General features: G+C 41.1%; 2 protein-coding genes and 1 long non-coding RNA gene across 7 annotated transcripts; all 3 read right to left on the bottom strand.

The window, feature by feature from the left end:
- Window positions 1–28952: 28952 nt before the first annotated feature.
- Window positions 28953–50361, bottom strand: LOC107394706 (alanine aminotransferase 2). Of its 4 annotated transcripts, none has more exons than XM_015973772.3 (12): window positions 49894–50361; window positions 44002–44174; window positions 39794–39883; window positions 39606–39714; window positions 39395–39531; window positions 39063–39306; window positions 38455–38534; window positions 38241–38377; window positions 35737–35908; window positions 29891–30046; window positions 29679–29791; window positions 28953–29532 (listed from the first exon to the last, which is right to left on the bottom strand). In XM_015973772.3, the coding sequence occupies exons 2-12, from the start codon at window positions 44098–44100 to the stop codon at window positions 29442–29444; spliced, it is 1428 nt and encodes a 475-aa protein (XP_015829258.1). In that variant the 5' UTR covers window positions 44101–44174; window positions 49894–50361; the 3' UTR covers window positions 28953–29441. The 4 variants fall into 4 exon arrangements, with proteins under 4 accessions (XP_015829258.1, XP_054607967.1, XP_054607966.1 ...); XM_054751992.2 differs by having other exon boundaries at window positions 44002–44135; XM_054751991.2 differs by lacking the exon at window positions 49894–50361 and adding an exon at window positions 46205–48078 and having other exon boundaries at window positions 44002–44135.
- A 5258-nt stretch (window positions 50362–55619) lies between these two features.
- On the bottom strand, window positions 55620–59537 carry LOC107394705 (leukocyte elastase inhibitor). Of its 2 annotated transcripts, none has more exons than XM_015973769.3 (7): window positions 59320–59537; window positions 58623–58806; window positions 56891–57022; window positions 56690–56807; window positions 56473–56615; window positions 56211–56378; window positions 55620–56103 (listed from the first exon to the last, which is right to left on the bottom strand). In XM_015973769.3, the coding sequence occupies exons 2-7, from the start codon at window positions 58788–58790 to the stop codon at window positions 55696–55698; spliced, it is 1137 nt and encodes a 378-aa protein (XP_015829255.1). In that variant the 5' UTR covers window positions 58791–58806; window positions 59320–59537; the 3' UTR covers window positions 55620–55695. The 2 variants fall into 2 exon arrangements, with proteins under 2 accessions (XP_015829255.1, XP_015829256.1); XM_015973770.3 differs by having other exon boundaries at window positions 58623–58801; window positions 59320–59451.
- Window positions 59538–69741: 10204 nt separating this feature from the next.
- On the bottom strand, window positions 69742–71091 carry LOC139071590 (uncharacterized). The gene is made up of 3 exons (XR_011521435.1): window positions 70938–71091; window positions 70724–70849; window positions 69742–70082 (listed from the first exon to the last, which is right to left on the bottom strand). It is a non-coding gene; the product is annotated as an uncharacterized lncRNA (long non-coding RNA).
- Between the last annotated feature and the right edge of the window lie 998 nt (window positions 71092–72089).

Raw genomic sequence — 72089 nt, 5'->3', positions numbered from 1 at the left:
CTTTATTTTGAAATGCAACATCAAAATGACATGATAATCATATGGTATCACTGTGGGGTTGTGTACTGTTGATATAAAGTGGAGTTACTTTGTGGAAACAGCAACTTTCCATTTTAGAGCATTTGGAAATCGTTAAAGGTATGTAAATTATGGACAATTTTAAAAGGCCTTTATTTTGAAATGCAACATCAGAATGACATGATATTGTTATGGTATCACTGTGGGGTTGTGTACTGTTGATTCAAAGTGGAGTTGCCCTGTGGAAACAGCAACTTTCCACTTTAGAGCATTTTGAAATCGTTAAAGTTTGGTCGTATATGGACAATTTTAAAAGGCCTTTATTTTGAAACGCAACATCAGAATGACATGATATTGATATGGTATAACTGTGGGCTTGTGTACTGTTGATTTAAAGTGGAGTTACCCTGTTGATACAGCAACTTTCCACTTTAGAGCATTTTGAAATCGTTAAAGTTTGGTCGTATATGGACAATTTTAAAAGGCCTTTATTTTGAAATGCAACATCAGAATTTTTTTATATTGATATGGTATCACTGTGGGGTTGTGTACTGTTGATATAAAGTGGAGTTACCCTGTGGAAACAGCAACTTTCCATTTTAGATTATTTTGAAATCGTTAAAGGTATGTAAATTATGGACAATTTTAAAAGGCCTTTATTTTGAAACGCAACATCAGAATGACATGATATTCATATGGTATCACTGTGGGGTTGTGTACTGTTGATATAAAGTGGAGTTACTTTGTGGAAACAGCAATTTTCCATTTTAGAGCATTTGGAAATCGTTAAAGTTATGAAAATTATGGACAATTTTAAAAGGCCTTTATTTTGAAATGCAACATCAGAATGTTTTGATATTTATATGGTATCACTGTGGGGTTGTGTACTGTTGATATAAAGTGGAGTTACCCTGTGGAAACAGCAACTTTCCACTTTAGAGCATTTTGAAATCGTTAAAGTTTGGTCGTATATGGACAATTTTAAAAGGCCTTTATTTTGAAATGCAACATCAGAATGCTTTGATATTCATATGGTATCACTGTGGGGTTTTGTACTGTAGATATAAAGTGGAGTTACCCTGTGGAAACAGCAACTTTCCCCTTTAGAGCATTTTGAAATCGTTAAAGTTTGGTCGTATATGGACAATTTTAAAAGGCCTTTATTTTGAAATGCAACATCAGAATGTTTTGATATTTATATGGTATCACTGTGAGGTTGTGTACTGTTGATATAAAGTGGAGTTACTTTGTGGAAACAGCAACTTTTCATTTTAGAGCATTTGGAAATCGTTAAAGGTATGTAAATTATGGAAAAATTTAAAAGGCCTTTATTTTGAAATGCAACATCAGAATGACATGATATTGATATGGTATCACTGTGTGGTTGTGTACTGTTGATTTAACGTGGAGTTACCCAGTGGTAACAGCAACTTTCCATTTTAGAGCATTTGGAATTCATTGAATATTAGGTCGTGCATGGGCAACTTTAAAAGGCCTTTATTTTGAAAAGCAACATCAGAATGTTTTGATATTCATATGGCATCACTGTGGGCTTGTGTACTGTTGATTTAAAGTGGAGTTGCCCTGTGGATAAAGCAACTTTCCATTTTAGAGCATTTTGAAATTGTCAAAGGTATGTAAATTATGGACAATTTTTAAAGGCCTTTATTTTGAAAAACAACATCAGAATGTTGTGATATTCATATGGTATTTCCGTGGGGTTGTGTACTGTTGATTTAAAGTGGAGTTACCCTGTGGAAACAGAAACTTTCCACTTTAGAGCATTTGGAAATCGTTAGTTTGGTCGTATATGGACAATTTTAAAAGGCCTTTATTTTGAAACGCAACATCAGAATGACATGATATTGATATGGTATCACTGTGGGCTTGTGTACTGTTGATTTAAAGTGGAGTTACCCTGTGGATACAGCAACTTTCCACTTTAGGGCATTTTGAAATCGTTAAAGTTTGGTCGTATATGGACAATTTTAAAAGGCCTTTATTTTAGAAATGCAACATCAGAATGTTTTGATATTCATATGGTATCACTGTGAGGTTGTGTACTGTTGATATAAAGTGGAGTTACCCTGTGGAAACAGCAACTTTCCATTTTAGAGCATTTGGAAATCATTGAATATTAGGTAGTGCATGGGCAACTTTAAAAGGCCTTTATTTTGAAAATCAACATCAGAATATTTTGATATTCATATGGTATAACTGTGGGGTTGTGTACTGTTGATTTAAAGTGGAGTTGCCCTGTGGAAAAAGCAACTTTCCATTTTAGAGCATTTTGAAATCGTCAAAGGTATGTAAATTATTGACAATTTTTAAAGGCCTTTATTTTGAAAAACAACATCAGAATGTTGTGATATTCATATGGTATCACCGTAAGGTTGTGTACTGTTGATTTTAAGTGGAGTTACCCTGTGGAAACAGCAACTTTCCATTTTAGAGCATTTTGAAATCGTTAAAGTTTGGTCGTATATGGACAATTTTAAAAGGCCTTTATTTTGAAACGCAACATCAGAATGTTTTGATATTGATATGGTATCACTGTGGGGTTGTGTACTGTTGATATAAAGTGGAGTTACCCTGTGGAAACAGCAACTTTCCATTTTAGAGCATTTTGATTTTGTTAAAGGTATGTAAATTATGGACAATTTTAAAAGGCCTTTATTTTGAAACGCAACATCAGAATGACATGATATTGATATGGTATCACTGTGGGCTTGTGTACTGTTGATTTAAAGTGGAGTTACCCTGTGGAAACAGCAACTTTCTACTTTAGGGCATTTTGAAATCGTTAAAGTTTGGTCGTATATGGACAATTTTAAAAGGCCTTTATTTTGAAATGCAACATCAGAATGTTTTGATATTCATATGGTATCACCGTGGGGTTGTGTACTGTTGATTTAAAGTGGAGTTACCCTGTGGAAACAGCAACTTTCCATTTTAGAGCATTTTGAAATCGTCAAAGGTATGTAAATTATGGACAATTTTTAAAGGCCTTTATTTTGAAAAACAACATCAGAATGTTGTGATATTCATATGGTATCACTGTGGGGTTGTGTACTGTTGATTTAAAGTGGAGTTACCCTGTGGAAACAGCAACTTTTCACTTTAGGGCATTTTGAAATCGTTAAAGTTTGGTCGTATATGGACAATTTTAAAAGGCCTTTATTTTGAAATGCAACATCAGAATGACATGATATTGATATGGTATCACTGTGGGCTTGTGTACTGTTGATTTAAAGTGGAGTTACCCTGTGGAAACAGCAACTTTCCACTTTAGGGCATTTTGAAATCGTTAAAGTTTGGTCGTATATGGACAATTTTAAAAGGCCTTTATTTTGAAATGCAACATCAGAATGACATGATATTGATATGGTATCACTGTGGGCTTGTGTACTGTTGATATAATGTGGAGTTACCCTGTGGAAACAGCAACTTTCCATTTTAGAGCATTTTGAAATCGTCAAAGGTATGTAAATTATGGACAATTTTTAAAGGCCTTTATTTTGAAAAACAACATCAGAATGTTGTGATATTCATATGGTATCACCGTGGGGTTGTGTACTGTTGATTTTAAGTGGAGTTACCCTGTGGAAATAGCAACTTTCCATTTTAGAGCATTTTGATTTTGTTAAAGGTATGTAAATTATGGACAATTTTAAAAGGCCTTTATTTTGAAACGCAACATCAGAATGATATGATATTGATATGGTATCACTGTGGGGTTGTGTACTGTTGATTTAAAGTGGAGTTACCCTGTGGAAACAGCAACTTTCCACTTTAGGGCATTTTGAAATCGTTAAAGTTTGGTCGTATATGGACAATTTTAAAAGGCCTTTATTTTGAAACGCAACATCAGAATGACATGATATTGATATGGTATCACTGTGGGCTTGTGTACTGTTGATTTAAAGTGGAGTTACCCTGTGGAAACAGCAACTTTCCACTTTAGGGCATTTTGAAATCGTTAAAGTTTGGTCGTATATGGACAATTTTAAAAGGCCTTTATTTTGAAATGCAACATCAGAATGTTGTGATATTCATATGGTATCACTGTGGGGTTGTGTACTGTTGATATAAAGTGGAGTTACCCTGTGGAAACAGCAACTTTCCATTTTAGAGCATTTTGATTTTGTTAAAGGTATGTAAATTATGGACAATTTTAAAAGGCCTTTATTTTGAAACGCAACATCAGAATGACATGGTATTGATATGGTATCACTGTGGGCTTGTGTACTGTTGATTTAAAGTGGAGTTACCCTGTGGAAACAGCAACTTTTCACTTTAGGGCATTTTGAAATCGTTAAAGTTTGGTCGTATATGGACAATTTTAAAAGGCCTTTATTTTGAAATGCAACATCAGAATGTTTTGATATTTATATGGTATCACTGTGGGGTTGTGTACTGTTGATATAAAGTGGAGTTACCCTGTGGAAACAGCAACTTTCCACTTTAGAGCATTTTGAAATCGTTAAAGTTTGGTCGTATATGGACAATTTTAAAAGGCCTTTATTTTGAAATGCAACATCAGAATGTTTTGATATTCATATGGTATCACTGTGGGGTTTTGTACTGTAGATATAAAGTGGAGTTACCCTGTGGAAACAGCAACTTTCCCCTTTAGAGCATTTTGAAATCGTTAAAGTTTGGTCGTATATGGACAATTTTAAAAGGCCTTTATTTTGAAATGCAACATCAGAATGTTTTGATATTCATATGGTATCACTGTGGGGTTGTGTACTGTTGATATAAAGTGGAGTTACCCTGTGGAAACAGCAACTTTCCATTTTAGATTATTTTGAAATCGTTAAAGGTATGTAAATTATGGACAATTTTAAAAGGCCTTTATTTTGAAACGCAACATCAGAATGACATGATATTCATATGGTATCACTGTGGGGTTGTGTACTGTTGATATAAAGTGGAGTTACTTTGTGGAAACAGCAATTTTCCATTTTAGAGCATTTGGAAATCGTTAAAGTTATGAAAATTATGGACAATTTTAAAAGGCCTTTATTTTGAAATGCAACATCAGAATGTTTTGATATTTATATGGTATCACTGTGGGGTTGTGTACTGTTGATATAAAGTGGAGTTACCCTGTGGAAACAGCAACTTTCCACTTTAGAGCATTTTGAAATCGTTAAAGTTTGGTCGTATATGGACAATTTTAAAAGGCCTTTATTTTGAAATGCAACATCAGAATGTTTTGATATTCATATGGTATCACTGTGGGGTTTTGTACTGTAGATATAAAGTGGAGTTACCCTGTGGAAACAGCAACTTTCCCCTTTAGAGCATTTTGAAATCGTTAAAGTTTGGTCGTATATGGACAATTTTAAAAGGCCTTTATTTTGAAATGCAACATCAGAATGTTTTGATATTTATATGGTATCACTGTGAGGTTGTGTACTGTTGATATAAAGTGGAGTTACTTTGTGGAAACAGCAACTTTTCATTTTAGAGCATTTGGAAATCGTTAAAGGTATGTAAATTATGGAAAAATTTAAAAGGCCTTTATTTTGAAATGCAACATCAGAATGACATGATATTGATATGGTATCACTGTGTGGTTGTGTACTGTTGATTTAACGTGGAGTTACCCAGTGGTAACAGCAACTTTCCATTTTAGAGCATTTGGAATTCATTGAATATTAGGTCGTGCATGGGCAATTTTAAAAGGCCTTTATTTTGAAAAGCAACATCAGAATGTTTTGATATTCATATGGTATCACTGTGGGCTTGTGTACTGTTGATTTAAAGTGGAGTTGCCCTGTGGATAAAGCAACTTTCCATTTTAGAGCATTTTGAAATTGTCAAAGGTATGTAAATTATGGACAATTTTTAAAGGCCTTTATTTTGAAAAACAACATCAGAATGTTGTGATATTCATATGGTATTTCCGTGGGGTTGTGTACTGTTGATTTAAAGTGGAGTTACCCTGTGGAAACAGAAACTTTCCACTTTAGAGCATTTGGAAATCGTTAGTTTGGTCGTATATGGACAATTTTAAAAGGCCTTTATTTTGAAACGCAACATCAGAATGACATGATATTGATATGGTATCACTGTGGGCTTGTGTACTGTTGATTTAAAGTGGAGTTACCCTGTGGATACAGCAACTTTCCACTTTAGGGCATTTTGAAATCGTTAAAGTTTGGTCGTATATGGACAATTTTAAAAGGCCTTTATTTTAGAAATGCAACATCAGAATGTTTTGATATTCATATGGTATCACTGTGAGGTTGTGTACTGTTGATATAAAGTGGAGTTACCCTGTGGAAACAGCAACTTTCCATTTTAGAGCATTTTGAATTTGTTAAAGGTATGTAAATTATGGACAATTTTTAAAGGCCTTTATTTTGAAAAACAACATCAGAATGTTTTGATATTGATATGGTATCACCGTGGGGTTGTGTACTGTTGATATAAAGTGGAGTTACCCTGTGGAAACAGCAACTTTCCATTTTAGAGCATTTGGAAATCATTGAATATTAGGTAGTGCATGGGCAACTTTAAAAGGCCTTTATTTTGAAAATCAACATCAGAATATTTTGATATTCATATGGTATAACTGTGGGGTTGTGTACTGTTGATTTAAAGTGGAGTTGCCCTGTGGAAAAAGCAACTTTCCATTTTAGAGCATTTTGAAATCGTCAAAGGTATGTAAATTATTGACAATTTTTAAAGGCCTTTATTTTGAAAAACAACATCAGAATGTTGTGATATTCATATGGTATCACCGTAAGGTTGTGTACTGTTGATTTTAAGTGGAGTTACCCTGTGGAAACAGCAACTTTCCATTTTAGAGCATTTTGAAATCGTTAAAGTTTGGTCGTATATGGACAATTTTAAAAGGCCTTTATTTTGAAACGCAACATCAGAATGTTTTGATATTGATATGGTATCACTGTGGGGTTGTGTACTGTTGATATAAAGTGGAGTTACCCTGTGGAAACAGCAACTTTCCATTTTAGAGCATTTTGATTTTGTTAAAGGTATGTAAATTATGGACAATTTTAAAAGGCCTTTATTTTGAAACGCAACATCAGAATGACATGATATTGATATGGTATCACTGTGGGCTTGTGTACTGTTGATTTAAAGTGGAGTTACCCTGTGGAAACAGCAACTTTCTACTTTAGGGCATTTTGAAATCGTTAAAGTTTGGTCGTATATGGACAATTTTAAAAGGCCTTTATTTTGAAATGCAACATCAGAATGTTTTGATATTCATATGGTATCACCGTGGGGTTGTGTACTGTTGATTTTAAGTGGAGTTACCCTGTGGAAATAGCAACTTTCCATTTTAGAGCATTTTGAAATCGTTAAAGTTTGGTCGTATATGGACAATTTTAAAAGGCCTTTATTTTGAAACGCAACATCAGAATGTTTTGATATTGATATGGTATCACTGTGGGGTTGTGTAATGTTGATATAAAGTGGAGTTACCCTGTGGAAACAGCAACTTTCCATTTTAGAGCATTTTGATTTTGTTAAAGGTATGTAAATTATGGACAATTTTAAAAGGCCTTTATTTTGAAACGCAACATCAGAATGACATGATATTGATATGGTATCACTGTGGGGTTGTGTACTGTTGATTTAAAGTGGAGTTACCCTGTGGAAACAGCAACTTTCCACTTTAGGGCATTTTGAATTCGTTAAAGTTTGGTCGTATATGGACAATTTTAAAAGGCCTTTATTTTGAAATGCAACATCAGAATGTTTTGATATTCATATGGTATCACTGTGGGGTTGTGTACTGTTGATTTAAAGTGGAGTTACCCTGTGGAAACAGCAACTTTCCATTTTAGAGCATTTTGAAATCGTCAAAGGTATGTAAATTATGGACAATTTTTAAAGGCCTTTATTTTGAAAAACAACATCAGAATGTTGTGATATTCATATGGTATCACCGTGGGGTTGTTTACTGTTGATTTTAAGTGGAGTTACCCTGTGGAAACAGCAACTTTCCATTTTAGAGCATTTTGAAATCGTCAAAGGTATGTAAATTATGGACAATTTTTAAAGGCCTTTATTTTGAAAAACAACATCAGAATGTTTTGATATTCATATGGTATCACTGTGGGGTTGTGTACTGTTGATTTAAAGTGGAGTTACCCTGTGGAAACAGCAACTTTTCACTTTAGGGCATTTTGAAATCGTTAAAGTTTGGTCGTATATGGACAATTTTAAAAGGCCTTTATTTTGAAATGCAACATCAGAATGACATGATATTGATATGGTATCACTGTGGGCTTGTGTACTGTTGATTTAAAGTGGAGTTACCCTGTGGAAACAGCAACTTTCCACTTTAGGGCATTTTGAAATCGTTAAAGTTTGGTCGTATATGGACAATTTTAAAAGGCCTTTATTTTGAAAAGCAACATCAGAATGTTGTGCTATTCATATGGTATCACTGTGGGGTTGTGTACTGTTGAGATAAAGTGGAGTTTCCCTGTGGAAACAGCAACTTTCCATTTTAGAGCATTTGGAAATCATTGAAAATTAGGTCGTGCATGGGCAACTTTAAAAGGCCTTTGTTTTGAAACGCAACATCAGAATGTTTTGATATTCTTATGGTATCACTGTGGGGTTGTGTACTGTTGATATAAGGTGGAGTTACCCTGTGGAAAAAGCAACTTTCCATTTTAGAGCATTTTGAATTTGTTAAAGGTATGTAAATTATGGACAATTTTAAAAGGCCTTTATTTTGAAATGCAACATCAGAATGTTTTGATATTGATATGGTATCACTGTGAGGATGTTTACTGTTGATATAAAGTGGAGTTACCCTGTGGAAACAGCAATTTTCCATTTTAGAGCATTTGGAAATCGTTAAAGGTATGTAAATTATGGACAATTTTAAAAGGCCTTTATTTTGAAATGCAACATCAGAATGACATGATATTGATATGGTATCACTGTGGGGTTGTGTACTGTTGATTTAAAGTGGAGTTACCCTGTGGAAACAGCAACTTTCCATTTTAGAGCATTTTGAATTTGTTAAAGGTATGTAATTTATGGACAAATTTTAAAGGCCTTTATTTTGAAAAGCAACATCAGAATGTTTTGATATTCATATGGTATCACTGTGGGGTTGTGTACTGTTGATTGAAAGTGGAGTTACCCAGTGGAAACAGCAACTTTCCATTTTAGAACATTTTGAATTTGTTAAAGTTTGGTCGTATATGGACAATTTTAAAGGCCTTTATTTTGAAAAGCAACATCAGAATGTTTTGATATTCATATGGTATCACTGTGGGGTTGTGTACTGTTGATATAAAGTGGAGATGCCCTGTGGAAACAGCAACTTTCTATTTTAGAGCATTTGGAAATCGTTAAAGGTATGTAAATTATGGACAATTTTAAAAGGCCTTTATTTTGAAATGCAACATCAGAATGACATGATATTGATATGGTATCACTGTGGGGTTGTGTAATGTTGATTTAAAGTGGAGTTACCCTGTGGAAACAGCAACTTTCCATTTTAGAGCATTTTGAATTTGTTAAAGGTATGTAATTTATGGACAATTTTAAAAGGCCTTTATTTTGAAAAGCAACATCAGAATGTTGTGATATTCATATGGTATCACTGTGGGGTTGTGTGCTGTTGATATAAAGTGGAGTTACCCTGTGGAAACAGCAACTTTCCACTTTAGAGCATTTTGAAATCGTTAAAATTTGGTCGTATATGGACAATTTTTAAAGGCCTTTATTTTGAAATGCAACATCAGAATGTTTTGATATTCATATGGTATCACTGTGGGGTTGTGTACTGTTGATTTAAAGTGGAGTTACCCTGTGGAAACAGCAACTTTCCACTTTAGAGCATTTTGTAATCGTTAAATTTTGGTTGTATTAGGACAATTTTAAAAGGCCTTTATTTTGAAACGCAACATCAGAATGACATTATATTCATATGGTATCACTGTGGGGTTGTGTACTGTTGATTTAAAGTGGAGTTGCCCTGTGGAAACAGCAACTTTCCCCTTTAGAGCATTTTGAAATCGTTAAAGTTTGGTCGTATATGGACAATTTTAAAAGGCCTTTATTTTGAAAAGCAACATCAGAATGTTTTGATATTCATATGGAATCACTGTGGGGTTGTGTACTGTTGATTTAAAGTGGAGTTGTCCTGTGGAAACAGCAACTTTCCATTTTAGAGCATTTTGAACTCGTTAAAGTTTGGTCGTATATGGACGATTTTAAAAGGCCTTTATTTTGAAAAGCAACATCAGAATGTTTTGATATTGATATGGTATCACTGTGGGGTTGTGTACTGTTGATATAAAGTGGAGTTTCCCTGTGGAAACAGCAACTTTCCATTTAAGAGCATTTTGAATTTGTTAAAGGTATGTAATTTATGGACAATTTTAAAAGGCCTTTATTTTGAAAAGCAACATCAGAATGTTGTGATATTGATATGGTATCACTGTGGGGTTGTGTACTGTTGATATAAAGTGGAGTTTCCCTGTGGAAACAGCAACTTTCCATTTTAGAGCATTTGTAAATCATTGAAAATTAGGTCGTGCATGGGCAACTTTAAAAGGCCTTTATTTTGAAACGCAACGTCAGAATGTTTTGATATTCATATGGTATCACTGTGGGGAGGTGTACTGTTGATATAAAGTGGAGATGCCCTGTGTAAACAGCAACTTTTCATTTAAGAGCATTTTGAATTTGTTAAAGGTATGTAATTTATGGACAATTTTAAAAGGCCTTTATTTTGAAAAGCAACATCAGAATGTTGTGATATTCATATGGTATCACTGTGGGGTTGTGTACTGTTGATTTAAGGTGGAGTTACCCTGTGGAAAAAGCAACTTTCCATTTTAGAGCATTTTGAATTTGTTAAAGGTATGTAATTTATGGACAAATTTTAAAAGGCCTTTATTTTGAAATGCAACATCAGAATGTTTTGATATTCATATGGTATCACTGTGAGGTTGTGTACTGTTGATATAATGTGGAGTTACCCAGTGGAAACAGCAATTTTCCACTTTAGGGCATTTTGAAATTGTTAAAGTTTGGTCGTATATGGAAAATTTTTAAAGGCCTTTATTTTGAAATGCAACATTAGAATGTTTTGATATTCATATGGTATCACTGTGGGGTTGTGTACTGTTGATATAAAGTGGAGTGACCCTGTGGAAACAGCAACTTTCCATTTTAGAGCATTTGGAAATCGTTAAAGGTATGAAGATTATGGACAATTTTAAAAGGCCTTTATTTTGAAATGCAACATCAGAATGACATGATATTGATATGCTATCACTGTGAGGTTGTGTACTGTTGATATAAAGTGGAGTTACCCTGTGGAAACAGCAACTTTCCACTTTAGAGCATTTTGAAATCGTTAAAGTTTGGTCGTATATGGACAATTTTAAAAGGCCTTTATTTTGAAAAGCAACATCGGAATATTTTGATATTCATATGGTATCACTGTGGGGTTGTGTACTGTTGATATAAAGTGGAGTTACCCTGTGGAAACAGCAACTTTCCACTTTAGAACATTTTGAAATCGTTGGTCGTATATGGACAATTTTAAAAGGCCTTTATTTTGAAATGCAACATCAGAATGTTTTGATATTCATATGGTATCACTGTGGGGCTGTGTACTGTTGATATAAAGTGGAGTTACCCTGTGGAAACAGCAACTTTCCATTTTAGAGCATTTTGAAATTGTTAAAGGTATGTAAATTATGGACAATTTTAAAAGGCCTTTATTTTGAAATGCAACATCAGAATGTTTTGATATTCATATGGTATCACTGTGGGGTTGTGTACTGTTGATATAAAGTGGAGATGCCCTGTGGAAACAGCAACTTTCTATTTTAGAGCATTTGGAAATCGTTAAAGGTCTGTAAATTATGGACAATTTTAAAAGGCCTTTATTTTGAAATGCAACATCAGAATGTTTTGATATTCATATAGTATCACTGTGAGGTTGAGTACTGTTGATATAAAGTGGAGTTTCCCTGTGGAAACAGCAACTTTCCATTTTAGAGCATTTGGAAATCGTTAAATGTATGTAAATTATGGACAATTTTAAAAGGCCTTTATTTTGAAAAGCAACATCAGAATGTTGTGATATTCATATGGTATCACTGTGGGGTTGTGTACTGTTGATTTAAGGTGGAGTTACCCTGTGGAAAAAGCAACTTTCCATTTTAGAGCATTTTGAATTTGTTAAAGGTATGTAATTTATGGACAAATTTTAAAAGGCCTTTATTTTGAAATGCAACATCAGAATGTTTTGATATTCATATGGTATCACTGTGAGGTTGTGTACTGTTGATATAATGTGGAGTTACCCAGTGGAAACAGCAATTTTCCACTTTAGGGCATTTTGAAATTGTTAAAGTTTGGTCGTATATGGAAAATTTTTAAAGGCCTTTATTTTGAAATGCAACATTAGAATGTTTTGATATTCATATGGTATCACTGTGGGGTTGTGTACTGTTGATATAAAGTGGAGTGACCCTGTGGAAACAGCAACTTTCCATTTTAGAGCATTTGGAAATCGTTAAAGGTATGAAGATTATGGACAATTTTAAAAGGCCTTTATTTTGAAATGCAACATCAGAATGACATGATATTGATATGCTATCACTGTGAGGTTGTGTACTGTTGATATAAAGTGGAGTTACCCTGTGGAAACAGCAACTTTCCACTTTAGAGCATTTTGAAATCGTTAAAGTTTGGTCGTATATGGACAATTTTAAAAGGCCTTTATTTTGAAAAGCAACATCGGAATATTTTGATATTCATATGGTATCACTGTGGGGTTGTGTACTGTTGATATAAAGTGGAGTTACCCTGTGGAAACAGCAACTTTCCACTTTAGAACATTTTGAAATCGTTGGTCGTATATGGACAATTTTAAAAGGCCTTTATTTTGAAATGCAACATCAGAATGTTTTGATATTCATATGGTATCACTGTGGGGCTGTGTACTGTTGATATAAAGTGGAGTTACCCTGTGGAAACAGCAACTTTCCATTTTAGAGCATTTTGAAATTGTTAAAGGTATGTAAATTATGGACAATTTTAAAAGGCCTTTATTTTGAAATGCAACATCAGAATGTTTTGATATTCATATGGTATCACTGTGGGGTTGTGTACTGTTGATATAAAGTGGAGATGCCCTGTGGAAACAGCAACTTTCTATTTTAGAGCATTTGGAAATCGTTAAAGGTCTGTAAATTATGGACAATTTTAAAAGGCCTTTATTTTGAAATGCAACATCAGAATGTTTTGATATTCATATAGTATCACTGTGAGGTTGAGTACTGTTGATATAAAGTGGAGTTTCCCTGTGGAAACAGCAACTTTCCATTTTAGAGCATTTGGAAATCGTTAAATGTATGTAAATTATGGACAATTTTAAAAGGCCTTTATTTTGAAATGCAACATCAGAATGACATGATATTGATATGGTATCACTGTGGGGTTGTGTAATGTTGATTTAAAGTGGAGTTACCCTGTGGAAACAGCAACTTTCCACTTTAGGGCATTTTGAAATCGTTAAAGTTTAGTCGTATATGGACAATTTTTAAAGGCCTTTATTTTGAAAAGCAACATCAGAATGTTTTGATATTCATATGGTATCACTGTGGGGTTGTGTACTGTTGATTTAAAGTGGAGTTACCCTGTGGATACAGCAACTTTCCACTTTAGAGCATTTTGAAATCGTTAGTTTGGTCGTATATGGACAATTTTAAAAGGCCTTTATTTTGAAATGCAACATCAGAATTTTTTTATATTGATATGGTATCACTGTGGGGTTGTGTACTGTTGATTGAAAGTGGAGTTACCCTCTGGAAACAGCAACTTTCCATTTTAGATTATTTTGAATTTGTTAAAGGTTTGTAAATTATGGACAATTTTAAAAGGCCTTTATTTTGAAATACAACATCAGAATGTTTTGATATTCATATGGTATCACTGTGGGGTTGTGTACTGTTGATATAAAGTGGAGTTACCCAGTGGAAACAGCAACTTTCCACTTTAGGGCATTTTGAAATCGTTAAAGTTTGGTCGTATATGGACAATTTTTAAAGGCCTTTATTTTGAAAAGCAACATCAGAATGTTTTGATGTTCATATGGTATCACTGTGGGGTTGTGTACTGTTGATATAAAGTGGAGTTACCCTGTGGAAACAGCAACTTTCCACTTTAGAGCATTTTGAAATCGTTAAAGTTTGGTCGTATATGGACAGTTTTAAAAGGCCTTTATTTTGAAATGCAACATCAGAATGTTTTGATATTCATATGGTATAACTGTGGGGTTGTGTACTGTTGATATAAAGTGGAGTTTCCCTGTGGAAACAGCAACTTTCCAATTTAGAGCATTTTGAAATCGTTAAAGTTTGGTCGTATATGGACAATTTTAAAAGGCCTTTATTTTGAAAAGCAACATCAGAATTTCTTTATATTGATATGGTATCACTGTGGGGTTGTGTACTGTTGACTGAAAGTGGAGTTACCCTGTGGAAACAGCAACTTTCCATTTTAGATTATTTCGATGTTTTTTAAAGGTATGTAATTTATGGACAATTTTAAAAGGCCTTTATTTTGAAATGCAACATCAAAATGACATGATAATCATATGGTATCACTGTGGGGTTGTGTACTGTTGATATAAAGTGGAGTTACTTTGTGGAAACAGCAACTTTCCATTTTAGAGCATTTGGAAATCGTTAAAGGTATGTAAATTATGGACAATTTTAAAAGGCCTTTATTTTGAAATGCAACATCAGAATGACATGATATTGTTATGGTATCACTGTGGGGTTGTGTACTGTTGATTCAAAGTGGAGTTGCCCTGTGGAAACAGCAACTTTCCACTTTAGAGCATTTTGAAATCGTTAAAGTTTGGTCGTATATGGACAATTTTAAAAGGCCTTTATTTTGAAACGCAACATCAGAATGACATGATATTGATATGGTATAACTGTGGGCTTGTGTACTGTTGATTTAAAGTGGAGTTACCCTGTTGATACAGCAACTTTCCACTTTAGAGCATTTTGAAATCGTTAAAGTTTGGTCGTATATGGACAATTTTAAAAGGCCTTTATTTTGAAATGCAACATCAGAATTTTTTTATATTGATATGGTATCACTGTGGGGTTGTGTACTGTTGATATAAAGTGGAGTTACCCTGTGGAAACAGCAACTTTCCATTTTAGATTATTTTGAAATCGTTAAAGGTATGTAAATTATGGACAATTTTAAAAGGCCTTTATTTTGAAACGCAACATCAGAATGACATGATATTCATATGGTATCACTGTGGGGTTGTGTACTGTTGATATAAAGTGGAGTTACTTTGTGGAAACAGCAATTTTCCATTTTAGAGCATTTGGAAATCGTTAAAGTTATGAAAATTATGGACAATTTTAAAAGGCCTTTATTTTGAAATGCAACATCAGAATGTTTTGATATTTATATGGTATCACTGTGGGGTTGTGTACTGTTGATATAAAGTGGAGTTACCCTGTGGAAACAGCAACTTTCCACTTTAGAGCATTTTGAAATCGTTAAAGTTTGGTCGTATATGGACAATTTTAAAAGGCCTTTATTTTGAAATGCAACATCAGAATGTTTTGATATTCATATGGTATCACTGTGGGGTTTTGTACTGTAGATATAAAGTGGAGTTACCCTGTGGAAACAGCAACTTTCCCCTTTAGAGCATTTTGAAATCGTTAAAGTTTGGTCGTATATGGACAATTTTAAAAGGCCTTTATTTTGAAATGCAACATCAGAATGTTTTGATATTTATATGGTATCACTGTGAGGTTGTGTACTGTTGATATAAAGTGGAGTTACTTTGTGGAAACAGCAACTTTTCATTTTAGAGCATTTGGAAATCGTTAAAGGTATGTAAATTATGGAAAAATTTAAAAGGCCTTTATTTTGAAATGCAACATCAGAATGACATGATATTGATATGGTATCACTGTGTGGTTGTGTACTGTTGATTTAACGTGGAGTTACCCAGTGGTAACAGCAACTTTCCATTTTAGAGCATTTGGAATTCATTGAATATTAGGTCGTGCATGGGCAACTTTAAAAGGCCTTTATTTTGAAAAGCAACATCAGAATGTTTTGATATTCATATGGCATCACTGTGGGCTTGTGTACTGTTGATTTAAAGTGGAGTTGCCCTGTGGATAAAGCAACTTTCCATTTTAGAGCATTTTGAAATTGTCAAAGGTATGTAAATTATGGACAATTTTTAAAGGCCTTTATTTTGAAAAACAACATCAGAATGTTGTGATATTCATATGGTATTTCCGTGGGGTTGTGTACTGTTGATTTAAAGTGGAGTTACCCTGTGGAAACAGAAACTTTCCACTTTAGAGCATTTGGAAATCGTTAGTTTGGTCGTATATGGACAATTTTAAAAGGCCTTTATTTTGAAACGCAACATCAGAATGACATGATATTGATATGGTATCACTGTGGGCTTGTGTACTGTTGATTTAAAGTGGAGTTACCCTGTGGATACAGCAACTTTCCACTTTAGGGCATTTTGAAATCGTTAAAGTTTGGTCGTATATGGACAATTTTAAAAGGCCTTTATTTTAGAAATGCAACATCAGAATGTTTTGATATTCATATGGTATCACTGTGAGGTTGTGTACTGTTGATATAAAGTGGAGTTACCCTGTGGAAACAGCAACTTTCCATTTTAGAGCATTTGGAAATCATTGAATATTAGGTAGTGCATGGGCAACTTTAAAAGGCCTTTATTTTGAAAATCAACATCAGAATATTTTGATATTCATATGGTATAACTGTGGGGTTGTGTACTGTTGATTTAAAGTGGAGTTGCCCTGTGGAAAAAGCAACTTTCCATTTTAGAGCATTTTGAAATCGTCAAAGGTATGTAAATTATTGACAATTTTTAAAGGCCTTTATTTTGAAAAACAACATCAGAATGTTGTGATATTCATATGGTATCACCGTAAGGTTGTGTACTGTTGATTTTAAGTGGAGTTACCCTGTGGAAACAGCAACTTTCCATTTTAGAGCATTTTGAAATCGTTAAAGTTTGGTCGTATATGGACAATTTTAAAAGGCCTTTATTTTGAAACGCAACATCAGAATGTTTTGATATTGATATGGTATCACTGTGGGGTTGTGTACTGTTGATATAAAGTGGAGTTACCCTGTGGAAACAGCAACTTTCCATTTTAGAGCATTTTGATTTTGTTAAAGGTATGTAAATTATGGACAATTTTAAAAGGCCTTTATTTTGAAACGCAACATCAGAATGACATGATATTGATATGGTATCACTGTGGGCTTGTGTACTGTTGATTTAAAGTGGAGTTACCCTGTGGAAACAGCAACTTTCTACTTTAGGGCATTTTGAAATCGTTAAAGTTTGGTCGTATATGGACAATTTTAAAAGGCCTTTATTTTGAAATGCAACATCAGAATGTTTTGATATTCATATGGTATCACCGTGGGGTTGTGTACTGTTGATTTAAAGTGGAGTTACCCTGTGGAAACAGCAACTTTCCATTTTAGAGCATTTTGAAATCGTCAAAGGTATGTAAATTATGGACAATTTTTAAAGGCCTTTATTTTGAAAAACAACATCAGAATGTTGTGATATTCATATGGTATCACTGTGGGGTTGTGTACTGTTGATTTAAAGTGGAGTTACCCTGTGGAAACAGCAACTTTTCACTTTAGGGCATTTTGAAATCGTTAAAGTTTGGTCGTATATGGACAATTTTAAAAGGCCTTTATTTTGAAATGCAACATCAGAATGACATGATATTGATATGGTATCACTGTGGGCTTGTGTACTGTTGATTTAAAGTGGAGTTACCCTGTGGAAACAGCAACTTTCCACTTTAGGGCATTTTGAAATCGTTAAAGTTTGGTCGTATATGGACAATTTTAAAAGGCCTTTATTTTGAAATGCAACATCAGAATGACATGATATTGATATGGTATCACTGTGGGCTTGTGTACTGTTGATATAATGTGGAGTTACCCTGTGGAAACAGCAACTTTCCATTTTAGAGCATTTTGAAATCGTCAAAGGTATGTAAATTATGGACAATTTTTAAAGGCCTTTATTTTGAAAAACAACATCAGAATGTTGTGATATTCATATGGTATCACCGTGGGGTTGTGTACTGTTGATTTTAAGTGGAGTTACCCTGTGGAAATAGCAACTTTCCATTTTAGAGCATTTTGATTTTGTTAAAGGTATGTAAATTATGGACAATTTTAAAAGGCCTTTATTTTGAAACGCAACATCAGAATGATATGATATTGATATGGTATCACTGTGGGGTTGTGTACTGTTGATTTAAAGTGGAGTTACCCTGTGGAAACAGCAACTTTCCACTTTAGGGCATTTTGAAATCGTTAAAGTTTGGTCGTATATGGACAATTTTAAAAGGCCTTTATTTTGAAACGCAACATCAGAATGACATGATATTGATATGGTATCACTGTGGGCTTGTGTACTGTTGATTTAAAGTGGAGTTACCCTGTGGAAACAGCAACTTTCCACTTTAGGGCATTTTGAAATCGTTAAAGTTTGGTCGTATATGGACAATTTTAAAAGGCCTTTATTTTGAAATGCAACATCAGAATGTTGTGATATTCATATGGTATCACTGTGGGGTTGTGTACTGTTGATATAAAGTGGAGTTACCCTGTGGAAACAGCAACTTTCCATTTTAGAGCATTTTGATTTTGTTAAAGGTATGTAAATTATGGACAATTTTAAAAGGCCTTTATTTTGAAACGCAACATCAGAATGACATGGTATTGATATGGTATCACTGTGGGCTTGTGTACTGTTGATTTAAAGTGGAGTTACCCTGTGGAAACAGCAACTTTTCACTTTAGGGCATTTTGAAATCGTTAAAGTTTGGTCGTATATGGACAATTTTAAAAGGCCTTTATTTTGAAATGCAACATCAGAATGTTTTGATATTTATATGGTATCACTGTGGGGTTGTGTACTGTTGATATAAAGTGGAGTTACCCTGTGGAAACAGCAACTTTCCACTTTAGAGCATTTTGAAATCGTTAAAGTTTGGTCGTATATGGACAATTTTAAAAGGCCTTTATTTTGAAATGCAACATCAGAATGTTTTGATATTCATATGGTATCACTGTGGGGTTTTGTACTGTAGATATAAAGTGGAGTTACCCTGTGGAAACAGCAACTTTCCCCTTTAGAGCATTTTGAAATCGTTAAAGTTTGGTCGTATATGGACAATTTTAAAAGGCCTTTATTTTGAAATGCAACATCAGAATGTTTTGATATTCATATGGTATCACTGTGGGGTTGTGTACTGTTGATATAAAGTGGAGTTACCCTGTGGAAACAGCAACTTTCCATTTTAGATTATTTTGAAATCGTTAAAGGTATGTAAATTATGGACAATTTTAAAAGGCCTTTATTTTGAAACGCAACATCAGAATGACATGATATTCATATGGTATCACTGTGGGGTTGTGTACTGTTGATATAAAGTGGAGTTACTTTGTGGAAACAGCAATTTTCCATTTTAGAGCATTTGGAAATCGTTAAAGTTATGAAAATTATGGACAATTTTAAAAGGCCTTTATTTTGAAATGCAACATCAGAATGTTTTGATATTTATATGGTATCACTGTGGGGTTGTGTACTGTTGATATAAAGTGGAGTTACCCTGTGGAAACAGCAACTTTCCACTTTAGAGCATTTTGAAATCGTTAAAGTTTGGTCGTATATGGACAATTTTAAAAGGCCTTTATTTTGAAATGCAACATCAGAATGTTTTGATATTCATATGGTATCACTGTGGGGTTTTGTACTGTAGATATAAAGTGGAGTTACCCTGTGGAAACAGCAACTTTCCCCTTTAGAGCATTTTGAAATCGTTAAAGTTTGGTCGTATATGGACAATTTTAAAAGGCCTTTATTTTGAAATGCAACATCAGAATGTTTTGATATTTATATGGTATCACTGTGAGGTTGTGTACTGTTGATATAAAGTGGAGTTACTTTGTGGAAACAGCAACTTTTCATTTTAGAGCATTTGGAAATCGTTAAAGGTATGTAAATTATGGAAAAATTTAAAAGGCCTTTATTTTGAAATGCAACATCAGAATGACATGATATTGATATGGTATCACTGTGTGGTTGTGTACTGTTGATTTAACGTGGAGTTACCCAGTGGTAACAGCAACTTTCCATTTTAGAGCATTTGGAATTCATTGAATATTAGGTCGTGCATGGGCAATTTTAAAAGGCCTTTATTTTGAAAAGCAACATCAGAATGTTTTGATATTCATATGGTATCACTGTGGGCTTGTGTACTGTTGATTTAAAGTGGAGTTGCCCTGTGGATAAAGCAACTTTCCATTTTAGAGCATTTTGAAATTGTCAAAGGTATGTAAATTATGGACAATTTTTAAAGGCCTTTATTTTGAAAAACAACATCAGAATGTTGTGATATTCATATGGTATTTCCGTGGGGTTGTGTACTGTTGATTTAAAGTGGAGTTACCCTGTGGAAACAGAAACTTTCCACTTTAGAGCATTTGGAAATCGTTAGTTTGGTCGTATATGGACAATTTTAAAAGGCCTTTATTTTGAAACGCAACATCAGAATGACATGATATTGATATGGTATCACTGTGGGCTTGTGTACTGTTGATTTAAAGTGGAGTTACCCTGTGGATACAGCAACTTTCCACTTTAGGGCATTTTGAAATCGTTAAAGTTTGGTCGTATATGGACAATTTTAAAAGGCCTTTATTTTAGAAATGCAACATCAGAATGTTTTGATATTCATATGGTATCACTGTGAGGTTGTGTACTGTTGATATAAAGTGGAGTTACCCTGTGGAAACAGCAACTTTCCATTTTAGAGCATTTTGAATTTGTTAAAGGTATGTAAATTATGGACAATTTTTAAAGGCCTTTATTTTGAAAAACAACATCAGAATGTTTTGATATTGATATGGTATCACCGTGGGGTTGTGTACTGTTGATATAAAGTGGAGTTACCCTGTGGAAACAGCAACTTTCCATTTTAGAGCATTTGGAAATCATTGAATATTAGGTAGTGCATGGGCAACTTTAAAAGGCCTTTATTTTGAAAATCAACATCAGAATATTTTGATATTCATATGGTATAACTGTGGGGTTGTGTACTGTTGATTTAAAGTGGAGTTGCCCTGTGGAAAAAGCAACTTTCCATTTTAGAGCATTTTGAAATCGTCAAAGGTATGTAAATTATTGACAATTTTTAAAGGCCTTTATTTTGAAAAACAACATCAGAATGTTGTGATATTCATATGGTATCACCGTAAGGTTGTGTACTGTTGATTTTAAGTGGAGTTACCCTGTGGAAACAGCAACTTTCCATTTTAGAGCATTTTGAAATCGTTAAAGTTTGGTCGTATATGGACAATTTTAAAAGGCCTTTATTTTGAAACGCAACATCAGAATGTTTTGATATTGATATGGTATCACTGTGGGGTTGTGTACTGTTGATATAAAGTGGAGTTACCCTGTGGAAACAGCAACTTTCCATTTTAGAGCATTTTGATTTTGTTAAAGGTATGTAAATTATGGACAATTTTAAAAGGCCTTTATTTTGAAACGCAACATCAGAATGACATGATATTGATATGGTATCACTGTGGGCTTGTGTACTGTTGATTTAAAGTGGAGTTACCCTGTGGAAACAGCAACTTTCTACTTTAGGGCATTTTGAAATCGTTAAAGTTTGGTCGTATATGGACAATTTTAAAAGGCCTTTATTTTGAAATGCAACATCAGAATGTTTTGATATTCATATGGTATCACTGTGGGGTTGTGTACTGTTGATTTAAAGTGGAGTTACCCTGTGGAAACAGCAACTTTCTACTTTAGGGCATTTTGAAATCGTTAAAGTTTGGTCGTATATGGACAATTTTAAAAGGCCTTTATTTTGAAATGCAACATCAGAATGTTTTGATATTCATATGGTATCACCGTGGGGTTGTGTACTGTTGATTTTAAGTGGAGTTACCCTGTGGAAATAGCAACTTTCCATTTTAGAGCATTTTGAAATCGTTAAAGTTTGGTCGTATATGGACAATTTTAAAAGGCCTTTATTTTGAAACGCAACATCAGAATGTTTTGATATTGATATGGTATCACTGTGGGGTTGTGTAATGTTGATATAAAGTGGAGTTACCCTGTGGAAACAGCAACTTTCCATTTTAGAGCATTTTGATTTTGTTAAAGGTATGTAAATTATGGACAATTTTAAAAGGCCTTTATTTTGAAACGCAACATCAGAATGACATGATATTGATATGGTATCACTGTGGGGTTGTGTACTGTTGATTTAAAGTGGAGTTACCCTGTGGAAACAGCAACTTTCCACTTTAGGGCATTTTGAATTCGTTAAAGTTTGGTCGTATATGGACAATTTTAAAAGGCCTTTATTTTGAAATGCAACATCAGAATGTTTTGATATTCATATGGTATCACTGTGGGGTTGTGTACTGTTGATTTAAAGTGGAGTTACCCTGTGGAAACAGCAACTTTCCATTTTAGAGCATTTTGAAATCGTCAAAGGTATGTAAATTATGGACAATTTTTAAAGGCCTTTATTTTGAAAAACAACATCAGAATGTTGTGATATTCATATGGTATCACCGTGGGGTTGTTTACTGTTGATTTTAAGTGGAGTTACCCTGTGGAAACAGCAACTTTCCATTTTAGAGCATTTTGAAATCGTCAAAGGTATGTAAATTATGGACAATTTTTAAAGGCCTTTATTTTGAAAAACAACATCAGAATGTTTTGATATTCATATGGTATCACTGTGGGGTTGTGTACTGTTGATTTAAAGTGGAGTTACCCTGTGGAAACAGCAACTTTTCACTTTAGGGCATTTTGAAATCGTTAAAGTTTGGTCGTATATGGACAATTTTAAAAGGCCTTTATTTTGAAATGCAACATCAGAATGACATGATATTGATATGGTATCACTGTGGGCTTGTGTACTGTTGATTTAAAGTGGAGTTACCCTGTGGAAACAGCAACTTTCCACTTTAGGGCATTTTGAAATCGTTAAAGTTTGGTCGTATATGGACAATTTTAAAAGGCCTTTATTTTGAAATGCAACATCAGAATGACATGATATTGATATGGTATCACTGTGGGCTTGTGTACTGTTGATATAATGTGGAGTTACCCTGTGGAAACAGCAACTTTCCATTTTAGAGCATTTTGAAATCGTCAAAGGTATGTAAATTATGGACAATTTTTAAAGGCCTTTATTTTGAAAAACAACATCAGAATATTGTGATATTCATATGGTATCACCGTGGGGTTGTGTACTGTTGATTTTAAGTGGAGTTACCCTGTGGAAATAGCAACTTTCCATTTTAGAGCATTTTGATTTTGTTAAAGGTATGTAAATTATGGACAATTTTAAAAGGCCTTTATTTTGAAACGCAACATCAGAATGATATGATATTGATATGGTATCACTGTGGGGTTGTGTACTGTTGATTTAAAGTGGAGTTACCCTGTGGAAACAGCAACTTTCCACTTTAGGGCATTTTGAAATCGTTAAAGTTTGGTCGTATATGGACAATTTTAAAAGGCCTTTATTTTGAAACGCAACATCAGAATGACATGATATTGATATGGTATCACTGTGGGCTTGTGTACTGTTGATTTAAAGTGGAGTTACCCTGTGGAAACAGCAACTTTCCACTTTAGGGCATTTTGAAATCGTTAAAGTTTGGTCGTATATGGACAATTTTAAAAGGCCTTTATTTTGAAATGCAACATCAGAATGTTGTGATATTCATATGGTATCACTTCGGGGTTGTGTACTGTTGATATAAAGTGGAGTTACCCTGTGGAAACAGCAACTTTCCATTTTAGAGCATTTTGATTTTGTTAAAGGTATGTAAATTATGGACAATTTTAAAAGGCCTTTATTTTGAAATGCAACATCAGAATGTTGTGATATTCATATGGTATCACTGTGAGGTTGTGTACTGTTGATTGAAAGTGGAGTTACCCTGTGGAAACAGCAACTTTCCATTTTAGAGCATTTTGAATTTGTTAAAGGTATGTAAATTATGGACAATTTTAAAAGGCCTTTATTTTGAAACGCAACATCAGAATGACATGATATTGATATGGTATCACTGTGGGCTTGTGTACTGTTGATATAACGTGGAGTTACCCAGTGGAAACAGCAACTTTCCACTTTAGGGCATTTTGAATTCGTTAAAGTTTGGTCGTATATGGACAATTTTAAAAGGCCTTTATTTTGAAATGCAACATCAGAATGTTGTGATATTCATATGGTATCACTGTGGGGTTGTGTACTGTTGATTGAAAGTGGAGTTACCCTGTGGAAACAGCAACTTTCCATTTTAGAGCATTTTGAAATCATTCAAAGAGTCGGTCAAAATGGGCAATTTCAAATTGCTGTGGTGTGATAGTGTTGATACAAAATGCAACTGCTCTTTGGAAATTTAACTTTTGCTTTTAAGAGCATTCTGAAGTCATTGAAAGAGTAGTTCAAAAATTAAAATTCACAGGGCTTTTACTTTGAAATCCAAAATAAGATTGCCTTGATATTGACAGGGTGCTAATAGTGAACAAGCCTAAATTATTTATTATGTTCTTAAAATATCTGATAATTCACTCGAAGTTGAATTTTATTTTGAAATTCGGTTTTCACATCCCTTCCCGTAATACTTATAATAGACGGGGAAGCGACAATAAACTGGAGGCTGGCTTGACTGCAAATCTCCAACTGGAGGCTGGCTTGACACCAGTCTCGGGCCGGGCCGGACACGGGCTCAGATTTTAGGCCCGTGCAGGGCTCTACTTTGCATGACTAGCTGTGACGGGGACTCCACTGGTCTGTGCCACAGCTTCTGGATATGAACGTTCAGTTCAATTTATTTACAAGGCGCCGAATCACACAAGAGTCGTCTCAAGGACCTTCACACAGTAAACATTCCAATTCAGGTCAGGTCATTGAGCCAATCAGAAAAAAGTTTCCTATATAAGGAACCCAGCAGGTTGCATCGAGTCACTGACTAGTGTCAGAGTCTTTACAGCAATCCTCATACTAAGCAAGCATGCAGCGACAGTGGAGAGGAAAACTCCCTTTTAACAGGAAGAAACCTCCAGAGGATCCTGGCTCAGTATAAGCAGCCATCCTCCACGACTCACTGGGGATGGAGAAGACAGAGCACACACACACACACACACACACACACACACACACACACACACACACACACACACACACACACACACACACACACACACACACACACACACACACACACACACACACACACACACACACACACACACACACACACACACACACACACACACACACACACACATCTACATTCCTACCCTCAGCTACCACAGACCGGTACCAGGCCCCATGGACGTAATTTTAGGTGGGACGTGGGGGGGGGGGGGCACACACACACACACACACACACTTTTACCAAAGTCAAGTTTTGACCCCTGCACTTTTTACCATCGAAAAACAATATTACGCTATATTAAATCGACACTGGTTGAGCTCTAGGACCAAGCGGAAAACAACCATTGAAGCCTGTTTGCCAGCAGAGCATACTGTAAAGATGCCCCCCCCCCCGTGTCCCCCCCCCCCCCACTTCTAAAGTGAAAATTACATCCATGCAACGCCCACATCCCTGCAGACGCTTCACCAGTCCACCTATCAGTCTTTTTACCAAGTCTTTCACTGATTCCTACGAGTCGTTACTTTCTAACCCGACGAAGGGTTTAGTCACAAAAACACGCAGGATGCACTTTTCAGCTTTTAGTTGCTTCAGAGGAGACAACTGGACCACGTTCACATCATTTAAACCACTTTGCTCCTCATCCAGAGTCTGCAGGGTCTCGCCATGCGTACGGTCTGTTGCATCACTCATGATGAAATCAGCGTTTCACAGACACGAAGGCCAGCAGGCAGATGGTGAAACAAACAGGGAGACGGTCAGTCGCGGTGTGGATGGGATTATCACCGGGATCTAATTGCATTTATGAAACCAGAGAAAGCACAAAGCAATAATTAAGTGGCATCCAAACGGCTCCACTGATAGAAACAGATGTTCAACCGCTGTGCTTTTGATGTGGGAGAAAAAAAATCAGTACATTTCAAACAAGTTTGGTTTTCTTGCTCTCTAAAATAGTTATTTTCTTCAATAAAAAAACCTAATATATCAGTAAATAAACACTAAACCCGATGGAATCATGTTCATGTTGAAACCGTCCCTTTTCCTTTTCGTGTTTCTGAGGAGCCGCTGTGTTCCTGGAGGATGCACAGATGTTCTTGAGCTGATTCTAATGACCAACTCTAATCGTTATCTCGGCCCGGTTCTCCTCCGCGCGCCTGAAGACGGTCATTCCAGAAGCTTGTGTGTAATTAAACGCTGAGTGTGGAAATGTGTGGGTGCACCGGTGCTTCCTGCTGAGGCTCTCGGGGTGTTTTACAAAAACACATAATGTGCAGAAGGCTTTACTTTATTTGCATTCATGCTGGATTTCAGGGTATGTTTCTTTGCTCATTTAAATACTCACATTTTTTATAGGTTTGCTTTTGCATCATTTACTAATTAGTGTATTTTCCAGCATCTGAGCTCATTGGATGCTGTCATTAGAGAAGTGTCTACATTTTGTTTCCTTCTTTAGAACGGTGGTGGAGTTTGAAACCGGGCTGGTTAATCCAGAGGGAAATCCGCTGCTGCTTTGAGGAAACACGGGTTTTTCCATGATTTAACTCTTTATGGAATAAAGCTGCTGTCTTAAATAGATATTTAGAACAAAGGTAAGGGGTTTGTGTCCACACCCAGGTGATAAAAGTGGGGAATAAGGTATTTTTTTCTGCTTGTTTCAGTTTAGTCCAGTAAAACAGGATAAATTGTGGAGCTGGCCTCACCCACCCATCCCCTGATTGGCTGCTATGAAGTAAAGAACGGGAATATCTGGGAGGGGCTCTGAGTAGCGCCGCTGCTCCCCCCAGGAGGACCTCTATCCCCCTGAGCCTGAGATCAGTGGGCTCAGTGGTGTCCTTTAAACTCACCTGTTCAGGCTTTTGTATGACCTTCATTACCCTCTCCTTGTTCTTTTACTTTAATTATTTTTCTCATTTTAAACACATTTAATAATTTTTTAAAATCTTTTTTACACTTGTTCATGAATTTTATCGTGAGAGGCGCTTTATAAAAGATTGATCGTTTCTAACATCTAGTTGTCCCCACAGACTATCTGCAGTCTTGTGGAGAATTTGGTGAAAAGTCCCGCTTTTCTTAAGAGCATCCGCGTTTCTCCGTTCGGAAGCCTGGGCGCTGCGTTGTTGACTCGCCGTTCTGTTTTCTGTCAGTTATAAAAGGATTTCTCCAAACTGAACTAGTCACCAAACGGGACGTGCTCTCAGTAATGTAGACCCTTAGTCTCTTATGTCCTAGAAGAATGATGTCATGAAGACCAGATTACAGGTCTCTGTACTTGACGCATGGTAACTGGTTTAACACCATTTCCTTCACCAGTTCTGGTCAGTCTGGTTTTCGGGTCTGGACCCACTGAGCCGTAAGCTGTAACAAGCCCAGTCTGCTGCCTTCATCCCCACGCAGATGCAAGCCTCGGTGCTCTTTAGACCAGGATATTTGTGGACTAGACTCGTTTTTCTGCTCTCTGTCTTCACCGCCTCGCCTGTCCAGCACGTTGTTGTTTTTACTCAGACTGATGCTGCTTTGTGTCAGCTACATGCTCTGTGTGTGAAGACCGACAACGGATCCTGGAAGGTCATTTTTATAAAGCCATCATCACATCTCAGACAGGATGTGATCAAACATTTGATATTATCCTAATAATAAAGGCTCACTAGATGAAACATGGCCCTGTTTTCCATCCTGCTGCGACTCGGAGGACTTGCTGTGGCTTCCTCCTCAGTGGCTCCCTGAGCTCCAGCAAAGAGGCTTTGCTTTTGAGGAATGATTCCTCCTCGCACTCACCATTCCCTCACAGGAGCAGCTGGAGGGGAATAAATATATAGCATGTGCAAATCTGAACTCCAGTGGTCGTGAGAGGATGGAGTGAATGACAAGCAGGGGAAAGGAAGATGAAGAAGGATAACAGCAGTAAGCACCTTATTTACAGCTGAGGATAGACCCCCCCCCCCCATGCTCCGTCTCCAGGCTTTTCTCCTGGAGTCCTCAGATTAAAACGAGCTACATCCTTAAGATTGATTTGCATCACACGCATGAATCTGTCTGTGCTGTAACCCTTTAGCCGATCCTTTATTAAAGCAGGATCCAGTCTTGATTCACATCTAATAATTATCTTGTTTTATGTTTAAACTCGCTTTTTCTCTCCGACCTTGTTCCAGTGAAACAACAGCGCCCCACCTAAAATAAATCATCTGTAAAGTAATTACATTATTACAGTGCCACCCAGTGGTCATCAGCAGATCCCACACAGCAGTCAGATAAACCTTTGTCTGCTCTGAGGTTTTAGGAGGTTTAATCGTCTGCAGTTATTACGTCTCTTAGGGACTCCGGGAGCTGGTGTCCACCTCCAGCAGCCCTCGGCTGAGAGGCGGGGGACATACTGGGCATGGTCTCCAGTGCATCACAGGGACAAACAACCTGCCCACACCTACTTTGGGTCTCCAGTTAACGCATGTTTATGGTCTGTGGGAGGAAACTGGAGAAAGCCCGCACACGCATGAAGAGAACACACCAACTCCACGCAGAAAGGCTGCGGCAGGAATTTGAACCTGCAACATCCTTGCAGCAATGCAGCAAACCACCATGCAGCCAGAGGATTTACCTCAGTGACAAAAAGCAGAACTTTGACATTTAAACAGCTGACAATAATTTAGGTTTAATGATTCTTTAAACTAATCAGGAACAATCAAAAGAAAAATATAGAAATGATTACAAAGAGATCTGCTATCGTAGGTTATCATAAATCCATCTACCTATCTCCATCCCTTTCCCAGGCATGAAGGTAACAAATCCAGGAGTTATACCCGGGTGTCCGCCTCCATCTCCTCCTGCTGGATCCCAAGGTATCTCTATAGAGGATATCAAATCCTTCCCAGTGCCCAGAAAACCCGTCAGGAGACTTGACCAGAAGGATCAGGGGAGGCTGCGTGATCAGTAGATTAAATGCAGTAAAGAAACCGTGTTTCCCTCTATTTAACGGGTTTCCACGTGAATAACTTCCTAGTAATGCATTTTATCCAGTCATTTTTTATCTTGCTGAGTAAGAATGAAATCAGAAGTTTTCTTTATAATAAACTTGTTTAGGAGGTTTGATTGTTGTCGGAGATTTAGTCATGTCCTCTCCATCAGCAGCAGCTGCTCAGGAGGCGAAGGTGGAAAGAACGCAGCCGAGTCAGGACTTCCTCCAGGGCTGCAGGGGGCGCCAAAACACAAATCCTGTCAGCAAAAAAAAAAAAACGACACAAAGATTTTGGGCTCCAACAGAAAACACTAGAATAATCTTTCATCACATTACTTTTTTATTCGTGTGTGTCTCTAAAAGCACCAAACACAATAATCACAGAGCTGTTGGTTTCGCTGACCTGATGTGGAAGTTGTCGTCATCCTGTCCATTCTCACAGCCTGGACCCACACAGACACCTTCTTCCTCCAGAAACCTCTGACAGAACAGAACATCTGGCTCCACTCCCAACATCTGGGATCCAACACATCATTCATTCATCACCAGGAGCGCAGCATGACATTTTTAAGTCTGTAAATCAATTAAATCTATTCAAATAAAGCTGATAATGACCTGAGCCTGCTCCGTTATTCCAAGTGGTAAATCCAGACGTGGATAGAGAAAGATTCCTGCCTCTGCTGGCACGCAGCTCATTCTGGGTAAACCGTTCAGGAACTCACACGCCCGCCGAGCATTGTGGGAAAGAGTTCTCTCTACGTGAAGAACCTCCTTTACGAGGAAAAAAACAGTACGGGACAAGAGAACATTAATATTCTTTCATTTATTTGTTTGTTTTGTGTTTTTTTCCAACGCTGAACAAAAAAGAACATTAATTTCTCGCTTTTTATGTTTTTATGTCTTCATTTCCTCCTGATGCAGCTGCAAAGAAAACAAGGGCAGAAGCCAAAAGGGAAAAGAAGAACAGTGCTATTCCTGTGTTGTTCCTTTGTTTTTAAACCAAAACCATATTTTACTCTAGAAAATTATCTCAATTTGTTGACATGAAAAAAAATGTTAGCTCTGTAAAGAAAATCATATTTAAAAATGCCAGAAAACAACTTAAAGAGCAAATCACTCCAATTCAACTATTTTTTGTTAATAAACTATATACATGAGTGTATAATCGTGCTGTAGACACGTGTAGTCAGTAGCTAGTTAAAATTGTAATATTCTACCAAAAATTGTCAGTGTTGCGCCCTCTTCAGGTAAAACCTCTGCACTACTGCACATTTGAATTTAAATCTGCAATCGCTATTGGCTAAGAGATACACTATGACTTTAGCGGGTACATTATGATGTCACAATGCTGTGGTGAGCCTGTGTGTGTATTTGTTCGTGGCTCCGCCCTCTCGGTCTACCAGACAACAGCATTTGTTGCATTTTTCAGACAGGAAGTGGGAGTGGAGTAAGACTCTGGTAGGGGGTGACTTGCTCTTTAAATGACCTGACAGTGAGATATTGGATGTCCAAAACTCTGTTTCTCGTATAATCATGAAAACAGTCTCCTCTGACCACATCACCCCCATTATCCAGCAGCTTCATTGGCTACTGATACATTTCTGGGTTGACTACAAAATTTAACTCCTCACATCTTTGGTATGTTCTTGCTGTGTCTAGTTTCTAATTCCATTGTTGGTTATTTTTAAACACTTATGAGGTTTTTTCTTTACCTTGCTGATGTTTCCTTTGTGGCTGCAAACTTCCTCAGAGCTGACGCGGATGGTGGCGTCACTTCCTACTCCGTTTATCCGCGGGCAGCAGGACGTTGTCGCCCTCTGCTGCCCGCTCTCCCCTCTCCGATGACAGTCCCATGCACGATCCAACGTGTAGACCCCATCGTCTCTGTTCATGGTCCTGCATCCACGTCTCCTTTTCTCTATGGCTTCCTTTATCCATCTTTTGTATTTCATTTGAGGATGTTTTGCGGTCGGCAAACAAAACAGTCAGCAAGGTAAAGAGAAACCTTTTCTGTGTTTTAAAAAAGAACCAACAATGGAATTTACTTCTCACATATAAGGCCATTGACAACCTTGCCCCCTCATTTCTCCCGTGCCGCCTACACGTGTCTACATCCTTCTGCTTGCTCAGATCTTCAGCTACCATCAGCCAGCACAGTCCCCCACTCATCTCTTCACCACGGGAAGTCGAGCTTTCAGCAGCTCCGCTCCTCCCTTTGGAATTCGTTACCAGCTGAACTCAGATTACCCTTCACCAATTCAAGGCTAAAGCCACCACTGAACATCTTTGCTACGTTTGTTCTCTGTTCCTTATCTGATTCTATCTTTCAGGTTCTTCACTACACGGAGAAAATAAAGCTTGTTTTTACCTTTGCCGAAATGTTTTGGTTCGCACTTTAGTCTTCATCCGAGCGATGCCGATGTTAGTGGAGCCACTTCTATCTCCGTTTATCCGCGGGCAGCACAGGATAATATCGTCCTCTGCTGCCCGTGCCTTACCTATTGATCACCAAGTCCCATTAATGGTCCAGCGTGTATACTTCTTGGTCCCTGATGATGGTCCTCGACCCACTTCTCCCGAATCTTCTGTATTTCTGTTGTTTGGTGTTTATGATCCTTGTTGTGTCTCAGTCCATTCTATAAGTTTCCCTTGTACAGTGGTCTGTTACCGGTGGATCTACGTCCCAATCCTCACCTATGGTCATGAGCTTTGGGTAATGACCGAAAGAACGAGTTCTCGGATACAAGCAACCGAAATGAGTTTCCTCCGTAGGGTGGCCGGGCTCAGCCTTAGAGATAGGGTGAGGAGCTCGGACATTCGAGAGGGACTCGGAGTAGAACCGCTGCTCCTCCGGATCGAAAGGAGTCAGTTGAGGTGGTTTGGGCATCTGGTCAGGATGCCTCCTGGACACCTCCCTGGGGAGGTGTTTCGGGCATGTCCTGCCGGCAGGAGGCCCCCGGGTCGACCCAGGACACGTTGGAGAGGTTACGTCTCCAATCTGGTCCGGGAACGCCTTGGGGTCCTGCCGGAGGAGCTGGTGGAGGTGGCCGGGGAGAGGACGGTCTGGTGCTCCCTAGTTGGGATGCTGCTCCCGCGACCCGGACCCGGAAAAGCGGAGGAAGACGACGACAACGACAGTGGTGTGTTACGGCTGATTTCTTTACACTACTTTCTGCCTCTTGTGTTGCTGCTGTTGTTTGTCATTGACTCGTTTCCGTCTCACACTCCTTTTTACGTTCTACTTTTCGTGTGTTAAGATGGCGTCCGGTTTCTCCTATGTAAGTTTTATTGGAGAGATTGCATGGGATATTGAATATGGCTCCACATTTCTGCTCTGCAATGTCTCTTGTCTTTTGGGTGTACTAGTCTTTTTCTAACTGTAATATATGGTTTTGTTGGCAGGCAGTAGAGGGCGATATCAGATAAACGCAAAGACGGAAATGACTCCACCAACATCAACGGTGCTCTGACGGTGGTTACAGTCAGAGCAGAAACATATCAGCAAAAAGGTAAAAACAAGCTCTATTTACTCTGTGTTAGTGAAGAGCCAGAAAAATTTAATCAAAATCAGAATTGGAATCAACGTTTTGTCATTGCCTCAGCATCCTCTATTTGTCTCAGCACCACAGCCTGACCAAGGTTAAACACTCAGACATGTAGAACAAAAAGCAGATACAGGCAGACCACAAGAGCAGGCATCAAGGCACTCACCTTCATTTAGATAGAGAAGGGTTACATGAGGATAAGAGGGGATGGGGGGCCTTAATAGCATTAGATTAATCTCTGAGAACAAAGTAAGGAACCTTGGTGTTATCTTTGACCAGGACATGTCATTCAAATCCCACGTTAAACAGGTTTGTAGGATTTCCTTCTTCCACCTTCGGAATATTGCTAAGATTAGAAGCATCCTTTCCAGGAGTGATGCTGAAAAACTAGTTCATGCATTTATTACATCAAGACTGGATTACTGTAATCCATTACTTTGAGGAAGTCCACAGAATGTAGTTTAAAGTCTTCAGCTTGTCCAAAATGCTGCAGCGAGAGTCCTGATGAGAATTAAAAAGAGAGATCATATCCCTCCTGTCTTAGCTTCCCTACATTGGCTACCTGTTAAATTCAGAATAGATTTTAAGATCCTTCTTCTCACATATAAAGCTCTTAATAATCAAGCCATGCACGTCCAACTGGGAGGAGACCTAGAGGGAGACCCAAGACACGTTGGAGACTATGTCTCTTGCATGACCAAAGGAAAGCCCTGGGATCCCCCCAGAAGAGCTGGCCCAAGTGGCTGGTGAGAGGGAAGTCAGGGCCTCTCGACTTAGACTGCTGCACCCACAACTCGAATCTGGATAAGCGGAAGAGAATGGATGGATGGATATTTTCCTGTCCTGTCTGTCTCTCATCGTCCTGCATCTCCTCTAAATTCTCCAGAAAAACTGCCGCCTGGCTTCTTACTTTTTCACTTCATGAGTTGCTTTTGAACTAAGAAGACCAAAGTGATTTTCTGACCACAAAGCGGAGTGTGCGTTTCAATGCTGCGTCAGTGAGGTGAAATCATCAGCAGAGCGCGTCAGGAATGATTAAAAGACAGAGTACCAGAGGATATAAATGGACATGAACAATCGTGTATTAATAATAATTATTCGTTGTGCCAATTTGTGAATGTACCGTGCGCCAGACGGAGTGAGCGCACCAACGCTCTGCCGCTCCGCTCAAAAGCATCCCTGGTACACTGAGCTCATAAATATTGTAATATAGGTAGAAAATGGCTCTCCTTGAAAGTGTAAGATTTGCAGCCCACCATAATTCGATCCCTGCTCCTGGAAGAAAAACCGGACAATTTGATCAATGTGGGAAACCCCCTCAGAGATCCTGGACAGGGAGAGAAAAGTGGACATGTCTGGGGAAAAGAGGATGTATGGTCACCCTATTCTACAAATCATGGACGTAATTTTTTTTTTGGGGGGGGGGCGGCAAGGGGGGACATGTCCCCCCCCCCCCCCCCCTTTTTCCAAAGTCAAGTTTTGACCCCTGCACTTTTTACCATCCAAAAACAATATTACGCTATATTAAATTGACACTGAATGAGCTCTAGGACCAAGCGGAAAACAACCGTTTGTGTTGAAGCCTGTTTCCCATTAGAGCATACTGTAAAGAACGCCCCCCCCCCCCCCCCCCCCCCCCTTCTAAAGTGAAAATTACGTCCATGCTACAAATCCTCAAATCCAAAATGAGTGGCCAGCCCCTGAGCCATGGCAGCACATGAAAGCTGTCTCAGGAAAAAAGACAATAAAAGCTGCCGTCTAACTGAAGGACCGTCTGAGACAGTGCCGGGACAAGTGCGCTGGACTTGGACAAACAGACACACACACACACACACACACACACACACACAAAGAGTGAGCTGTACTCACCGAGGTTCTGTGTTTCTTCTGTGTTGCAGTGACATTTTTGGATGCAGATGGCGCACAGAACCGAACCGGAATGTTTTAAAAAGGTAATCCAAGGAAGTTCTAAATTGCTTACGTCCCCTTCTGCTTTTGATTTTGTTGTTTTGTACTTCGAACATTGGTGCTAAACTAAAGGCCTTTTTAGCTAAAATGTTAGCTTAACAGTTGAGTTGCTGAATCCTACCAGTTTCAAAATAACTCTGGCGCCAATGACAGTTATACTAGTTTGAATGCAGTGATAACAAGCTGCACCTCCGCGCTGTGAACCTGTTCCCGGTTTCACAGATGATCACGTGAGCAACGTTACTTACAAAGCTAACAGCCCAGACCAAGCCGTCTGAGATCCGCAGCGTAGGGGCTGAGAGCCCCGAGAACATCACCATGGCAACGCTTACAGCTTCCGAGACAACAGCGTTCCTTTTAATTATACGTATAAGATTCAATATAAATATATAACAAGCCTTTTACTTTTTAAATTGTGTATATATTGGTTAAATTAAACAAGTAAACGAGTTACTACATGCTAGCCACCAAAGCTGTCCCCGAAGTAGCTTCCGGATCCTGATTTGCCATCCTTTTGAAAATACCGCACTGTAAACTGGGAAATTTTTGACCAACGCCAGGCCACAAGGCACTTCCCGTGTATCCTTGCTCAGCTAGCTAAATGGCTAACAAATGGAGAACAGGCACCATGGTACAGCATGAACATTGGAACACGCCTTGGTGGTTCCTGATGACGTATCTCCTAGGCAACCGGGGCCAGAACAAGACATCAAGGTAAGCTTCCTTGGCATTAAAAAACACCCCAAGACTCTCATGTGGGCGTCAGTGTAATCGGTCTACCAGGAAATCAAACACTTGAAAATGCAAGCTGTGATCAAATGTGTGAATTCTTATTAACATGTATTTTTCATAATTAATCATAATCGTATTTAATCATAAATTCCCACCCCTAATATTTTTATTAGTAGTAGTAGTAGTAGTATGAGCGTGTGTTTATTGGTGTTATACCTGCATAAAGGTCTCATATGAAGAGTCTCCGGGTGACGGAGGACTGGCCATCACACCCAAAGCCAGCTGGGGTAGAATCGGAGGGCTGCCAGAACACGGTAAAATGTTTATAAACTCCCTAACAGCTGGATCCATGTTGATCACCTCCATGTAGCCCCCTCTCAGACCGCACCTGGAACATCCCAACAGGAATGAAACATTTTTATCCTCGCAGATTTGTATTTGTTTGAGTCTTTTTGGTCATTTCTCTTTGTTAATTTTTGAGTCTGCAGTGATAAGAATCGGTAATCTCTGGAAATATCCATCAAAACGTTGTTGAAAATTAATGAAATGATGCCCTGTTGTTGAACGATATTGGTGGCTTCTTAACATTTAACCCTAAAAATCGGGTCTAAAATACATGGAAGCGGGTCTAAGTCTCAGGGCGATGCCATGTTTCCTTCTACGGGAGCCTGTAAGGACATGTGCTGATTTGTAACTAACGTTATCAAAACTTTCACCGTTCATAAACGTTGTTTTACACATGTACCTTTTTACTCACTGCCACGGATGAAAGGAAGTCTGTTGTTTATGTTTATGTTTATGTTTATGTATTTAGCAGACGCTTTTGTCCAACGCGACTTACAAGTGATAATCGGCATGCTGCCCTTGAGGCTAACAACAACAATACCAACAACTTGACATCAATCATGGAGAGGAGGGAACAAGGAGTGGACAGTAGAGAGGGGGGACAGGTGCAGGGAGGGTGCTAGTTTAGAAGATGCTCTCTGAAGAGCAGGGTCTTCAGGAGTTTCTTGAAAATTGAAAAGGAAGCCGCTGTTCTGGTAGTGCTTGGTAGGTCATTCCACATTTGTGGAACGATGCATGAGAAGAGTCTGGATTGTCCTGAGCGTGGTGTAGGCACTGCTAGCCGACGATCCTGTGATGACGGGAGCGGCCGGGCCGAGACGTAAGCCTTTGCAAGAGGATTCAGGTAGATGGGAGCCGTACCATCTCGGACTTTGTATGCTAGTGTTAGCTATTTGAATTTGATGTGTGCTGCTAGCGGTAGCCAGTGGAGCTCAATGAACAGAGGGGTGACGTGTGCTCTTTTTGGCTGATTGAAGACCAGACATGCCGCTGCGTTCTGGACCATTTGAAGAGGTCTCGCAGTACAGGAAGAACACTTAGAAGGGCATTGCAGTAATCTAGGCGGGAGATGACAGTAGATTGCACAGTGTCCTGATTGATCATGCGCCCTGGCTACTCGGCCAAGGGGATGTCCCTCTGGCTGAGCGTGTGACTCTCACCTGGGAGTCTGGGGATCAAATCCCGCCCGGGCCCTCGTTTCTTCACCTTGCCACATTAAAAATGTAAACTTCTCAGAAGGAATAAACACGTTCTCAGTCTGGTAAGAAAGAATTGTATAGGTTTAATAGATCAAGTTTTCAGTCATGATAACTTGGGGGGGATTTCTTCCATTTAGGTGTAATTAAATGCTTGAAATTATGGATAATTAAATTTGATTGACAGGAAGGTAATGACAAGTGGCTGGGGAAACGGTAATCTCCCTGCTTAGGCTATTGCTCCCGCAACCCAACCCCGGACATGTGGCCGAAAATGGATGGATGGATGACAGGTAGCATGAGCGTCAGCTGGAGCTAGCAGGCTAGCTCTGAGTAAGGCCTCAGCCTCGGCCTCTTGCTAATAGATATTCGGCCATTTGAATTCTCTGAACATTAGTTGTGTTCTCTGTGTGCTCGTGTTTGGATGTTAATCGTGGAATGATTTGGAAAAAGATGGCAAGCTGTGGTCGTCGTCGTCGTCTTCCTCCTCTTATCCGGGTCCGGGTCGCGGGGGCAGCATCCCAACTAGGGAGCACCAGACCGTCCTCTGCCCAGCCACCTCCACCAGCTCCTCCGGCAGGACCCCAAGGCATTCCCGGACCAGATTGGAGATGTAACCTCTCCAAAGTGTCCTGGGTCAACCCGGGGGCCTCCTGCCGGCAGGACATGCCCGAAACACCTCCCCAGGGAGGCGTCCAGGAGGCTTCCTGATCAGATGCCCAAACCACCTCAACTGACTCCTTTCGATCAGGAGGAGCAGCGGTTCTACTCCGAGTCCCTCCCGAATGTCCGAGCTCCTCACCCTATCTCTAAGGCTGAGCCCGGCCACCCTACGGAGGAAACTCATTTTGGCCGCTTGTATCCGTGATCTCGTTCTTTCGGTCATTATTGTTGTTGTTGTTGTTGTTGTTGTTATTATTATTATTAAATTGCTAATTTGTTTGTTTTCCCTTATTGGTCCTTTGTTAGGTTTAGGTTTTCTGGATTTTGCCCTGAAACTATCCTGAGTTTGTGTTGCTAGTTACTGAGTTTTGTTTAACTGAGGAATAAAACATAATTTTTGTTTGTAAAGGCACTGCCTCGTCTCCCTTTTATGTTGCAAGCCCTCAAACTCCTAGAAAGCCACACTTGGGTTTGTAACAAGCTTAAGTACCCCTGAGCTGTAGCAGCAGAACTTACTCGCCCATCCCGGCTGTGCACAGGGAGTGCAACGACACCAGCTCCACCCTCTTGGAGTACGGCTCACCCATCTCAAGCAAAACCTTCCTGTAGGAGACAAACCTTTTCTCCTGACCCAAAACACTGTCCTGGAACACCTAAAGGTGAAAAACGGCACAGAGACGCTGAGTTTGTTTGACTGAGAAGCTGAAGGGAGACGAGAGGGCGTCGTCACCTCTTCAACCAGCAGAACGAGGCTCTCGGATGCAGCAAATCGAATCACTTCTTCTATGGTTTTCCTGTCCTGAACATGGCCTGGCAGAGAAAACAGAACCAGTTTTCGTCCTCGGTGGATAATTATAACCGCGTCGGCCGGAGGAGAGCAGCTGGACATTTAAACTTAACCAAAACATCTCAGTTATCGCAAAAGACACAATGCAGAGGCACAAAAACAACCACATGTAACCCTGCTGGAGATGGTTTTAGAGAAACCTGAAGTGTTTCATCAAAGATGAGAAATCTGTGATGACTAACCTGATCAACGTCTAAACCAGAGTTTCTAAACAAGACCCGACTGAGAGGCGGTGAGGATTCACTAAACGGCTTCTGGAAGAAACCTTTTCATTAGATTAAAACTTTATTAGAGCTGATGCTTTGTTGTGATCAAACAATAAATGGACTTCACAATCCTAAGTAATACAGTTCTAGACGTGCAGAAGAGCCGAAACTATGACAGACTCTCAGCTACGTTGTGAAGTTTTAGTGAAACGTCCATGAATCTGTAGAGATTCTGTGTTTCATCCTCTGACTTCCCTTCGTGGAGGTGGTGCTGCTGTTATGTACCCGTGGGGTTTCCTGGGTTGCTGATGTAAATAGCTCTGGTCTCACAGCGCCCCCTGGTGGTCCTCAGGGCTCGGTGCAGCTCGGCCAGGTCCAGCGCCCAGCCTTGCTCCTCCAGCAGCTGGTAGGACACCTGTTCTAAGTGGGCCTCATCCAGCTGCATGGGTAGCGTGTGTGGGCAGGGCACGGGGGTCAGCACACCTGTCCGAGTCTGCCCCTCCCCACCAGACAGCAGGTGCAACACCAGCTTCACACACACACAAACGAAAGGTTACATTTCACAGTCTGAAACTGATCTGGAGTCCTCCTGAGGTTCCCACTCCTGGTTTTCCTACCGACAGCGCCCTCTCTAAGCCGCTGGAGAAGATGATGTTCTCCGGTTTTGACTCCACGCCACCGTCTCTCCTGGTGATGAACTCGGCAATCGTTTTCTGGATGAGTGGAATCCCGGAGTAGGTGAGCGAGTACGAGCCTGTCGCGGCAGAACAAACTGAGCAAAAAAAGGCTCAAAGTCACCTTTTTCAGGTAAAATTCCTTATCTCATACCTACGCTGCCTCCTTCACAGACATCCAGAAGCGTCCGAGCCCTCTGTCGTACGTCCACAGGCAAGCTGTCATCCTTCAGGAGGTCTGGGTACAAACACGCAGCTAAGACCTGAGAAACAAACCAGAGGTGACACTCAGACGTGTTCGGATCTATGTCAGAGATGCAGAATCGAGTAACGTTCACCAACCTGGCGAATGAAAGTGAGGGGAGGCATCCCGACCCGGTGGGGATCACCTGAGCTGACATCATAAACCCTCTCAAAAGGTTTCTGTTCGCCCTGCGAAAAAAACAATTTCTGTTTCCTGTCACTTTAAAAGGCACAAAAATTACCCAGTTTTATTTCATTTTAGTCATTTTAGTGGAGTTGTGGCTGCAAAACTCATCTTCGACCAGCGAGCCTGCAGCTGACACCATGAATGTGTCTAAAGGAAAGTTAAATATTTACTTATTCACTAAAATCGGGCTGAAGCTGAAGGCTCTAGAACGGTGTTCAACTGCCTTGCCTGAGGGCCGGTACCTAGCATATTTTAGTCGTTACCCTATACTTCAACACACCTGGCTGAATCAGCACGTGACTAAAAGGCTTCTGCAGAGCCTGCTGAACTTCTGAACTGATGAAACAAGCATTTTGGAGCAGGGAAACAACTAAAATCGACTACCCCAACTGAGCCAGGATCCTCTGGAGGTTTCTTCCTGTTAAAATGGAGTTTTCCTCTCCACTTTCGTTGCATGCTTGCTTAATATGAGGATTGCTGTAGAGTCACTGACACTAGTCAGTGACTCGATGCAATTTGCTGGGTTCCTTATACAGGAAACCTTTTTCTGATTGGCTTAATGAACTGACCTGAATTGGAATGTTTATTATGTGAAGAGCCTTGAGACGACTCTTGTTGTGTTTGGTGCATTATAAATAAACTTGAATGGAATTGAATTGAAAACAGAAGGTCTGACAGGTTTTTCAGCGGTTCCTGGCTTTAATGACTCTTATCTGTATCTCCAGATGAGAGCAAAACGTTGAGGATGTTCAAGATCAACTCAGGAGCCACCGAGGTTCAAGTGGACCAAAGAAGAAGGCTGCTGCTGTCCACTCGGACGAGACAAATGTCTTCTGGAGACAAGTTTGATGGTCAGATGAGACAAACGCTGAGTTTTCTGATCACGAGTGCAAGAAGCAAGTTTGGAGAAGTCGAGCTGAGCCTGAAGAAAATGTCAAGCATGGTGGTGATAGGATCATGATGTGGGACTGGTGTTTTGGGACAGAGGATACGGTGGCACACAGCTAGATCAGCTAAAACTGGAAGTTATTCTGTTCACGCCACCAAAGACCCCAGGAGGTGCCCAAGGGCTTGATTTTGCCACTCTGGCACCGCATCAGAAGGCGGTGGTCTCTAACTTAGGGGTAAAACTGGACGCAGATCTCAGATTTGATGCTCAGGTGAACAGTGTTGTGAGATCTTGCTTTTTTCATCTACGCCGCATTGCGAAAATTAAGCCATTTCTGTGCCATAATCATTTGGAAACTGTAATCCATGCCTTTATTACCTGCAGGCTGGATTACTGTAATTCGCTATATGCGGGGCTTAGACAAGCTCCAGTAGCACGCCTCCAGGCGGTTCAGAACTCTGCAGCCCGGTTGTTAACATCTACCAGGAGGTCTGAACATATAACACTAGTCCTACGTGCCTTGCATTGGCTCCCTGTTTTTTATCGCATCAGGTTTAAGGTCCTCCTGTTTGTGTTCAAGGCGTTAAACACAGGGGCTCCTAAATATCTTTCTGATGTCATCCACCAGCATGTCCCGGTGCGTTCCCTTAGGTCAGCTGACCAGAGATTACTAACTGTGCCTAGGTACAGCCTGAAGTCTCGTGGTAGTCGAGCTTTTTCAGTACTTGGACCAGGTCTCTGGAATGAGCTGCCAGCTGATGTAAAACAGGCCAAGTCATTAGAAACCTTTAAAGGAAGACTGAAAACACATCTGTTCTCGCTGGCTTTTGGACGTTGAAGTTGGGGGAAGTAGGCCGGATATGGAATGTGAACTGGCACTCAGGTTTTTGTACTGTATTTTAAAATGGATTTCTTATTGTATTTTTATAGGATTTATTAATGTATTTTACAGGGATTTCTTAGTGTATTTTAATGGATTTTTTAATGTATTTTAATGGTCATATCTCTGTCCTATTGTGTGGCATTTTATTGATGTACAGTGCTTTGTTTGTCCATTCTGGCCATGTGAAAGCGCTCTATAAATAAAGTTGATTTGATTTGATTTGATTTGAAAACAGAAGTTAGGCTAATTCTTCATTTACGCCGGGAGTGGGGAACCCTGGTCCTCGAGGGTTGGTGTCCTGCATGTCTTTGCTCCAACACTTCTGATTCAGTGGTTGGTTCACCTGTTCTGCAGCTCATCAAGCGCTGCAGAAGCTTGTTAATCACCTGCTGATTGAAATCAGGTGTGATGACGCAGGGTTGAAATTAAAATATGCTGGATAGCGGCCCTCGATGGACCAGGGTTCCTCACCCCTGATTTACGCCAGAAACGTTGGTAAATGTGAGGATTTATAACGGTGTTGTGAGTCCTGCGGCCTGTCCCTGAATGCTGTTGTCACTCATTTATTTGTGTTTTTGATTTCATTAGGGACTTTTTCACGATCAGAACTTGGAGGACCCGTGATGACATCAAACACAGTAAGCACTTTAAAAGTCTTTATTAGCCAGGAGCTAAGATGTGGAGGTGTTAATGGGGTAATACTCAGGTACAGGGAGCAGGCTGGAGGCGTGCTCGAAGACAAGCGAGGGTTGTGGAGGCAGGCAGGGACCTTGGCAAGGTTCAGGCGTGGAAACGAGGTCAGGAGGCTATGATACAGGCGGAGGTTGGAGTGCTGGAGAATTTACTGGCGTGAGCGTTCAATAATCTGGCACCGAATGGTTGGATGGCTGGTTCTTAAGTGGCAGGGGAAGCAGGTGTGTGATGAGCTGAGGAGTCAGGAGCAGGTGCAGTGGATGAAGCTGATGAGATGCAGGCTGGGATCGCTGTGGAAACAGGGTTGGCTGGGCCTAGATGAGGGGACCAGGTGTGAAGCATGAAGGCTGATGAGGTGAATGGTGGCGCATGGAGGTCAGGGCATGGCAGGATCATGACAGAATTAGCTGAACGTGCTTTCTATAAGGACTTCTGTTTTGCTGCAACGTTTGTATCTCATTGAACCTTCTGGGCCACCAAAAGGAGGAGGAGGACACGGCTGACCAAAAACACACACCCCCACTGGTTCTTTATGGTCTAAAGCAGCCTGGCGTTGAGCTTCTGGAGCATTCTTCCCATCATTCGGGTCTCGACCTGATAGAGCATTTGTGGACTTGGTGACTTGGTACAAGGAAACCGACCGACCGGTTTAAATGAACTTTGTCACAGAGAGGTTAAATATCAGCCAGAATTATACCACAGGTGTGTTGATGAATCCCAAAACAACCGGCTGAATGAAATTTAAACAAATATTGACAGATGGAGTCAGACACCTGACCTTAGTGAGGATGAGGTGGTGGGGATGGACGTCTGAGCCACAGAATACATTAAAAGTTATGAGCCCAACATTATGAAAGATTAATGTTGTTTATAATCAATCTATCCTGCGTAAAACACTCAAATCAATCAATCAAACCCCAAATTGATTTCAATATTCTTTTATTTGTTGTCTCCAAAGCCTGAAACCAGCAGGAAAGTCCACTTCAGGGTGGTCAGGGGTGGCCATGGCCACCCCTAGGAAATTGCTGCTCCTCCTCAAGAAAAGCCAGTGTTAACGTATCACATTCACTCAAACCATAAAGTGATCTTGTTTTTTCAGGACATCAAAATAATCCAATTAATGAGTAAAAAATAATCATAATTTAAAAAACTACACGTTTCTGCTGATCACAGGTTAAAAAAGGTTTTATCTCCATAGTTTTTTGTGAACACAGGTGAATTAAACTAAAAAATACATTTTGAAATGTTTGTGTTTGTAAAATTTAAGTTAATTGTTTTGGATACGAACTGTTTATTTTTTAAATAAAAACAAACAAAGGAGCAATGCAATACAACATCGCCGCAGGCTAAACTCTCCCACCGTCTGGCCACCCCATCAACATTTTCTGGAGGCGCCCCTGCCTCCTCCATCTGCAGCGCGCGGTGAAATGCACCTGGCTGCTGCACGGAGGACAGAGAACCGATCGATGTTTTCCACAAGACGCACACGCTGCACGACGTTGGGGTGACTGATCACATTTCATGGATGAAACAAACTCGACCATAATTCCCTCTGAATGTCAATTCCTACAATAATAACAAAAAAATAACATCTCTAATGGCGTTTAAACCTCTAGTTAAGGTGACGTGTTGCAGGTGCAGCGCAGGTGACTCACCTGTGAGATCTGCTCTGTGATTCGCTCAGCCAGAGCCTGCAGGTTTACCGGGGTTCTGATCCCACGGACCGTCGGGTTCACGTCCTGCTCGGAGGTCATCCTTGTCTCCGACTGCTGAGAAGGTCAGGGTCTGCCTGGAATCCACCCAGGTGGGAGTTAACCGGGTCAGACGGCTGGAATGGTAAACCGGTTCACTTTATCGCTCACACATTATAAGAAATGCTGCATTTTTGTGCCTTTACTACCGAGGCTGCTGAACGTCGTGAACACATTCATAACCGAGTTTTTTGTGTTTGAGGAGGATTTTCCTAATGACTCCGTTTTTAGGATAAAATACTATACATGTCTGTTGCGTTGTACCTAAATGATCACATCATGGTATAAAAACTGGCATTAATAAGCTGTCAGAAGTTTAGAACGGGATGTTTCACATAAAATAATCTGAAGTCAGACACACAGCAAATATCACAGATTACACGCAATTACTAACAGACTACTTTACATTTTGTATTTCCGATATAAAACACTACAGTTATGAGCTTATGTGCAATGCATTATGGGATACTTTGCTGTCCTAAGTCCACAGAGAGATTCGTTAATGTGTCTTCGATACACTGGGTGGGGCAGTTAAACATCCAGGAACTTTGAGCAAACGTGCCCTCAAGACTGGGACGGTACTTGGGCCAGCACCGATGACTCTGATAACTGGATCAACACGCCTGTCACCTATAAAGTTCAGCCTGGTGAATTCTGCATCAGTGCTGGATAAAACGTTTATCCTGAAAGACTTCTTCATCTGAATGGTGGACCCTATGGAAGATTCCCATTGCTGTCTCCGAGGTGCTACCTGGGAGCTGCTCATATTTTAATGTATCTAGGTCAGCGGGTCATGGGGGGTGAGGGTGCTGGTTGTTTTTAAATCTAGTTTTAACTGTAAGCAGGTGTCCCTCGGCATTTTAAATATTTGTTTTGAATTGTGCATGTTTCAGCTGGGTTCTTCACCTGCACTAGTTATTTAGATTTATCGCCCTCCAAAGTACGATTCCAACTTTTACATGATTTTTCTGAACCTTTGGGTGAGGTTATGGCACAATTCAATTAAATTTTATTTATCTAGCGCCAAATCACGACAAGTCTCTTCTCAAGGTACTTCACATAATAAACATTCCAATACAGGTCAGTTCATTAAGCCAATCAGTAAAAAGTTTCCCAAGTAAGGAACCCAGCAGGTTGCATCGAGTCACTGACTAGACCTGCAGAAGGAGAAAAAAAGAAAAGGGACTGTAGCGTAGACAATCTACATACTAGAATTTACCGCTCTTTGCTATCAGCTTGGCTAAATCCTGAGAAAGATCAAACAAATTAGCAAATGAAGCTTATATCATGTATAAATATCCAGGATATTTATATAATCGATAGAAGTTCATACACCAACTGGCTTGGTCTATATTTAATCCAAAGATAATATTTAATTTAAGAGATTTAATTAATAGCAAAAGTTTATTTATTAAATCAGAAGATTTAAAGAAATCTTTGCTTATTCAATAATCAAATATACACCACTCTGTGTTTCATTTCAAAGAAGAGTCAGTTTTAAAAAGTTAAGAATTTATTACTAAAAATTTAAAGATGACAATTTAAAAGTCAAATCATAAATGACAATTTATACAACTTTGATATTAAAACTTGGTATTAACCCTCTGATGCATGAATTATGAAATCTTCAACCATGATTTTTTTTAACAATTTTTGTCATTCGTTTTTAGGTGTGAATGAAACAAATTTCAAAAAATATTTTTTTGTAAAATTTTATAATTTACAAATAATTTATTACATGTCCACCTCAGTGGACAGCGTGCATTCTGAGCATGAAATATGTTGGCTTGGCTTACTGAAGTCCAAATGGAGGGGCTCAAATGCAATAGTCTTCAACAGCTGTGCTTAATAGCAAAAACAAATAACTAACAATTTTGAGTACCTGTCCACTGTAGTGACCATTATGCATCAAAGGGTTAAGACAACCTGTGTCTGGATGAGGACTAAAATGAAATGCGTGTGTTTGGATGCGTGAATGGAATCTCAGAAGGTTTCTTTCAGAGAGGGAAAACGCGTTCTTGGTGAAAGAGTTTGTTTTGCAGCTGAACTAAGTTATTTCTTAGAGGAACAGCATACGGACGCAATCTGTCGGAAGTGTCTACCTCACCCAGTTAGGAGACCCTCTTCTGGATCCGAGATGTCAGGTGGGATGACGAACCCCCCAAGCACGAGGTGGGTAGAAGAACCTTGGTGCAACCAACTCGGTCCTGAGATGTCTCCGGGTCACAACGACTGATGAAACTGGTCGCGTCTCAAAAAATCAATAACTCTGAAGGAGTTTGCATCAGCTGGTTGCAGGTGGCATTTGTTGGAGCGATTCTATCGGCGTGACAGAACAGCTTAGTGGAGGGCCGGCCGACCCTTATCCTCTGGGACTCTCGTGCCACGGAGAGATTTTGGTTGGTTCAAGAACTGAACTTGAACTGAGGAGTTTGGTTTTATTTAAACCTCAGGACACGCCCTCTCAGAGATAGAAAGCTTTGGTTATGGAGCAAAGGCGTGTGAGAGCAGTTACCTTTACCCTGATGTCTGTCCCCTGCATGGTGTGTATTAGTGTACATGACCTTCTGTACACTGTTAAACATTACTGATTATCATAAATAATAATTATTATTAACCAAAGAAAAATAAGTCATTTCAGTAATTAAATACATTTATAATGAACCATGATGATTATTTATGAAACTGGTAATAAGCAGTGAAAAGAGTTTATTAAAAATGATTATTTTAAATCTTGAAGTGTCCTTCATCTTGCGGACAGAACAGCAGACAGATAAAAGGCAGTCAGATTAAAGATGGTTTACAGCAGACTCTGTGTCTCCTGTGATGGATAATCTGTAAATAGAAGTGCAGCCAGGACAGCTTGACCCAGCTGAGGAAGTGTGACCTTTGGGTCACAAATGAGGTCATTCATGTCGCTACAGGACACACGACAATATGATCATGTTTTAATATTGGGAGTGTTTAATATTCATGCCTGTTGCACTGACAGGCCTTTGGTTCTGGACATTTTAAACGTGACTGACTCTTTACAGTATTGTCAATTTGTTAATGGCCCTACGCATGAGCTGGATTGCACTCTGGATTTCGTGTTCTCAATGGGCTTACCTGTATGTAATGTGAAAATTATGGATGCAACTTTTTCAGATCGTCGTCGTCGTCTTCCTCTACTTATCTGGGTCCGGGTCGCGGGGGCAGCATCCCAACTAGGGAGCTCCAGACCGTCCTCTCCCCGGCCACCTCCACCAGCTCCTCCGGCAGGACCCCAAGGGGTTCCCAGACCAGACTGGAGATGTAACCTCTCCAACGTGTCCTGGGTCGACCCGGGGACCTCCTGCCAGCAGGACATGCCTGAAACACCTCCCCAGGGAGGCGTCCAGGAGGCATCCTGACCAGATGCCCAAACCACCTCAACTGACTACTTTTGATCCGGAGGAGCAGCGGTTCTACTCCGAGTCCCTCCTGAATGTCCGAGCTCCTCACCCTATCTCTAAGGCTGAGCTCGGCCACCCTACGGAGGAAACTCATTTCGGCCGCTTGTTTCCGCGATCTCGTTCTTTTGGTCATTACCCAAAGCTCATGACCATAGGTGAGGATTGGGACGTAGATGAACCAAGCCGCCTGTCAATCTCCCGATCCCTCCTACCCTCACTCGTGAACAAGACCCCGAGATACTTAAACTCCTCCACTTGAGGTAGGACGTCTCCCCTGACCCGGAGTTTGGCAAGCCACCCTTTTCCAGTTGAGAACCATGGTCTCAGATTTGGAGGTGCTGATCCTCATCCCAGCCGCTTCACTGAGCTGAAGGTCAGAGCTGGATGAAGGTAGGAGGACTACATCATCTGCAAAAAGCAGAGACGAGATTCTCCTGCCACCAAACTCGACACACTCCACATCACGGCTGCACCTAGGAATTCTGTCCATAAAGGTAATGAACAGAACCGGTGACAAAGGGCAGCCCTGGCGGAGTCAAACCCTCACCGGGAACAGGTCCGACTTACTACCGGCTATGCGGACCAAACTCACGCTCCTCTGGTAAAAAGACTGAGTGGCCCTTAAAAGAAAGCCACCCACCCCATACTCCTGGAGGCCCCCCCCCCCCCCCCCCGATGGGGACCACCACCCTGGTTTGCCACTCCACAGGAACTGCCCCCGATGACACATGCAATGTTGCAGGGATGTGCCAACCACGACAGCCCTACAACATCCATAGCGTTGAGATACCCAGGACGAATCTCATCTGCCCCTGGGGCTACGCCGCTGTGTAGTTGTTTGACTACCTCAGCAACTTCTACCCCCGAGATTGGACAGTCCATCCCCAGGTCTCCCGGCTCTGGTTCCTCCTCAGAATGCACGTAGGTGGGATTGAGGAGCTCCTCAAAGTATTCCTTCCGCCGTCCGACTATAGCCCTAGTTGACGTCAGCAGCTCCCCATCCCCACTGTAAACAGTGTGAGCGAGTTGCTGCCTTCCTGTCCTGAGGTGCCGGACAGTTTGCCAGAACCTCTTTGGAGCCGATCGATAGTCTTTCTCCATAGCCTCACCAAACTCCTCCCATGCCCGAGATTTTGCCTCGGAAACTGCCACTGCTGCACCCCGCTTGGCTATCCGGTACCTGTCTGCTGCCTCCGGAGACCCACAGACCAGCCACGTCCTGTAGGCCTCCTTCTTCAGCCTGACGGCTCCCCGAACCTCTGGTGTCCACCAGCGGGTACGGGGGTTGCCACCACGACTGGCACCGGCCACCTTGTGACCACAGCTAGCGACAGCCGCCTCAACAATCGCAGAGTGGAAAAAGGCCCACTCTGAGTCAATGTCCCCCACTGCTCTCGAGACGCGGTCAAAGCTCTGCTGGAGGTGGGAGTTGAAGACCGTCTTGACAGGTTCTTCTGCCAGGCGTTCCCAGCAGACCCTCACTATGCGTTTGGGTCTGCCAGGTCTACGCGGCATCTTCCCCTGCCATCTGATCCAACTCACCACCAGGTGGTGATCAGTTGATAGCTCCGCTCCTCTCTTCTCTCGGGTGTCCAAAACTTAAGGCCGCAGGTCAGATGATACGACTACAAAGTATATCATCGACCTGCAACCTAGGCTTCCCTTGTACCAAGTGTACCGATGGGCATCCTTATATTCAATTATGGTGTTCGTTATGGCCAAACTGCGGCTTGCACACAAGTCCAATAACGAAACACCACTCGAGTTCAGATCAGGCGGGCCGTTCCTCTCAATCACACCCCTCCAGATCATGCTGTTATTGCCCACGTGAGCATTGAAGTCCCCCAGCAGAACAATGGAGTCCCCTGATGGAGCACTATCTAGCACTCGTCCCAGGGACTCCAAAAAGGGTGGGTACTTTCCAAACCCCAGATCTTTCATCTATTTCTCAAAATCTAAAAACCGTTGTGACAGACCTGGGTGTGAAGATGGATTCATCTCTAAGGATGGACGCCCAAGTCAATGCCACTGTAAAATCTTGTTTTTTCCAACTCCGCCATCCGTCCAAATTAAGAGCTGTTTTATCTAGAAAAATTTGGAATCAGTTGTTCATGCCTTCATCACATCTAGGCTCGACTACTCAAATGCAGTTTTGCTGGGTGTCAATAAGTCAACCCTTGCCCGACTTCAACTCGTTCAAAACGCAGCTGCTAGATTCCTAACACGTACTGACAGGCGCCAGCATATAACACCAGTTCTCAAATCCCTTCATTGGTTGCCCATCACTTTCAGGGTCCAATATAAAATGCTACTTTTTGTTTTCAAATCCCTCCATTGTCTTGCCCCCGTGTACTTATCTGACCTTTCAATTTATACTCCCGGTCGCACACTCAGGTCCTCCAGCCTGTTGCTCCTCTAGGTCCCGAAAGAGTGTTACAAATCATGCGGCCGAAGAGCTTTCTCTGTTGCCGGTCCTAAACTGTGGAACGAACTTCCAGTCACAGTTCGACTGGCATCCTCCTTGGCAGATTTTAAGTCTAGACTAAAGACACACTATTTTACCCTTGCTTTTAACAGTTAGCTGTTAGTTTGGCTTTTACTACTCTTATTTTATTGTCCATTGTAAGGTTTTATTGGTACTTTTTTATCGGCTTGTCTTTCTTTTTATTGTTGGCTGTATTTTATAGTACTGTTTTATGTTTTTATCTCTATTATTGTGCAACTGTTCAGCACTTTGGTCAGCCGTATGGCTGTGTTTTTAAAGTGCTATAAAAATTAAAGGTGGTATGGTTTGGTATGGTACAGTAGCGGTTTTAGGCACGAGCAGACAGGGCAGTTGCCCGGGGCGGCATTTTTTCATGACACAAAAGGGGCGCACAAGCGCTGAGTAAAAAATAAAAAAGAAAGAAATCTGCGCCGCACCGAGGTTTCCTATCCTGTCATATCACAGTGTCTGGATTGGAAACAGCAAGTTGGCGCCCCCTGCAGCTGCAGGTGCTCCTGCTGACTGAGAGGGATCACGTGCACCGTGCGTCTATCAGTGCGTTTACATGCAGCCAGTGACCCTTTTAAAACCCGAATATTCACAATAACCCGGTTCCACAGGTCTTTGTAAACACCGCCAAAAACCTGGATATGCTCATAACCCGGTTACTACACCTGGGGTAACCCTTTTCTAACCCGAATGTTTGGTCGTGTAAACGCATATCGGGATATCCCCATCAAAGTGTGTGTTCTGCGCATGCTCTGTTTGCAAGGAATCTTGGTCTTTTGAGTAGCGAGACGTCTTGTATGCGCCAGAACACCGGAAGTAAACAACAAGTTGGGAGCAACATGGCGAGTCGCGGCACAGCACCACACTTTTGGAGTGGCGAGGAAACTAAAGCGCAAACAAACGCGGTCGCTATCTCTTCCGAACTGGGAAACATGTTGTTGTTTTCACAGATACCGGAACAAGAAGAACCGGGAATGACGCATATTGCGTCTGGACGTAGTCCATACGTCCTGACGCTACCCCAATGTCCACATTTAAATTGGGTTATGCAAGTTAGAGGTAACTCTTTCTATTGATGCTTGTAAACGGGTTATTCTGATCAACTCAGAAACCCGAATACTGACCTTAACCCGATCATAACCCGGATATTGGCTGCATGTGAACATACTCAATGAAGAAGAGGAAGGGGAGGGGTGTGGTGGGGGAATTCACCTCTGGGTCTTTCCCAAATGAAATGAGCGGGTAGGGGCTGAATCAACTGTATTAACATGGCTAAAGTCAATCACATCTTGATGTTCTTCCATTTAACGCACATTTCATTCATAATATCATAAACACAGGCCTATCATTCTTTCAGGTTTTTCTGAATTGTGTGAAATGACCAAATAAAAAAAGGAAAAACCAAACGATTTTGTGGTCACCCCCCCCATCAAGGTCACATTGTTTAGTCCTGACTAAAGGAAACTTATTGAGTCAAGAGCCAAACAGAAGAGATGAACATAAAAAGGCTAAAACCACCAGGTGCCTGATTCAGGAAAAAAAAAAGAAAAAAAGAGGAGAAAGATAAAGGTATGTACGCTCTCATGATGCATGTTTTACATTTTTTAACCAGTTGACTGGGATTTTAACGGTTAAATTCGGCCAACTAATTGCTAACAGAGCTAATAGGGCTGAAATATTGAAACGAATATTCAAATGGTTCAAAAAATTTCCTTGAATCGGTTTTTACTGATTCAAACTAGGATTTGTTAAATGCTCGCTGCAGCCTGTGGCCTGCCTGAACAACAACAAACACATGTTGATCATATTCACATAATAATAAATGAAACAACTCTACAAGCAGAAGAAAACTCCCCAGTCACCACTAACTATCCTGTTTATTTATTGCAGATGGCTGCACTGATTATTTTTACCTGATTTGTTCTGTAAAAGTTGGCATTTTTGGTAGTCTACAGTTTTTTATGTCAGTTTAAATTACAATTTCAGGGGCAATTCTAAAATATTATGGATCATGATAAAGATCTATTGGAGCTCTATCTCAGTCACTGTGGCTCAAGCTGAGAGGAGCTTTTCAAAACTTGATCAAGTCATACCTGAGGTCACCTAATGGGCCATTCCCACCTGTACCGGGTCGGCCCGGGCCGGGTAGCGTAGGTTGTTTACATATCTGGGTGGCCTGGAATTTTCCCGGGCCAACCAAGGCTCATTCTCGGCCCTCTTCCCGAGGGGTACTGCTTCAGGCCGACCAGGGCCAACACACCCACTGCTGACAGCAAATTCACACCTTCCATTAGAGCAAGCCTCTGATTGGTGGGTAGAATCAGCCCACATGGGCTTAAGGCAAGGATGTGTGGAATCAACCGGGCCAGGCTGGGGCCGACTGGGGCTACCCGGCCCGGGCCAACCCGGTACAGATGGGAATGGCTCTTATGTTTCAGGGGCGGCTCACTCACCTGGCTCGGATTAGTATCAATCACTCAGTAGGGGAGCAGATTTCATATCATGACATTATTGATGACTTTGCATCAAGGTTAGGATTTAATTTTAGTTTGTGTTTTCTGTTCTAAGTGCAATGCTGTGGTCAGGGCCGTTGCTAGCTATTTTGGTGCCCTAAGCACAAAGGCTTCGTGTGCACCCCCCCCCCCCCCCCCACACACACACACACAAAAATAAAAAACAAGACAATAACACAGTAAGTGCAAGCATTCTCTTTAATTCTCTTGTATGCACAAAATGCTTATTATTTCCACAAAGTGGGATGGATATTAACATAATATAACACACTCAACACAGGAAGTCCATATTGTTATTATTTAGAACTGTGTAACAGATCCACACACCACAAGCACCGATTGTGACACATGTGTTTCTCCAATGATAACCCTTCTCCTCTATGAACGTACTTGTTCATTGAGCCTGCTTTCAAACACAAAAAGACAATTTGTCATATTCATTCTATAATAAGATAAAAGTTTTAAACCATGGTAAAAAATACTGCAATAGATTATTTATAGGTTTATATTGGCTTATAAATCACTGGCATTTGACATGACTAAATTAAAAACTATTTAACCTTTATTAAGAACTAGAGAGGCACAATACACACATTTTATACACAACTAGAAAATTCTGAATATGAAGGGAGGAGGTTAGCATAACGGACTTTTTTCTTCATATTATACCATCAGCAGCTGATGTTTCTCTTGGCCCGTAAATGTTTATGAAATATATATCAACATGGAGCAAATACCTAGTTTGAAAATAGGTTTGTCTAATTTTTCATATTAAATCTCAGTTACATAGCCTATAGGCCACATAGGCTATTTAATAATGATATAAAGTCCATAGTTAAGTCATGATTAATCACAAACAGCCGCTTATTTAAAAATAGAATTTCTTACTTTACCTTGACGGTGTTTTTGTCCTTCCTGTTTTTGTGATATTTAAGTATTTGGGTGGACAAATATGATTCATTTGTTTATTTCTGTTACAAAACAGCACAGATGGGCCTATCTGACCTCACAGGGGAAACTTTATTTTACTTGAGAAAGATGTTTTAAGATGAACTTATTAAAACAAAAAAATCTTCAAACTCTTCAAGGTCTATTTTTTAGACAACCTTTAACACTGCTCAGACTTATTTTTTGATACAAGTCGCATGAAAAGGCTGAATAAAAGGATATTTCCCTTTGTTGCATTTAACTATTTCTTCTTTATAGAAGTGCTGATTCAGAAGAGAATAACTGCATTTAGGAAGATGATGATGCTACGTTTTTTTCTCCAGCAGTAAAAAGGCTCTAAAGCTTCTCTGAGTTTCTTTCCCTCTCAGCCTCTCTCACTCAGCTACTGATGAACGCCCGGTAGAGGGGGAGTGTGTTCCAGAGTTTGGGGGCAGTGAACACAAAAGCCCGCTCCCCACGGGAGTATCTCTTGGGGCGACGGTGGCACAGGAGTTAAGTGCTCGCCCCGTAATCGGGAGGTTGCAGGTTCGAGCCCCGCTCAGTCTGTCGCTGTCGTTGTGTCCTTGGGGAAGACACTTAACCCACCTTGCCTGCTGGTGGTGGTCGGAGGGACCGGTGGCGCCAGTGCTCAGCAGCCTCGCCTCTGTCAGTGCACCCCAGGGCAGCTGTGGCTACATTGTAGCTCATCACCACCAGTGTGTGAATGTGTGTGAGTGAATGCCTGATTGTGTTGTAAAGCGCCTTGGGGGGTTCCAGGACTCTAGAAGGCGCTATATCAAATACAGGCCATTTACCGTTTACCGTTTATCTCATCTTTGGGATGCACAGGAGCAGGTGGTCTGCGATCTGAAGACCATTTACAAACAGGCCAAATAGTGCTAAACCCCTCTGGGAACTCCTTCAAGACTGTCGGAAAACCATTTCAGGTGACTACCTCTTGAAGCTCATCAAGAGAACACCTAGAGTGTGCAAAGCAGTAATCAGAGCAAAGGGTGGCAATTTAGAAGAAACTAGAATATAAAACACGTTCTCAGTTATTTCACCGTTTTTGGTGAAGTACATAACTCCACATGTGTTCATTCATAGTTTTGATGCCTTCAATAAGAATCTACCAATGTAAATGGTCATTAAGATAAAGACAACGCATTGGACGAGACCTAGAGGACCTTTACAAATGGACGTAATTTTGGGGGGGGGGGAACATGTCCCCCCCACTTTTTCCAAAGTCAAGTTTTGACCCCTGCACTTTTTACCATCCAAAAACAATATTACGCTATATTAAAGTGACACTGGTTGAGCTCTAGGACCAAGCGGAAAACAACCGTTTGTGTTGAAGCCCGTTTCCCATTAGAGCATACTGTAAAGATCCCCCCCCCCCATGTCCCCCCTACTTCTAAAGTGAAAATTACGTCCATGCCTGTACACCTGTACAGGCGCCCAACCTGACCATTCTTGGGTAGCAGCCCGGGCTGGTTCCAAAGGCCCGAGATGATTTATTGTCCCAGTCTGCCCCCGGCTGGGATCCATCAAAACAAAACCCATACAGGGAATTTCCAGCAGCAGCCTCCTCATCCCCATCCTACAACTGGCCGCCGCACCTTAGAAAAGATTCACCAAAGCTTCGCTACGCATGCACATGTGGTGATTCTTCCCAGCACCGAGCACCAAATCTGCTCACGAGTTCGGACTTGGTAAAAAGCCTGATGTACTTGTGTGAAAAGTCTCATCAGGGTTAAATCTGTTTTTATTGTCAGTTCATCTCTGGCCCGCGAGGGCATCTGTCTCTTAAGTATAAACGATAAAATCAGAACAAACTATTTAACTGTTACCATTATAAAAATTTAAAACCGGACGTTTTCTTTTTGATCCTATAAACACGTGACCACAGAGCTAGAAACCCGAGCCTTTGCTGCCCTCTGGTGGACAACAACAAAACTGCAGCATGAACTCACCTGAAGCTGATCGCCTGAATCACCTCATCTGCATTGATCATTTGCTAAAAACCCGTTTAAATTCCACCAAACCGCTCATTTAATCAACATGTCTGAAATGTTATTCATTCTTAGTCCAAACTAAAGTAAGCGTTTGAGAACCCACGTCCACCACTCCTGAGCAAAGACAGAAACGACACCGAAGGGTGTGAAACTGGTTTATTTGTAGACATTTGCTGGTCTTGCTTGAATTGCTCCACCTCCCACAGCTGTCGGGTCTACTGAGGAGAAGAGAACCTGCCGAAGAACAGGATGGACTTGGTCTTATTGTGCCTGATGAAGAAGAGGAAGGGGTGATCTGCTGTGAAGTGCTCCTCCCGCAGCATGCAGAAAGCCACCATTCCAGCTGTGGCTGCAGCTGCTTCCGTGCCCTCTTCGTTCACCTCCACGAAGGCCTTGTGGGCCACCGTTGACAAGAACAGCCCCCCCTCTCCATTCATGCCCGACAGGTCGGACTTGGCCGAGCAGAACACATCTGTCATGCCCAGTTTAGCCAGGTGCTCGTTCAGCTCGTACTCCTCCTCCAGCTTGAACTGCGGCAGGTGGACGAGGACCTCCGAGTGGACGTCCATGTTTGCCCTGTTGGTCCACTCGTTCAGCCTCTCCTGCGTCAGCTCCTTCTCCAGCTGAGACAGAGTAAAGCTGGTGGTTATTCAGAATAAAACCCCATCTGAACCAGATCAATAAGAAAAACAGATGGAACCAAACTCTGGTGGTCGTTTTGGCGACGTACCTTCAGCAGAGGGTCAGAACCATCCGCAGACTCCGCGGGCAGCAGGATGAACATGCTGAGCTCTTCCTTCACATACGGCAGCTCCAGGATCTGCAGCCCAAACTCTGGGATGTAGTTGTAAGGAAGCTTCTTCATCTGGTACATCATCTGGACTGTTTTGGACTCATTCTGATGCACGGAAACCAGGAAACCAACAGATCTTTGCAAAATCTGGATCTTATTCGTGAAACTCTTCAGATGTTCTGCATCCACATTACTTTACCTGGTTGACCTTGAAAGGCATCTCCTTGGTGTTGGCCACATCAAAGCGGTTCAACCAGTTTCCTTTGAAGTAGATGGCGTTCACCAGAGCCAGTCTCGTGTTTGGAGTGACCATTCCAGGCTTCAGAAGGTCTTTTATCTTATCTGAAAGAAAATATGCATGCATGGCGTTAATGATTCACAGCTTTACAATCTGCAGGAGGAATAAAGCTGCTGACTCTCTGTCTGCTGCTCCACCCAGCCGTTGATCTCTGCCCTGCACGACTCCGGAGATCCGATGAAATCTACGGCCTCCAGGGTTGCCTGGTAGAACTTATTTGTGTCTTCCAGGAATTTCTGCAAACAGCAGATAACAAGCTTAGGGATCCTGTCCCAGCCGGAGTGTTCAACGAGCAGATGGGTGCCGTCTGCGAGCTCACCGGGAGAAAACTGCTGGTCTTTTCTCCATAAAGGCGGTTGGCTAGTTTCAGGATGTACGATGCAGAAGGAGAGTTGATGTCGGCGTTGAGTGTTTGAAAGTCTGCGTGGACGCCGGAGCCGAACGAGAGGACCTGAGTGTTTTCATTCATTAAAATAACAGAGAGAGGAGCGGAGCAGATTTACAAACACAACTAAATTCCCACACAACCAGTTTTTTAATAACCAGGACGTGATAAGCTACTTCAAACACACCAACGTGACTCAAATCACAGAAACTCAGGATCTTCTGTATCGTTCTGCTGTTCTATGAACAATGACAGCCTGTTGGAATGGGGTCAAGGTCGAGCGAGTCGGCGCCTCGCCCAGGACACACCTGGCCACCGTTGATGCGTAGATACACAACGGGGTTAAACAGACTGTCCCAACCTCCACAGGATTTCACGGAGCGTGTAAATCAATGAGTGGGTCGAGGGCCACCTGTGGTCCTCAGAGTGGAAATGCACGGCCCTGGAATATAATTACTCATTAGAGTCTAGAATGAGGATTTTACAGCTGGTTTTGTTCCGTTTCTGACAAGATTTGGCAAAAGTAAAACAACATTTAGCTGGAGTTAAGACCCATCTTTCAGGAAGAGCTTTTAACTGATTACTATTTATTGCATCGCTTGTTTAACTTTTTTTTTTTTTTACTGTCGTGTTACACATTTATGTTGTTTTATTTCTATAATCACATTTTATTGGACGTTTTACTTTCTGTATTAGCTCTTGTGATTTTACGTATTTTAATCCTTCCAGTGTTTCCTCTGTGGAGCCCTCTGCCTCGAGACCGGTGGTCGGTGGCGGCGGCTGGGGCCCTCCTTGGGTAGTGCCCAGGTAGAGGTGGGGGGTTGCCATCCTCCCTCCCAGGGCGCCCTGGATTGGTGTCTTGGCTGCTGCCGTGGAGCTGCTGCTGTCGAGGCAGATGGCTCCCCTGATGGTGTGTCTTTCATTACCTGTCCAATCTGAGCTCAGCCTAGTGTTTACTGTGGTCTTTTAATGTGTATGTGTGTGTGTATGTGTGTGTGTGTGTGTGTGAATGCTTTGTGGATTATGGGTGAAACTGTCATAATTGTTTTAAGTGTGGGAAAGGGAGGGAATGTGGGTTATTTGGGTCATTTTAATCTTTGTGTTGCTTCCTGTGCATGAAAAGTGCTTTATAAATAAAGTTTGAATTGATCTCTCCTCTGGGGAGATGTATAAATATTTTCTATCCCATCAAGGTTCGATTTGAATGCTTCGCCCTAATTCAGATCAGAGCACTTGAGCGGTGTTGGTCTCAGACAGCTGGCTTCCTGTTGGTTCAAGAACACGTTTTTATGTTTTGCGGCTGGTTTTTAAAGCTGGTCTGACCCGTTTCTGTTCAGAGGAACTTTCTGAGAGCTGCCTGAAGCCCAGTTACTTGGTTCAGGGCCGCGTCAGACAGACTCACACCATTACGAGCACTGGTGTTTAACTGGTTTAAGAATAGGTGGATTGTGTGTTCCACCAAGCAGAAGGTCAGAGGTTTGTCTGTGCAGGTGAAGGAATGGATCCAACCTTGTTGGTCAAGTACCATCAAATGTATGAAGCATGCAGCTCTTACTGAGTTAGAGTATTTAAAGCTCTTTTTGTCTTCTGTTTCTTTTTACCCAGTCCTAAAAGGTTAAAGTCACTTTTATAATGACTGACTCTGACAGGAGCTCTAGCGGCTGACCTTTGCCATCTGAGCGGCCGTGCTTCCTTTGGCTCCCAGGTAGACCATCGCCAGGGCTGAGCTGATGCTCAGCGGGGAGACGAAGATGTTCCCGGTGGGATTTGCCGCACTCAGAGTGTTAAAAAACTCCAAGGCAAAGTCAGTGTTTGCTTTGCTGACGGTGGCCATGCTGGATGATGCTGTGCTGAGATATGGAGAGAAAACCAGGTCAGACTGGAAATCTTACAAAAATGCAATAAAATGATGTATTTGTTCAATCTGTGGGAGACAAAGTGAAGCCTAAAGCAAAAACCAGATGAGAAACCCCAAAGTCAGAGCTGCTGAGTGAAAACCAAACATAAAGAAGGCAAGGCAGTTTTATTCAGAAGCGCATTTCAAACAGATTTCATTAAAGAAACTATGAAAACAGTAGACTTTAAAATAGGTTTAAACACAAATAAGACCGGATTTAAAACAGAAAAGACATTTGGGTAGAACAGCAGCTCGTGTTTCTATTCAAAACTTCAACATCTAGCTCCAACTCTTACATGTTTTTACTAAAACGCATAAAGAATATGAAAACAACGCAAATGACCCGGAAACAACCCGGAAGACTCGACCTTTCCCTGGTGTTGTTTGCGTAAAAGCGCAGTTTGGAGCTTTCCTGTTGGTTTAAAGGCGTTTTTGTTTCAGGAATAAGAAAACATTGTTCGGTTACCTGGTGCTTGTCCCGATGCACGCGGGTGTCGCGCGAGCTCCGAGCGCAGGAAAGAGAAAGGAAAAGGTAAAGAGAGGAAACACCTCTGTTCATACGGTACGGTCCGGTCCGGTTCGGCCTCTGGGAGGGACGCGTGACTGCGCAATAACTCACCGCCTGGCCATAATAAAGCCGGGCTTTATTATGGCCAGGCGGAAAAATGCGGCACAGAGCTGAGCGGCTGGTTTGTAAAAGCTGCGTCACTCCAGGTCCGCGCTGAAAAGCGCATACAGAAAAGCCCTTTTTTAAATGTATTAAAGTTTCCTGATTATTACGGTGGCCCAGAAGGTTCAACCACATGCAAAAGCCAGTTAGGGCCAACATAAACGAAGCTTCAGGAAGCAGAGAGGCTTTCCAGGTTCACCAGTCGGTGCTTCTAGCGACACCTGTTGGCGGGATTAACCCATGACAGACATCAAACAGACTTTCCACACTACTTTCTTCTGCAGGTCCTTCTCAAAAATTAACATATTGTGATAAAGTTCTTTATTGTCTGTAATGTACTAATAAACATTAGACTTTCATATATATTAGATTCATTACACACAACTGAAGTAGTTCAAGCCTTTTATTGTTTCTCTTATTGATGATTTTGGCGTACAGCTCATGAAAACCCAAAATTCCTATCTAAAAAAATTTGCATATTTCATCCAACCAATATACGAAAAGTTTTTTTATACAAAAAAAATTTCAACCTTCAAATAATTATGTTCAGTTATGCACTCAATACTTGGTCGGGAATCCTTTAGCAGAAATGACTGCTTCAGTGCGGCGTGGCATGGAGGCAATCAGCCTGTGGCACTGCTGAGGTGTTATGGAGGCCCAGGATGCTTCGATAGCGGTCTTAAGCTCATCCAGAGTGTTGGGTCTTGTGTCTCTCAACTTTCTCTTCACAATATCCCACAGATGGTCTATGGGGTTCAGGTCAGGAGAGTTGGCAGGCCAATTGAGCACAGTAGTAATACCATGGTCAGTAAACCATTTACCAGTGGTTTTGGCACCGTTCAAAAGATTCGATTTGTTTGTGAACGTCACATCACTACATAAAACACATTTGTGTTTGTTGATCCACAGTTTCACAGGTTATGCTTTATTAAGTTTTATTCTTATCTCATTCACTTTTCCTACAAGGAATGCAACTCAAAGTGCTTTACAGATTAAAATGACCCTTTATAACCCCGATTCCCATCCCTCCCACTCCTATGTTAAAACGTTGGCACAACCCCCCCAAACTCCACCACACACACACTTAAGAACATCAGTAAAAATGATTTTGGGCTGAGATCGGATGAGCCAGATATGGTAGGGCAAGAAAACGCCATCAGAGGAGCCATCTGCCCCGGCAGCAGCAGCCGAGGTACCTCCACAGCTGGCAAAGAGGAGGGAGGGCATAGACCCCACCTCCACCCAAGCACTACCCGGAGAGCACCCAGGCAGCAACAGTCAACTTCCGCCCCCGAGGCAGAGGGCCCCCACAGATGTTGGGTATGTATATTTTGATTCTGAATCAAACCTCGTGGATGCAAACAACTTTTCTGAGACAGTTACTTTTATCTGGCTGGAATCATGATGCAGTTACAAATAAATGGCAACATCTTGCAAAATTTCTAGTTGTGATTGAGTCGCAAATGGTCTTAATTTACAGTTTGACCTCTGACCTTTCCAACCACTCTTTCACATCTCTCACTTTGTGACTCAGAAACTATAGGTTCCAGCTTCCTTTCGTATAGAAACCGAAAATCCAGGAATGTACTGAGATAGCATGGGAACTCCACAGAGAGTGTTGTTTACAACAGCTGAGAGACTGGCTCTACGCTGCTGGGTCAGGGCTGGGAGGCACACAGATGCACCATTATGTGCACAAGTGTTTAAAAGGTGCACACCCAGTAGGTCACAAAGAGGTGAACCGAGCAGGAGTTCTGCAGACCAGTTTACTCAGATGCAGTCTTTTAAAATGTGCCATGTAAACCAAAAATGGCCCAAAGAAGACCAAGAAGTGTCACCTACCTGAATATTTTAGCAACAGCAGCAGTAACTGGTCTCTGATGAACAAAACGGGCTACTCAGTAACTATTATAAGCAGCGACTGGATTTGATGACCGCTGTTGTATTTTCTGCCAATTTTACATTTAATTCTCCACATTCATGAAAACTCGTTACTGAACAGCAAATGGTTTTCTTCTTCTGTTCGAGTTTGGACTCAACATCTAGACTTCTCTGAGAGGGTAAAGGGAAGAAAAGGTGAGCCAGGAACAAGCAGAGTTTATCATTAAGGTGTGTTTGATTTATGTGGCAGGGATTATGTCCTGTCTCCACCCGCCCACACAGGTTCAGCCTTAGAACACTAAAACCTGATTAATGGAAACCTTCCACAGTTCTTAGAAGTCATTTTGGAACAGATCCTAAAACTCAACTTTCAGAGCACATTATTGATGTTTTCCATTGTCTAATTAAAACTGGACAAAAGCAACAACATGTCACGATTTTTTTCATCTTGCCAGTTTTGATTTAGTCTAAATGAGGCTACAAACAATTCTCTATTTAGTTATGTGTTTTATGAATTACACCGTTGGGCCAAAAAACAAGCTGCCACCAAAACAAGGTCGGACAATCTTAACATTTCGTTGGACTGCCTTTAGATTTGATTAAAGCACACATTAGCTGTGGCATTATTTTGATGAGCTTCTGCAATGTCACAAAATTTATATCAATCCAGTCATGTTCATTTTTCACCGTTTTATTAAATTTAAAAAATTAGAAAATATATATATACACACACACAGGCCAGGCCAAAAGTTTGGACACACCTTCTCATTCAAAGTGTTTTCTTTTGTTCATGACCATTTACAAAGAAGCAAACAAGTGCCAAATACCTCTGAGACCTCCTTCAAGCCTGTTGGAAAACCTTTTGAAGCTCATCAAGAGAATACCTAGAGTGTGCAAAGCAGTAATCAGAGCAAAGGGTGGCAATTTAGAAGAAAATAGAATATAAAACATGTTTTCAGTTATTTCCCCTTTTTTGGTGAAGTACATAACTCCACAGGTTTTGGGTTGGCTGCACCTGGCGGGAAGGCGTTTCCTGTTTCCTGTTTTCAGTGTTGCACTCCGTGTAGCTGTTTGGTGTTTGGGGCTCCCTAAAACTGATTTAATTTCTCTGTACTAGGATATCTCTGAGTTATTGTAGCACAAAAGCACGCTAAAACACACATTTTCTGTTGCTCCACCTAGCTTTTAGGGAACCATTTGAGTTTGCACGCAGTTTATTTGGTGTTGAACAGTTTGCTCGTCCAGTTAGCTTAGCCTCAGCACGGCTATGGCTACTTCTGTCTCTGCTTTTCCGTCTCCTATCTTTTGCTCTCTGTGTCAGATGTTTAGTTACTCCTCTGCCTCCTTTAGCGATAATGGTACGTGTAATAAATGTAGCATTTTTGTAGCTTTGGAGGCGAGGGTGTCGGAATTGGAGTCCCGGCTCCGCGCTGTTGAAAAACCCGTAAACAGCCGTAGCTACTTAGCTAGCGCGGGGCTGACTAGCTCAGAACCACCCCGTAGCGACCCTCCAGTGGAACCCGAGCAGCCGGGACCTCAGGCCGGCTGGGTGACGGTACGCAGGAATCATAGAACCCAGCCCGTGGGCCACCACCGACCCGTCCCCATTTCTAACAGATTTTCCCCGCTCAGTGACGCACCCACTGACAAGCCGACTCTGATCATTGGCAGCTCCATAGTCAGAAACGTGGCATTAGAGACTCCAGCAACCATAGTTAAATGTTTACCTGGGGCCAGAGCAGGCAACATTAAATCTTACCTGAAACTGCTGGCTAAGGATAAGCGTAAATACAGTAAGATTGTTATTCACGCTGGCGGTAACGACACCCGGTTACGCCAATCGGAGGCCACTAAAATTAATGTTGCTTCGGTGTGTAAGTTTGCCGAAACAATGTCGGACTCCGTAATTTTCTCTGGCCCCCTCCCTGATCGGACCAGTGACGACATGTTTAGCCGCATGCTGTCCTTCAACCGCTGGCTGTCTAGGTGGTGTCGTGAAAACAACGTGGGCTACATTGATAATTGGAAAACTTTTTGGGGAAAACCTGGTCTGATGCGGAGAGACGGCATCCATCCCTCTTTGGATGGAGCAGCTCTTCTTTATAGGAACATGACCAGTTTTATTAGTCCTCCATGACTACCCAGGGTCCAGACCAGGAAGCAGAGTCGTAGTTTAACCCACCCCTCTGCAGCTTCTGTACTGTTACCCACCCACTACCCCATAGAGACAGTGTCCTGCCCACGGCCAAAATCACACAGATTAAATATCAGGCTTAATAAAGCAAACCATGGAAATCTCATAAATATTAGAACAAATTCAACTGAGCAGAAAACTAGAAAAATTAAATGTGGGTTGTTGAACATTAGATCCATTTTTTCTAAGACTTTGTTAGTTAATGAGTTGATTTGTGATAATCAGATCTCTTTGCTCTCTCTCACAGAATCCTGGCTGCAGTAAGAGGACTATGTTAGCTTTAATGAGTCGACTCCTTCTAGATATTTAAATCATCATATTGCTCGAAGTACAGGGCGAGGAGGAGGAGTAGCAACCATTTTCCATTCGGATTTATTAATCAGTCCCTTACCATTTAATAGCTACAGTTCATTTGAACATCTTATTCTTAGTTTTCCTAATCCAGATTGCAAAACTGTAAGACCACTCTTGTTTGTAGTTTTATATCGTCCACCAGGCCCTTACTCTGAGTTTTTGGATCAGATCTCTGATTTTTTATCTGATTTGGTGCTAAATACTGATAAGGTCATTGTAGTGGGGGATTTCAACATTCATGTGGACATTGAAAATGATAGCCTCAATGTAGCCTTTAGTAATATCTTATCTTCAACTTGCATTTTGGATCCAATCCCAACCAAATTATTTAAAGAAGCATTTCCTTTGGTTACTGCCCCCATTCTAGATATAATGACTATGTTTACATGCAGCCAATATCCGGGTTATGATTGGGTTAAGGTCAGTATTCGGGTTTCTGAGTTGATCAGAATAACCCGTTTACAAGCATAAATGGAAAGAGTTACCCCTAACTTGCATAACCCGATTTAAATGCGGACGTTGGGGTAGCGTCAGGACGTATGGACTACGTCCAGACGCAATATGCATAATTTCCGGTTCTTCTTGTTTTGGTATCCGTGAAAACAACAACATGTTTCCCAGTTCGGAAGAGATAGCGACCGCGTTTGTTTGCGCTTTAGTGCTGGTATTGACCCACCAGCAGCTCTTACCGCGAATCGCCATGTTGCTCTCAACTTGTTGTTTACTTCCGGTGTTCTGGTGCATACAAGACGTCTCGCTACTCAAAAGACCAAGATTCCTTGCGAACAGCATGTGCAGAACGCACGCTTTGATATGCGTTTACACGACCAAACATTTGGGTTAGAAAAGGGTTACCCCAGGTGTAGTAACCAGGTTTTTAAAAACCCGGTTATGAGCATATCCGGGTTTTTGGCGGTGTTTACATGACCGTGCGGAACCAGGTTATTGTGAATATTCGGGTTTTAAAAGGGTTACTGGCTGCATGTAAATGCACCCAATCAATCTATTCTTAGTAATTGGGTATGTACCACAAGATTTTAAGGTTGCTGTAATCCAACCTTCACTTAAGAAGCCTTCTCTGGATCCAGATGACCCAATGAATTATAGACCAATATCTAACCTTCCATTTTATCCAAAGTCCTGGAGAAAATAGTGGCCATCCAAGTATGTGAGCATTTAAACACTAATGCTCTGTTTGAGGAATTTCAGTCTGGTTTTAGAGAGTATCACAGCACTGAAACTGCATTAGTGAGAGTTACAAATGATATTCTCATGGCCTCAGATAAGAATCTTGTGTCTGTTCTAGTCTTGTTAGATCTCAGTGCTGCCTTTGACACAGTTGATCACAATGTTCTTTTAGAAAGACTTGAACATGTTGTAGGGATCAAAGGAACAGCGTTAGGCTGGTTTAAATCCTACCTGTCTGACAGATTTCATTTTGTAAATGTACATGACAAATCGTCTTCATACTCCAGGGTTACTTGTGGAGTACCACAGGGTTCAGTGCTTGGACCAATTCTTTTTACTATATATATGCTCCCAATTGGTAAAATCATTAGACAGCATGGGATAAACTTCCACTGTTATGCTGACGATACTCAGTTATATTTATCCATTAACCCTGATGAACCTAATCGGTTGGGTAGATTACAGGCTTGTCTTGAGGACATAAAATATTGGATGACTCTAACCTTTTTGCTTTTACATCAAGACAAGACAGAAGTTCTTATCTTTGGATCACAAATCCAGAAAAGGAAATTGCTAAGCTAATGGAAGCTAGCTCTTCAGTCCTTATAGTAATGTTTGGTTTCTTTTTGCCCTGACCAGACCGTTGTATGCAGTTGCAGCGCACACACTGATGAACTATTGTGTACTTGTTTTTATATCAGATCACGGCAGTAAAAAGCTTTGAAGAGCAGTCCTGTGTCTGTGGCCTGATTGTACGTGTGCGGTGATTTGAGCCAACGAAAAGAAAAACTCCAGTTACCCTGGATGGACAAAGAAAGACGGTTACACGCGCCATCACGCGACGGCGCATGGATTGTCTCCAGAGGGTTAGGAAAAACCCCTTCTCCCCTTTTTAGTGATCGCAGCGGACAAGAAATCCTCCTTCCTGCAGTCAGTTTCTACATCTGCTCTTCTCCTGCGTGGTGAGTCTGCACTTTGTGTGCTTGTTAACACTTTTCTGACTGAGAAAGTGTGTGTGTGTGTATTTTTTTTGGGGGGGGGGGGGGGCTGTCAATCATTGCTTCACTGCTGTTCTCTCTGTCCTCCAGACAAAACCTTTTAAAAAAAAGTATGTTTCTAACAGGAAGTCTGGTTGAACTAAATCTCCACCGATGACGTGACTCACACTTTAAAAAGTGCTCTATGATGACGTTCACAATGTTTGGATGAGGTTTATCCAAGATTGTACATTTCATAGGTGATTCATGTTTTTGAAAAAACATTTACTTTATTGGCTGCCATCAGTGTTTAGAGCATTTCAAGCAAAATGGCTAATGGGCTAGAAAAACACCCGACTGCAACTTGACATCAAAGAAATGAAAATGTCCTCGACCGACTGGGAAAAGAGAGTTAAACTGGTGTCTGAACCTTTGCTGACGTGGACCAAATCTTCAATTCTGGAATTCAAACAATCCTTTCGAGGGCAGCAAACGACCCGTGAGCCTCTCTTTGAAGTTTTATTTTCTAATTTCCAGTTTTGCTCTTCTGACCTTTTACGTAAAACTTAAAAAAAAATGAAGATAACAGAGCACTTTTGTTTTCTTTGAGCCATCAGTTTCTAGCGTCCTCCACCAGGTGTCACAGCTTCCATCATTTATTGGACTTCCAATCCAACCTCACCTCTTCCCTTCAGATCCTGTTTTGGAAAGCAAAGAAACGGTTTGGGAAACATTTCCTTCCCTTCCAGGAGACGTCCTATCTGATCTGACACAATCAAAGCTTTCAATCAATCAAAGCTTTATTTATAAAGCACCTTCCGCAACCCTGTCAGGAAGCCCAAAGCGCTGAACATGGTTCAGTTGAAGGTAAATATATTGAATAAATCAAAAATAAAACCAATTCAAATCACAAAATAGGTGAAACATTCTGGTGCAGGACAAATGTGTAAAACAATGGATAGAAGAAATGCCAAGCGGAGGAGGTGCGTTTTTAGGTGACTCTTAAAGACTGGCAGAGATGGGGACAGCCTAACTGAGGGTGGCAACTGGTTCCAGAGTGTTGGTGCACCTGGACACCTGCATGCTCAGGACATGTTGGTCCCACGTACAGCTAAAAATGTTTTTGTTTGTTCTGCAGGTGACAAATAAAACCAGTCCCAGTTGGTTTGATGCCAACGCTGCCAGCTGATGGTAGCATGCTGTGCAGGGCTCTGCAGGGCTGGGCTTGGTGTGCACAACATCTGCAAATGAGCGGAGACCCTGACCCGAGTGACAAATCAGGAGTGAATCCAAACAAATGTTCAGAGTGCGAATGTAGCTGGGTGCTAACCCTCTAACTGACTGGAGACGAGTGCTGAAGCAGTAATCAAGCAAATAAAAGGGAAAGTTCAAACAAGGCACTTTATGAGGTCAAGATGAAGATTACTTCTGTTTGTATCTGACTAGATGCTGAGCTCCGGATCCTGGTGCACGGATCAGCACGTATCACTGCTACCGCCCTCGGCCGCACTCTCACCATTCTGACCTCATTACTGCAGCGTGAAGGCAACCCGTTGATGCAATTAAATCAGGTGTCATGCATGTGATACAAATTAGAGAGCGGACATTGTGTTCCAGCGCTTTTTTTAACGTTTTCCCAGTGAATCATTCACACCTCTGAGAGAGGTTTGTTTGTAATCACAAGCTCTGGTGTGCTGAGCTACGTCTGATGCTGCAGAATTCCTGCCTCTCACAGTAACCTGCACCGCCAGCAGTTTAAGCCAAGCTGACTAATGTGCACCGAGAATCGTGCAGCAGCGTATTTAACACCGTCTTACGTTACCAGTTTCACGGATCTATTTATTTTCTTGTCCGTCGTCGTCTCCAGGCAGCAAAAGGAGGACCGGGCTGCAGGTTTTGAGATCACATTATTTTCACCATCGTTGTCCTCAAAAGCACTTTGGGGTCAAAGCAAACACCGACAGCCTTGATTCTCTCAAATGAGTGAAGTAGCCTCAGCACCTGGTTGTTGCGGTCAGCCAGCACGTCGGTCTCAGTGTGTTCCCACACAGCTGCGACCTTCTCAGGGATCATCCAGGAATCTGGCCTCCTGATAGATTCCACCCAAGATTAGGTGCATCCCCAGAAATCTGTGTCAGATGTGTCGCCTTTCAGCCTACAAAGTGTGCATCCTTACTCTTGATCTCACGTGCAGTCGAGGTGGGAAAGATTTTTGAATCTGATGTTTTTGGCTCGGTGTCGTGACAAACTATGAGAAGACGTTATAATAATGCATATCGATAAGGACAGGCTGACAGATGTCACACAGGAGTGTCACGATGCTTGTAGATGACAGTGATCTGCAGTGAGTGCCGGGTGCAGGAAGAGGTGGAGCTAAAGAGGTGGAGATGGGTACGGGGAACGAGGAGAATCTAGAATCCACATGTGTAAATGAGAAGTGGGACTGTGATGCTACAGGGAGTAGAAGTAAAGGAGGTAAAGGATTCAAGTACTTTGGGTCTACCGTCGAAATCAACAGAGAGGGTGAAGACGAGGTGTGGAAGCAGGTTGGGATGTCAGGAGGGATAAAAGGGTTTCAGCAGGAATGAAAGGAGAGTTGCAGAAGACAGAAGTGAGAGCAGCCATGTTGTCTGGTTTAGAGACAATGTCCATGAGGACAAGATGGATGGATAGGAACAGGTATGAGTCCATCCGAGGGACAGCTGGTGTTAGATGTTGTGGTGATGAAGTCAGAGAGGACAGACTGCTGTGGACATCTCCAGAGGAGAGATAATGATGACATTGGTGGATGCTGAGGTTGGAGCCACCAGGCAGGAGGCTGAGAGGAGACTTATGGATGTGGTGGAAGAGGACATGAGGTTAGTGGGTGTGATGGTGGAGGATGCTGATCAACAATAACAATCAACAAAAAGATAAAAACCATAAAAAATACTACATCAGATATCTGTGATGAAACTTCAGTCAGGTTTTAAACACCTGGAGAGGCGAGGACTTCTAATCTAGGGTGGAAAATCGATGATGGTGATGATGATGATGATGATGATGAAGGTGTAAAGGTTAAATTTAAACAACTGGAGCAAAAGGGGAACTGTTCTTTTAGCCTCTGTAAAACACAAAACCTTGTTGGGGCTCAAAGTGGCCCAGGAGCCCCGCCCACTCTGCCATGACGTTAATATTAGGGACAGCAGTAGCTCAAGAGGTAGAGCGGGTTGTCCAGTAACCATAAGGTTGCAGGTTCAATCCCGGCTCTCGACAGACAATTCTGCTGTTGTGTCTTTGAGCAAGACACTTAACCCACCTGACCTGCTGATGGCAGACTGGCCTCTGTCAGCTCGCTCCAGGGCGGCTGTAGCTACATCGTAGCTCATCACCACCAGTGTGTGTGTGTGTGTGTGTGTGTGTGTGTGTGACTGGATGTGTTGTAAAGCACCTTGGGGGGGTTGTCGAACCCTAGAAGTCTGTTCACAAGCAAAAATCATGGCGTGTGACATATTTACAACCAGTGTTGGGAAAGTTACTTTTAAAAAGTAATTAGTTATAATTACTAATTACTTTGTCAAAAAAGTAACTCAGTTACTAACTGAATTACGAGATTATAAAAGTAACTAATTACCAAGAAAAATAACTACTTAGTTACTTTTTTCATTAAAGAATGCTAGAAAAATGGGTTACCGTAATTTCCGGACTATAGAGCGCACCTCAATTTAAGCCGCACCGGGCTAAAAGCCGCAGATATCTACTGAATTGAAAACGTAGTTTAACTGAACGTAACTGAACTGATCAGTATCAAACAAAACAGAAAAGTCATTGATTAGTTTATTCATCTTCCTCCTGCGCTCTGAAACCACTGAAGTCCTCTTCTTCAGTGTCGGAGTTGAACAGCCTCAGAAGAGCTTCGTCACACATCTTTTCTGTGGCGATGTCAGTGTCGCTCTCCGTGTTGCTGTCATCATCCCGGGGTGAAGCTGGGAAAACAAGCAGCGCCATTTTACTGTGAAAAAAATCCTCCTGGGCGCTTTCCGTAGCGCTCCTTTAACCGTTCCTTCATTAGACTTTCCAGCATCCATCCTTTCTGGTTGACTAAAGCCGCACCTCATTATAAGCCGCGTGGTTCAAAGCGTGGGAAAAAGTAGCGGCTTATAGTCCAGAAAATACGGTAATTGAACTTACTTAATTTACTATAAATTACTACAATAGTGAAATATAAATGACTGGAACATAATAAAATGTATGTTCAAATGTTTTTTATAAACCTGAATAATTTAAATAACTAAGCACTTAACAGGAGGAACTACTAACAGGGACATTACACTTATCTAGACTATTAAAAAGTCACTGTGTGATATTTAACAAGACCCCAATCAGCAAAAATTTAAAATAGCAAATAGAAACACATGTAAAGGTTCCTGAGCCTTTAAATGGTCTCTCAGTCTAGTTAAATTACAGAAATAAATGTAATTTTGTACAGCATTTAAATTTTTCTAGCTTCACATAATTGTGTGTTTTAGCAGCATTTCTGTTGCTGGTAATCTAGTAACGGTTAAATAAATAAATAAAATCCTTTAAAATGACACTAGAAGAGGCACAAGCCTGATGGAGGACTTACATTTACTAACTTGGGTCAGACCCAACCACAGAAGAGCTGCAGCTGGGCGGTGAACACACACAGGTAGTTCTGATAACACCTGAGCTCCATGACGTCTGAGACTGATGCATCAGTGTTACAGCGGGGCTAAAGACATGATCAGAAACAGGTTACAGCTGGATGATCTAGGAAGGTAGAAGATCAGGACGTCTGAGCGGTGAACAGGTGAGCGGACCTTCGGGACGTCCCGCTGTCACGCTAAGAAGGGCACGGCTGCAGATCCACACCTGCAGCCGTAGATATTCATCACGTCTTCCTCGATCTTCACGGCCGTGATGCTCTTGGATGGAAACATCCTCCTCTTCAGCTCCTGATCAGCTGATTACAGCTTCAACACACCGCGCTGCTTAACGCACGCATGTCCTTATCAGTAACAGAAACGACGTTTTGATGAAAGAAGACGGTAATTAATTAGTTTGCTCGTTAGTGAAAGAAATATTTTTTATTAACGTGGTTATTTTAAACGGCGTTATTCCCATCACTGCTCTGTTGTGTCTACAGCAGGCAGTGACTGAGACGGTGAGGGTCTCCGCCCACCCGGCCAATCATCATCGTGTTTGTAAGCGCGTTACCGACCTCTCTCTCCCTGGCTGCAGCTGAAGTGTGGCGGTCAGAAAGCCTCACACTGCACCTCAACGTTCGACAAGCACATAGTAACGCACAACCTTCCGTCCCCAGTAACGGTAACGGCGTTGCAACAGTGGGAAAAGTAATTAATTAGATTATTGTTACCCAGAAAAAGAACGCCGTTAGTTATTCCCATCACTGTTTACAACCCATTAAACCCACAGAGGTCTCTATTACCAAAGTCAAAATAAAGCACTAAACTGGATCAGTGGGGCAGATGCAGTGAGGGACGCTCCGGGTTAAAAGAGCTGTCGTCCCAAGATAATTGAATTCAGCACGAGCTAAATAAAGCACCGGTGGAATGCAAACATTTGGCCCTCACTGACACACCGGGACAGATGTAAAGCTTCGCTAAACCTCACAGGAACCGGCACAAGAGGGTTTCCACGAGGGAGGAAGGTAGAGACACGAGGGCGGCAGAGGAGTGGAGAAGGATTAATGTCACAAACACAAGACCAACGGCTGAGCTGACTAATGAGAAGGTCAAGAGAACAGCAGATGGTCGTGAAAAACACAACAGACGACGATGAAGCACCCGGTAAACAGAACAAAGAGAGCACGTAACTAAATGTTTACAGTAACAGAGCTTTAAATAGAGGTAAAAGTGGGGTTTTGACCTCAAATTATGGAAATGAGTCTATTAAGCTTAGTTTAGAATTTGATAAAACCAGGAATGAACTTCTGAGGAAATGTTCAGACG

This window comes from Nothobranchius furzeri, chromosome 8 (genome assembly GCF_043380555.1).
Source record: "Nothobranchius furzeri strain GRZ-AD chromosome 8, NfurGRZ-RIMD1, whole genome shotgun sequence".
In the NCBI taxonomy this organism is placed as follows: Eukaryota; Metazoa; Chordata; class Actinopteri; order Cyprinodontiformes; family Nothobranchiidae; genus Nothobranchius; species Nothobranchius furzeri.
This window is presented reverse-complemented; position numbering and strand designations above follow the sequence as displayed.

Coding starts and splice junctions, on each gene's coding strand:
- LOC107394706 (XM_015973772.3), bottom strand. CDS start 44,100: ATGACCTCCGAGCAGGACGTGAACCCGACGGTCCGTGGGATCAGAACC. Junction 38,378..38,454: donor TCGTTCTGCTGGTTGAAGAG/GTGACGACGCCC, acceptor TTTCACCTTTAG/GTGTTCCAGGACAGTGTTTT. Junction 35,909..38,240: donor TGCACAGCCGGGATGGGCGA/GTAAGTTCTGCT, acceptor GGGATGTTCCAG/GTGCGGTCTGAGAGGGGGCT.
- LOC107394705 (XM_015973769.3), bottom strand. CDS start 58,790: ATGGCCACCGTCAGCAAAGCAAACACTGACTTTGCCTTGGAGTTTTTT. Junction 56,616..56,689: donor GGTGGAGCAGCAGACAGAGA/GTCAGCAGCTTT, acceptor ATTTTCTTTCAG/ATAAGATAAAAGACCTTCTG. Junction 56,379..56,472: donor TGCCTTTCAAGGTCAACCAG/GTAAAGTAATGT, acceptor TCCGTGCATCAG/AATGAGTCCAAAACAGTCCA.